This window comes from Trachurus japonicus, chromosome 11 (assembly GCF_045865225.1).
Source record: "Trachurus japonicus isolate A0001 chromosome 11, Traja_1.0".
Lineage (NCBI taxonomy): Eukaryota > Metazoa > Chordata > Actinopteri > Carangiformes > Carangidae > Trachurus > Trachurus japonicus.
Genome location: NC_140917.1, coordinates 30,511,850 through 30,583,938, shown reverse-complemented (window position 1 = coordinate 30,583,938; position 72,089 = coordinate 30,511,850). Strand labels below are relative to the sequence as shown.

At 41.8% G+C, this 72,089-nt stretch overlaps 4 protein-coding genes across 5 annotated transcripts in view; 2 read left to right on the top strand and 2 right to left on the bottom strand.

Moving 5' to 3' along the window:
- Positions 1–6,369, top strand: part of LOC146979075 (retinoic acid receptor beta-like) — a 128,367-nt gene extending 121,998 nt beyond the window's left edge. The window contains exons 7-8 of one of the 2 annotated variants that reach the window (XM_085792276.1): positions 2,732–2,890; positions 4,200–6,369. In XM_085792276.1, the coding sequence (XP_085648402.1) occupies positions 2,732–2,890; positions 4,200–4,489 (449 nt within the window). In that variant the 3' untranslated portion in view covers positions 4,490–6,369. The remainder of the gene's footprint in view (positions 1–2,731; positions 2,891–4,199) is intronic. The other variant, XM_085792275.1, reaches the window with a different exon arrangement.
- Positions 6,370–11,800: 5,431 nt separating this feature from the next.
- top2b (DNA topoisomerase II beta) lies at positions 11,801–42,005 on the bottom strand. Its single transcript, XM_085792271.1, has 36 exons — positions 41,483–42,005; positions 38,527–38,691; positions 37,789–37,879; positions 36,224–36,287; positions 34,306–34,451; positions 34,115–34,212; positions 32,890–33,102; positions 31,226–31,399; positions 30,484–30,585; positions 30,248–30,385; positions 29,999–30,137; positions 28,246–28,403; positions 27,161–27,286; positions 26,973–27,083; positions 26,271–26,376; positions 26,052–26,161; positions 25,144–25,236; positions 24,743–24,857; positions 24,511–24,632; positions 22,620–22,768; positions 22,275–22,506; positions 21,482–21,616; positions 21,058–21,258; positions 20,725–20,920; positions 20,541–20,632; positions 19,452–19,607; positions 19,213–19,296; positions 18,279–18,473; positions 18,067–18,193; positions 17,511–17,672; positions 15,383–15,626; positions 14,858–14,940; positions 14,298–14,393; positions 13,886–14,017; positions 13,702–13,796; positions 11,801–12,263 (listed from the first exon to the last, which is right to left on the bottom strand). Exons 1-36 carry the CDS (start codon positions 41,522–41,524, stop codon positions 12,093–12,095), a joined length of 4,863 nt encoding a protein of 1,620 aa, XP_085648397.1. The 5' UTR covers positions 41,525–42,005; the 3' UTR covers positions 11,801–12,092.
- Positions 42,006–43,090: 1,085 nt separating this feature from the next.
- ngly1 (N-glycanase 1) lies at positions 43,091–53,801 on the bottom strand. The gene is made up of 12 exons (XM_085792256.1): positions 53,592–53,801; positions 51,847–51,961; positions 51,463–51,720; positions 50,310–50,472; positions 49,994–50,213; positions 49,706–49,827; positions 48,755–48,900; positions 47,223–47,333; positions 46,949–47,134; positions 45,501–45,686; positions 43,883–44,060; positions 43,091–43,786 (listed from the first exon to the last, which is right to left on the bottom strand). The coding sequence occupies exons 1-12, from the start codon at positions 53,690–53,692 to the stop codon at positions 43,611–43,613; spliced, it is 1,962 nt and encodes a 653-aa protein (XP_085648382.1). The 5' UTR covers positions 53,693–53,801; the 3' UTR covers positions 43,091–43,610.
- A 237-nt stretch (positions 53,802–54,038) lies between these two features.
- On the top strand, positions 54,039–57,026 carry oxsm (3-oxoacyl-ACP synthase, mitochondrial). The gene is made up of 2 exons (XM_085792277.1): positions 54,039–55,176; positions 56,566–57,026. The coding sequence occupies exons 1-2, from the start codon at positions 54,185–54,187 to the stop codon at positions 56,966–56,968; spliced, it is 1,395 nt and encodes a 464-aa protein (XP_085648403.1). The 5' UTR covers positions 54,039–54,184; the 3' UTR covers positions 56,969–57,026.
- Positions 57,027–72,089: the final 15,063 nt, after the last annotated feature.

Here is a 72,089-nt window from a genome sequence, read left to right as displayed (position 1 = left end):
CATTTGTTTCTCATCTCTTGGTTACGTTGTTAGGCTTCCTTATCCATGAAAAAGTTGGTTTAGCACTTGTGATTTCTGTTTTAACTCTCATTATTGTTCTTATCGTTATAACCAGGTCATAACCGACCCTAACAACACAGATGTCATAATTTTAACCAGAGCATTTTAGAAGTTTCATTTTGTTTAAATAAAGGTTCCTGACAAAGTCAAAAAGACTTGACGCAATAAACAAATTTATGTGGTACTTTTAAACCTAAAAACAGGTCAGTGGCCACCCTAACACAAGAGGAGTCAAATTTACAGAAGTTCACTTTAAAAGCAATGTATGGTGGCCCTGAGCACCCCCCCTCCTCACCCCCCCACAACAAGCTTATCTTTAAATCTCATTTAAACACAACACAAGTGTTTCCAGGGGACACTAAAGAGTGACGAACCTGCTTCAACACAGTTGTTGTTCAGTGTTTTTTACCTCTACTACTGAGACAGACATTTATAAAACATTAGGCAGAGTGAAGAAACTGATGCATCCCACATTCAGAGCATGTTGAACTGTTCAGGCAGTGAACTGATTTCTACAGCGCGGCCCAGACAGACAGACAGACAGACAGACAGACAGACAGACAGACAGACAGACAGACAGACAGACAGACAGACAGACAGACAGACAGACACCTGTGTCTGAACCCAGGCTCATCACTCACTGCAGCCAGCTCCAAACATGAGAGGTAGAGAGAGTCAGGAGTTTATTTACAGGTGTGTCACATCAGCATCATATACTGTAGCTGTAGCCACCATCTCCACCCGCCCCCAAGAGGAAATGACCCTGCTCTGCATGTTTCCACCGAGATACCCGAGGCATGACTAACGCCTTCATGTCAGACTGCACGCACATTAACACACAAGTCTCCTCTCTCACACACACACACACACACACACAAAGTTTTACTGTATGGCCACAGGAAGTTCCACAGCTTCAGTTCAAATTATCACTCTCCCCACTATCCGTCATTTTCATCAGTGCTCAGGCGTCGTTGCTGCTGGGTTCTCATTCAACAATATATATATTTATATGCGCACTTCCCAGAGCCTTGGCAAATATTACAGGCTCTTGCATAATCCATGGAAAGTGCAAGACATCTCTGATTGCATCTGGAATCATGCACCTTGACTGTAAGTCCAGCACTTGCTGATTTCAGTGCACACACTGCCACCATAAGGCCTAACAGTGGAGCAGGCACGGAATGAAACGGCATTTTCAGTCCAGATCATTCAGATAAAAGACATTGCAGGGTTTTCTTTTATTTCGTTTTTTTTCTGTCAATACATAATTGAGTCTACGTGGCAGAAAATTCACAATTTCACACGTTGACTTCTTCCCTTGGCTTGTTTTATTTGACCAGGATTCAGATCCATTATATAAAACAGAGAAAAGCAGATATCTCTGTTTGGAGGCTGGAACAACCACATATATGTTAACTCACAGTGTTTGATATTAACTGCAGCTTGTTGCTTGTTCAGACTCAGTCTGCCGGCAGCTGCAGGATGAGCTCATCTGGTCCTCATCACTCACTGTAGGAAGAGAATTAGTTTCAATATTCCATACATATGGGCATATTATGTTGTAAGACAGGAAAGTTTCCAAAGATAGTTGTATAAAATATGGAATATGTATGTAGAATATTTTATTTCCCAGTCATAGAGAAAGAGAGACAGGACCATCCATCAGGTGAAGCACTGAGGGTTGTTTCTGATAGCAGTTACTTTTGTGAGTATCATATTTGAGGTCATTTGCATATGCATTCCTATGGGTTAGAGCAGGTGTGGGCAAACTGAGGCCCGTGGGCCATATGCGACCCGTTGGGTAATTTAATGCAGCCCAAAAAATAGTAAAGACTGCAAACTTTGATGCACTGAAACTGATGTGATTTGATTGTGAGTTTTCTTTTCCTTTTAGGTAATGGCTCTTACATGTCATTTAGTTCACACAAACACTCTCCATTCAGCCGATACTGGCCCGGCCCGGCGGACACATTTTAAAACTCATCGTGGCCCCTGAGCCAAAGAGTTGGCCCCTACCCCTGGGCTAGAGTCATGCATACGTTTCAGATGTAGCACCCATCACCTCCAACACTCAGCTCTTCTGGAAGTTAAAATAAAATCCAATTCCTCTCCACATCATGGCCAGTGGCTGAATATGATGTACAGTGTAATGAAGCCAAATAAACACCATTAAAATGATGAATATGCAAAGCCTCTGGAGTTAAAGGGAACTGGCAGCTAAAAGGGTCCTAAGTATTTTTTGATGGAGGATTTGGGCCAGTGTCTCAGACCGTAGGCTCTGGTGGATTTCATCACCAGACCCTAATAATCACTCCCTGCACTGAAGTTGCATGTCTTTGCATCCCACAGGCGGAGTAAGGTTTGGACTCTAAGAGCTCACAGTTGTCAGAGCGGAGCATGAGCATTCTGCTCAAGTTATCTAATTGTATCCATGACTGCAATAGCTCCTCTGTAGCAAATGAGTTGACATAATGAGATAAACTCTCCCTTATCACACCAGGCTTCACGCTGTGATACATGCAGTAGCCTCTAGCTTGTCGACATCAGATAAAGCAAAGACATGGATTTGTCATAGTTGTGCCTAAAATCTGGCTTGATTTGTGTGCGTGTGTGTGTGTGTGTGTGTGTGTGTGTGTGTGTGTGTGTGTGTGTGTGTGTGTGTGTGTCTCAGATCGTCAGGACCTGGAAGAGCCGTCCAAGGTGGACCAGCTCCAGGAGCCGCTCCTGGAGGCTCTGAAGATCTACGTGAGGAAGCGTCGGCCCAGCAAACCACACATGTTCCCCAAAACACTGATGAAGATCACAGACCTGCGCAGCATCAGTGCTAAAGGTGGGAGAGACATGACACCTGACTGACTTTTAAAAAGTAATTAGTTATAGTTACCTTCCATAAAAAGTAAAAAAAAATAAAATGCTCAAATAATATCAAATTACTTGGACTCGCCCCCCTAACCCTCTAACCATAGTCCATAACCCTAACCTCTCGTTTGTGTGGAGGAATACTGAGCGAGTTGGTTAGTTCCAGATAAATGTCTTTTCCGACTAGTTGATGGACTGAAAAAAACAACCTAACATACACTTTAATGGGTGAAGTATTTTACTTCTTGAGCCATGTAACGGCGCATTTTCAGTAACGGTAACGGCGATGTAACGGGGGAAATAGTAACTTTTTGGATTACTCGTAGTGCTATTAGTAACACAGTTATTTTATAACTCTGTTATTCTCGTCACTGCACCTGACACACATCAGGTTATTCCAGATGCAATTTCAAATAAGATCATCTAGCTTTGTCTCTAGTCCTGTTATTGATAATCCCGGGGTTATAAAAGACTGTTACATAGAGGATTGATGTGTCAGCCATCATGAAGACCACATGGGGTGTAGGTTAAAGCTCAGGAAAGAGCCAGTAAATATGTTAATCAAACTACTTTTGTATTTATTTATTTGTTTATTCAAATGGGACAGTGCACATTGATGAACATACAAGTATGTAAATATGCCAGATTGTAGCTACAATGCTAATTCCCATCTCTAGTCCCATTTACATAAAAACACCCACAATACATATAATAGAAAAGAAAGAAAAAGAACCAACAATGGGGAAGAGGAAGAAAACACTAGAGTAAGGGCAACAATAAAAAGAGTGGAAACAAACAAATATAATACCGTACTTTCCGGACTATAAGCTTTTTTCCCCGTCCCGGTGTCCCAGCTCTCGTCTCTGCACACCGCGACACAAACACGCTCCGTAACCCGTGATCTTTTATTTATGATGGTTAAGACTACACAAACACACACGCCGTAACATCGTATATGCCATGTAACGTTATCTGGTCGCTCCATTTATTGATTTTTCGCCAGCTTCATTGTAAACAAATGCACATGGGCAAGAGGAGCGTAACCAAAACAGCGGAAAAGCGAGCAGACTTGCATAGTTCCCTACTGTCTTTCTGTGTAAATATCTCATGTTACAACATGAAAACCTGTGGCTTATATTCAAGCCATATATAGTATGTATTTTCTTTTAAAATTTAGCTGGTGCGGCTTATACTCAGGTGCGCTCTATAGTCCGGAAAGTACGGTATACAGGCGGGTTTTCTCAAGGCCAAGAAAGAACGTTTGTCTCACTGACCTACAGGAGCAGAGCGGGTCATCTCTCTGAAGATGGAGATCCCAGGTTCCATGCCACCACTCATCCAGGAGATGCTGGAGAACTCAGAGGGTCAAGACAGCAGTAACAGCAGCAGTAACAGCAGTAACAGCAGTAACAGCAGCAGCAGCAACAGCAGCAGCAGCAGCACTTCAACCGAGGCCGGCGCCAGCCCCAGCAGCAAGGGCAGCCCCAACCAGGACACCACGGCCGAGGAGTCACCAGAGTCCTTGGACACTGAGGGGGCCACGGCCACGCCGCCCAGCGACGACCCTTAGGAGGCACCCGCACTGTAGGCGCCTCTGAGACTTACTCTGACATTTCTTTGCACAAAAAAAAAAAAAGAACAGTCGGGCAAGACGTCGACCCCCTATAACTCCTCTGCCTGGACCCTTTGACGCTTGGTATTACGTTATCTTTATATCCTTCTTCTCCCATTCCCCTAAGACTCCCTCCTTCAAAAGAAAACATCAACACGGAGGCCTCAAAGGATCAGCGCTTTGTGTATAATTCTGAATCGAGCTCTTATTTGGCATGGTGTCTCTGGGACTGTGGCAGGAAAGGCGTGGCCCTCCCAAACCACCAGAGATGATACTCCTCAGGTCTCCTGTGTAACTTCTTATCTGCATGACAGGAGTTGGATAAGTGGTTTTACTCCTCTCTTTCTCTTTTACTCTGTCCGCATCACTTTTCATCTCTAATATCGTTGGCATACATGCATTGTACATACCATTGTATGGTTAGATCTCTGTTTCTATGATGAATTTTGTGGTGCTTTTTTTCATTGTCTTAAATATTATCTTTGAGGTGATACATCACGGTTTATCGAGGGGCTAATTGTAAGTCCCTCAAAAAGTTATCTAGAATGTTATTGCGTATAGACATTATGGAAGTCTAATATTTTATATTTGTTCCTATATTTAAAACAGTTTTTGTCTTTTAAAACACTTCAGTGTTTGTGTGTCTACATGAATGAGTGTACAGAATACAAAGCTTCTCTCCGTCCTGACAGCCAAGTCTGTTCAACTGTTTTCTCAAAGGAGGGAAGCGCAACAGCAAAAGCCTTTGACACACACTCATCGGATTGACCGACCGCATCTGTTTAACTTTTGAGTCTTGGCATGAACTGCAGAGACCCGACATACCAGATTAGATTTAGAATCAGCCTGTCGATGAAATTAACTAATTTGGTGGCTGTATCTCCTCAGCTAATTAGTTTACCTCACTGTCAAAATAAATTGGGGGAATTAGGTTGTTGATAGATACCAGAGATTACTCTGCAGCAGGCTGTGATCACTATCTATCCCTATAGCTCTGCTGGACCTCGGTTCAACTCGGACTGTGGTTGGTTAAGAGGTTACACAAGTTTAACACAATTGTCCCCTTAAAAAAAAAAAAAAAAGTTCCCCAACGCATCTTGCTTGTTTTCACTGGCCTCGAAACCAGTCGAGTGTCCACTGACTGTATGAGGAAGATTTCTGGTTTCTCATTATGCTACTTCATATTTATTAATCTAATGTGCACCAGCATGAGTTCATTGATCAGTAGAAAAAAATCCCATTGAACAGAAAAATGTCTCATTGCCAGTGAAAGTAATTTATCAGACAGTATTTAGGAATATAAATGTTGGGGACAGAAATGATGAACTTGAGATAAAATGAATGTCATGGATCTACATTCTGTATTCCACTGGCTAGAAAAAGCCAGACAACCTTTATCTCCTCTGGTCTGCTGTAAAGGGAGCCCATCTGTCTTGCAGGAGGATAATGACCTGTGGTAACACATGATGCAACACAAGACAGAAAACAGAATGACTCAGTGACATCAGTTAAACCAATATCAGTCCATCGGCTAGCATGAGACAGTATTAGCTAATGTTCATGCGTCTGAAAGAGTGCAGCAGCAAAATCTCTGAGTGTACTGGACCTAGTGAGGCTGTAGAGCTGGAACAGATTCACCTTTCACTTCACTTTCTTTTCCAGATCAGTCCAGCTAACCTCAATGTTGGCTTAAAACCTGCTTCGTCATCTGACTGTGCTTCTTGTCCCGTGGCCTTTTTTTAATTTTTTTTTTTTTACAGTGTTGCAGTGTTACTTCAGCTTCATGAGGATTGTGAAGACTAAAGTGTTAGAAGTGATAAGACTCAGGCAAAAGTCTGGTGGTGTTGGGTATGTAACTTTAAAAAGTGATTAGTTATAGTTACTTGTTACTTTCCTCAAAAAGTAACAGAGTTAGTATCTGAATTACTACATTCTAGAAGTAACTAATTACCAGGAAAAGGAGCTATTGCGTTACTTTTTAAAATAAAATGCTCAAATATGTCACATGACTTGGACTCGCCCCCCTAACCTCCTGTTTGGAGCCTGTCTGAGCGGAGGAATACTGAGTGAGTTGGTTAGTTCCAGATAAACGTTTCTTTTCCGACTTGTTACTGAACTGAAAAAAAATGAGTATATAACTTACACTTTAACTAGTGTATTATTTTATGATGGGACGTCTTCAGTCATGTAACGGCACATTTCATTGTCAGTAACAGTAACAGCGTTATAACGGGGGAAGCAGTAACTTTTTTGATTACTGAAAAAGGTAACGCCGTTATTCCCATTATTGGTGAAGATAACTACACCAGGTTATCTGCTATACTGTAACCTTGCTTTAAAAAATGGCTTTGATAAGACAAGAAGCACAGACAGTCATGTCGTCAGTGAGATTTTAAATCAAACCTTAGGTTAGCCAAAATACAAAAGTCATAATAACCCATGATTTCTCCTGTTTCCTGTTGTCCTCTAAATTCTTCCCTCCTCCGGTAACTGGCAGTTGTAAGTTTTGTGTGTTCTGATCACAACAAGCCAACAGCAGCTTTGATTTAAAAAAAAAAAAAAAGTCTGAATGTCAACCTAATGAGTGTGTATTTGCCACCAACAGCATGAACTACCAAGGCTCTGTAAACACACATGGGCTCTGTTATGGCCTTATGAGCAGAGCCCCTCAACCCACTTTTCTCTACCTTTTCAGAAGTGTCTTGTTTGAACTGGTCGAAACACAGGGGCAATGCAATCCTTAAAACACAGAGGACCGAGCTGCGTGGGTCGGGAAGATTGTACACTAAAGCACATGGTGGGGTGGTATCCACAAGCGTTCGCCTTAGACTTTAGACTTGACAGTGTAAGCTACATTTAATGATGCAAAAGGAGATCCTGCATGACCCTTCACTGCCCTGAGACGTGCCGCTGAGTAAAGCTCGTCTTCGGACGAGTGGATGCGGCTTAGCCCTTAATCTCACTGGCGGGAAGGTAGGAGGTGTATCAGATGAAGTGGTCGGGCTGAAATTAAAAGATGATCCTAAATGATCCTGCTTCTCCTCACAGCTGATGCCACACAACATACTGAACAAAGAGAATTAAACTCCATTACAGCCACTTACACGGCCCAGATCCCTCACCACACTGCTGACTCAATGGCTCCATTCACTCTAATGTCAAGTGATTGTTGTAGTCTGTAGTACTGACAAGAAACAACCACAGCAAAGGGACAAAGCTCAACTCTAAATATCATTTAAAGCATCATTTTGAAATTTGAAAATTAATCTGCAGATATTTACAGTTGACAGTTTTACAAACCAGTTTCACTACGGTCCACTTGTTCTTGAAGTTTTTACTGTTTCGGAATTTTCTTGGTGTTCCACCTCCCCATGATACTGAGCACGTGTGGGGCTCATCTCTGTGAACTTAAAGGAGTCATTCACTCTCATATACTCATGAGTTCAGTTCAGTTAGTTTAGTTCAGCATCCAGACTGTGGAGTGGACCTGTTGAAACATGCTTTATAAAAGTCAATGAGTAAATGGTCACAGACCACAGACCCCCTTTTGGGAGAAGCTGTTTCTCAACTCAACTAATTCAAAGTGCTGAATCTGAAATGACTCCCATGATGCACTATACAATCATTTTACACTGAGTTCAGATTATCAGCCAGTCTTTATGGCATGTATTCTAGTTAACACGAAAGATCCGTGGTAAATACAGTCACAGATATGACACCGAACTCCTCAAAAGACTTGACTGAGACTGAGATGAAATCGTTGCAGTGGCTGAAGAGTTGTTGGGCAGTGAAGGGTTCTGGTCTCAGCAGCACATTATAAAACCCATCTGCATTCCATCCCTGCCCAGAGATACATATCATAAGGGAAACCAGAGCTGGTATTTTATTCTATTTTTTAAAGTTAAAACTTTTTTTTTTTAAATTTTGTTTTACCGTGTTTGAATGTGAATAATGTCATAGAATCTGTCAGAGGAATGATATGCAGTGTTAAGGAATATGTACTTCTATCTCAATGTTACATTGGAAATGTTCTTTATTGGTTTTCTGTCTTGCTCTCCTGGTGAGAGGCATCTGGATGTTTTTCTTTTCTTTATGTTTTTTTTTCTTTCTTCTTTTGAAGCTGGAAAACCTTCACAGCCGAAGAATGTCCACATTTCACCCCTGAAGTGTCCGTCCGGCCCTCGGGCGCATGGACACGGCAGGAGCTGTTATCTGTTCCTTTAGGAATCAACTTCACAATGCTGAATTACTCTTGTTTGTTTCTGTTGAATGTCGTACCGATGTAACTGTAATACTCTACTATCTAGCTCACTGCGAAGGTGTTACATAAATGGTGTGTGCTTTGCATTTAATTTGGCAGCTCTGTGGAAAAGACGTTCTGTTATTTTGTCCTTGGGAACAGCAACTGACATCTGAGTGTTAAAACAAGAGAGGGAGCTGGACCTTGGTGGGCTGGGCTGGGCGTCCAGGTCCTTCCTCACACTTCTTACTATTATCATTTTGATTATTGAATATCTTCAATATTGAATTTTGAACATAGACAGAACATAGATAGAAGAAACAGACTGATCTGTTCTGTTCTGATCTGTTCTGTTCCTGCTCCATGTCCAACAACAGAGCTGCCACTTCCCCTCTCTAAACCTGGAATCCAATCAGTTGTTTAATTGAATAAGTGCTTTGAAAACCAACAGGTCTAGATTTCATCAGGTTTCATCAGCTGTAGTAAACTGTACAAGCCTATAAGAAAAAATCTCCACTAGTCAGACAGCAGACCACCACCCCACACTGGGAACACATTAAACCTGCTCTACTAAATATATCCTTATTAATAATGGATCATACAGTACACTCTAGCTGTGTGATGGGGAAGGTGTTATATTGACAAACACACAAAGAATCATCACCCAGTTCAACAGTGTTATGGAGCACTTTAACCTCCTGCAGTACTTCGCTTTGGTTTTTAATGACCTGCAGTTTAACTGTGCAGCTTCTGGCCTCGGTTCCAGTTGTGTGAGTGTGTGCATGCATTGGGTCACCTATCTAAAGGAACAAGACAAATTATAAATATATGACTGTCAGAACTGGAGGCAAGTTTGTCCCTTTAAATGTTAAATAAAGTTTAGAGTGCATGATACCTAGGTCCCAGGAGTACTAAAAGGATTAGGGCCAGTGTGGAAAAAAAGTGAATTCTGACTTTAACCACAGAATTCTGACTTTAATCTCAGAATTCTGACTTTAAAATCAGAACCTCAGAATTCAGACTTTAACCACAGAATTCTGAGAAAAAACAGTACTTCTGTGTATGTTTTTACCTGCTTGTTAACAAGTGAAACCAGGGAAAGAAGTGTTGTCAATGTTGTTATTTTTACCAACTGTACGACTAATCCCAGGTAGGAGGCTTCTCATTATTATAACCCTCTGACCACTTGGATGAGCTAAATAGTGTCTACCTGAGGTAATAAACCAAACCATAGAAGAGATGTGTAAACCTTGTACAGGCCCATCAGCTCCACATATCAGTCCAACCCCAGCCAGACCCCGTGACTGTGGACCTCGGTGTCAGTTGTTCCAGTAGCTCTGTTGTCTGTCCTCAAGCTGTCCCGGTTAGACATCACAAACTGTCCATAGTTGCCTTTTTTCTATCAGTTACAGAAAACCTCAACCACCAATCATATGCAGTGTTGTATCGTCATGTTAATATGAGACATGATGGTCACATCTTTACTGGCCATGAGGGTGAATTTGGTCAGGGGCCGATGGGACTTTCTCCCATCAGCCCCTGCTGCCGGCCCGGAGGGTGAAGTTGACCTCAGGGGCCGCTCTGAGGTTTGAGCTTCGATCTGTTCGCTCTCCATTTTAAATATTGTCTTTGTTTGTACATTAACATATGCTTTTTATGTTCATATACTGTTTAACTTTACCATGAACTGTCCTGGCAAAGTAATAAAATATATTTATTTTAAAATTATTATGTGTGCATTTGTAAAATAACATCAAGAACCAGCCTAGTCAAGACAGGAAGCTCTTCCAGACAGCCATGTGTTAATGTCCACTGCTGTGTTTCTACCTGCAGACAGACGTCACTCTGTGTCTAGTGGGACTATTTATTTATTATAGTTAGGGACGGGTCCAGGTGAAGAGGAGATGGTTCTTTTATATGCTGATTCCATAATCCCAGAATTTGCCACTTCCCTGCAGTAGTTACCCTGGCAACTCACCAACTCAACATGATGAACTTGGGCTATTTTTGTGACAACACAAACATGAGTTAGCTCCTCTGATCTTAGATATATCTGAAATTGATTTTTTTTTTTTTAATTTCCATGATTACACTTTTAGTTACATTTGAAAAATCGCCACAGAAGCTGAAGCTTGGATTTATTAAATCGTTTTTTTCACGCCAACATCCTCCTTCCAGAGCCGCAAGTTGGATGCTGACACTTCTGATTGGCTCTCCTTTCTGTCTGTAGCACAAACTGCAGGCAAAAGGTCCAGACATCATAGTGCAGTGCAAAGAGTGTTTTTCTAAACTATTATGTTAAAACGATGAACGATGTTCAGTGTATACAGCTGTTCTCACAGTAAAAAGAGGAACTCAAGTACTATTATCATATCATCTACTGCTAAAGGATCCACACTACACTATCAGGTCTTAAAATGTGAAAGTGGTTAATAGTGGAGAGCATTCATTCAAAATTAAGAAAAGTAATCAAAATGTAATCAAAGCAATCAGTTAGACTACTTATATTGTGTAACTGATACTATTATACTATATTTTCAACAGGGTAACTTGTAATTGTAACCAACTACATTTTCAAAGTAATGTTCCCAACACTGCCGACCTGTCATCCAAAGCCTCCACAGCCTCAGTTATCATTCATTTAAACTGTCATGAAATTTAAATGAGTTTTATTTTTTTTTAATTCCCTCTCATACATTTATAGAAATGATTATTTTTCTATCAGGCTGTGAGCATGTTTATTTCTGACAGTTTAACATGGAAGTCTATGGTCACTGACTCCCTGCAGCCTTATGGCATCCACCTCCTGCTGCCCTCATCAGCTGAAATAAAGAGTGGAACCAGTACTGTGCACCTTTATATACATTCTGCCTCTATAAAAGCCCATAGGTTTACTCTCACTGACCATCTACAGGAAATGTGTCACAATGAGAAAATATTGATTCCATTTCACAACATAATGTCAGAGTCAGTGTGAGTGTGTGATCTGTAACCGTCAGTGATGGAAGAATCGTACCAGTGAAACCAGGGACATTTCATCGTTTACTTTCAACTTCATGTTCAAAAAGTTACAGAATATTTTAACAATTAAAATGTGCTAAAGCACAGCGTCTAAACATCTAAAAGCCACTTCCAACAAATACAGAACATTTCAATGAGCATAAAAAAGAAACCTGTATATGTATAATAAAAAGTGTAAAACACCTACACATTAAAAATCATTGAACATCACCATTAATGAAATTAAATGAAACAGGAAATGTACAAAAGTCTGTGGGAACACAGGAGGAGGAGTGTGTTTGAACAGAACCACCATCCGCTCTAATCGAACATGTTGTCGTCTTCTTCCTCTTCCCCGTCGTCCGACTCGTTGTAGTACTTGACCTCCTTCTTGGCTCGGCCGGGCCGGTCACGGGACTGCTTCAGGCTCAGGCTCAGGCTGTTGCTGTCGTCCTCGTCCTCGTCGTCGGACGGAGGTTTCTGTGGCGTCTTCTGCAAACCAGGGCGACAAAATACTTTATTATGGTTTTTACTCAGATTGTTGCTGCTCTGAATCTGCCCTGAATTAAACCTCACTTGTTAAATAATATGGCATGGGTCTTGGCAAAGTTGTGTATTTTAATTTGATCTTGTTATTTCCACCTCAGCCCCTACAGTAACTCTAAACTCTATACACTGTGTACAAACAAGTGTTACACTCATAAGGTCAAAGTGGAACTATGCAAGTCTAGCAAAAACTCGTGGCCATGTGACAAAAACCTGGCATTCAAAGGGTTAAAACCATCAAAAATGTATTAGTATTTGATATCAATAATTAGGTCAGATGTCGGTTTAAAAAAATAGCTCAATTAATAGAGTATAATATTAATGTGTAATATTTTGTATAGTTTACTTTTAAAAGCACATTTTTTGCACTTAGTAGTACAAGTGTGCATACTTTAAAAAAACAACATAAAACAACATAAAAACAATACTCCATCAGGCCCTGTATTGAAATTTTGAAAAAAGTATAAAGGATTTAACAGTATAAATATTTTTGTATTATGTAAACAAATGATAAACTGGATCACTGGTGTATTTTACAATGAGTAGAAACACCACATTTGATAAAATGACCACTTTTTTGTCAAATAATAAATAATGTGTAAGGTAAAATTACATTTCATTATTTTGCGCAGTAGAGTTACTCTCCAGCTTTACATCTGCAGCAAAAATATGTGAAGAGAGGAGGATGGTAAAATAAAGTATGAGAAGCTGCCTGTAATATTTAATCAGACTTGATTTATCAAGGTAAACTTCTTCAGTGGCTGTTTGTGCTCTGACAATGTGCACAGATACTTAGATAAGGTTTGATTATTAAGAATTTATATTGTATTTTTTATTATTTAAGTGAACCATGAAAAAAAGCACAGAAGAAGGTTGATGTGAGTTCATGTAGAGAAGTGATCAGCAGCTGTTATCACTGATTCAACAGCCAACACCAGTATTCTAAGTGTTACGTGTTGTATGTGCACTTGTGCTGAAGAAGCTTGACGTGGCCACTTCAGGTTTCAGCGCTGCCTCTTCACAAACAGCTGCTTTGTGTTGTTGTTCACCTCGGTCCTCAGGAGATCGGTGGCCTTCATTCTGCTCCAAAACTCAGCTGAATGTTTCTGTCAAGACCACTTCTTGCTGAACTTAACTTTTGGCAGCATCTTCTTTCTGACCTACTTTATATTTCAGAGATCTTGTTTTTTTTTTGTTTGTTTGTTTTATTGGGAATACTTTCATGAATAATAGATGAAAAGCTAAATACAGCTATATATAGATGCCTTAAAGGTGCAGTATTTGTCAAAGCTCTGTAAATAAAATGCCTCCAAACAAAACATCAGGTCAATATGTGCAAAGTAGCAGCACAAGCACTCAGAGAGAGAGAGAGAGAGATACTCACTCTGCCCACAGGTTTTGTCACTTTCTTCATGGGACTGTACTCGTCTTCAGAGCCAGAGCCAGGGCCGCCCTTCCTCTTCCTCCCCCGGCCTTTACCTGCACAAAGGTCACAACATCAAGGTGAGCAGAAGCACTCCACTGGTGGTGGGTTGATTTTCTCTACTGATTTTCAGTCTGTGGTGTACCTTTAAGACCTGGTCCTGGCTTCTTGGACCCGGTGTCTGAGTCCGAGTCCCAGATGGACTTGTCTGGTTTCTTTGCTTTTGGTGTTGGTGTCTTCTTAGGTTTGGGAGCTGCGTCTGAAGGCTTCTTCACTGCTGCACGTCACAAACAAACACCTCATCAGTCACTACGCCTCTATTACAGCACAGTAAGGCATGCTGGGAGATTCTGACCACCCCCTTCTTGTACATGACAGTTATATCATGCTTTGATGAGCTAAATCCACAATATACTTATAAAATATGTATATCAGACTTAATGGGTTCAACTGGATGCACAAACAAGTCAGTAATCCCTTCAGAGAGCGGCCCTCCCCCTTCCTTCACTGTGATCACAGTTATTAGAGCGCCCTCTGCTGGACACATCCTACATTACCTTTCTTTGCTGCCGATACTTTGTCAAATGCAGAGCTGCTGGAGTAGGTGGAGAACGCCGGGCCGTTGTCGTCGTCACTCTCGGACTTGGACCCGTCTACGACACAAACACGCACACAGCTGTCATATGATGCAGTGAACGCCCAGTGAACAAGCACAGCCTCCTCCATGGAAACATGATGCTTGTCACATCTAATCTCACATTAATCAAGTTTGTCCTTGATTTTTTCTTGCAGAACTAACAATGATCAAGAATGAATGAATCAAGAATTTTGAAATGGAACTGATTTACTTTTTTTAAATTCTAAATGGTCAATTCTTCTTTAAGTTACAGTAACATCAAATGAGGAAACCTACTGTAGAAGCAGGAACTACATGAATTATAAAATAAAGTGTAAAACCGGGAAAAAAAAAACAATTAATAATTTATATTATAGTAATAATTATTATTTTATACATTTTATGAATATAAAACACTGTTAGTTAAGTCATGCAGTGTGCATTGTAATCCACAGCCATCCAAACAGCAGCTCTGGAGTCAGCTCCACAGCTTCTACTCACCACTGTCGTTGCTTTTTTCAGAGAAGGCTGATTTGGACAAGAAGATGCTGGTTGTTGCTTTCTTCTTAGCGACTGGTGCAGACCTTCAGAGGAGGAAAGCATATTCAGTTTTATATAATATACGTATATATTATATTTAATATATTAAACTTTTTTTCATTTTCATTCATTTTCTATACCACTTATCCTGCACTAGGGTCACGGGTGAGCTGGAGCCAATCTCAGCTGACTTTGGGCGAGAGGCGGGGTACACCCTGGACAAGGTCGCCAGTCTATCGCAGGGCCAACATATACAGATAGACAACCATTCACACTCTCATCCACACCTATGGGCAATTGAGAGTCGCCAATTAACCTAACCTGCATGTCTTTGGACTGTGGGAGAAAGCCAGAGTACCCATCTTCTGATGACAGGCATGTTGCATTATAAGCACCAGCCTATAACTTCATATAATAGCGTGCATATGGCTCATATGGCTCTGTGGGGATTGATCTGAAGCAGTTTGCTGGTAGCTGCAGTCTTACGTGGTGGTCTTCTGTTTGGTTGTAGAGAAGGCGTCTTCGTTGTCGTTGTCGTTGTCATTGTCATTGTCGTCGTCGTCTTCATCGTCATCGTTGTGGTCGTTGTAGCGGCTCTTGGAGTCGGACGAAGGAAAGTCGTCTTTGAACGACGACCTGACCGGAGAGGAAGTCACGCCGTCGTCTCCGTTCTCCTCTTCCTCTCCGTCCTCCTCCTCCGAGAAGTCAAACGTGTATTTTGGCTTGGAAGCTGAAAGACAAGAGCCGAGTCCGTGTCAAAGCGCATTATTACTGCTGTGGATTCCGACGCCTCGTGCGATCGTTATTCCTGTTTCAGCCGGGTTGCATCACGCCACGTTCAAACACTTGGAGCCGACAGAGGATAATGAGCCTGAGGTAACCTCCACCGAGCCGAACGCTTCTCTCTGTCCTCAGGTTTGATGTCACTGAGTGAAATTACATAGTACTAGCCACCGTCATCATCAGAGCCCTGGTGTTGACAGTGGGTCACATCAGAGAGCTTTAACATATTCACAGAGGAAGAGAACGGTGCAGAATACACCACCGATGCTGTTCACTCTAACACTACTCAAACTAAAACTGCAGTTGGTGCATGTACCGTCCTGTCCAGTTATTCATGACATGAACATGTGCAATGGTCAAGTGTTCCTGTGGCTTTAGGTATACAGTCACAACTGGTTTGGAGCTTAATGCTTACATGGAGGGTTTCACAAAGGTACAGCAGCCAGTTTTGGATGCTGTGGACTGAGCCTCAGTGTTCCTCACCAAGTTATAGAAAGCATAGTTGTCTCTGACATGGCCTGGGATATGGATGTCAGTCTGTGTCTGGAGTCCCCAAAGAGAGACCCAAAATGTCTCTGTAACACTTTCCAGACTGATAGGTGTCAATGTAAATCTTTTTTTAATTTCTTTAGATTGCGACATGATGTGTTGCTGTTTGAGATCTCTCACTTTACTTCACTCAAACAGGTTCTATTGAAGTGATTTCTTGAAATTAGATTTATTACAGTTACATAGGGCCAGGTAGGTTTGGATAGCTTTTTTTTCCCTTTACAAAATGAAATCATCATTTAAAAACTGCATTGGGTTATCTTTGTCTAATATCCAAATTTGTGTGAACATTTAAAGGGACAACGAGGAGTTTCTATTCGGTTATAAAAAAGTCTCACGTTAATGTGGATGAATCTACGCTACCCACACTTGTTAATGGCTCCATTTTCGATAAATATATCGTTCTGTCTCTATCGTTATTTTGTTATTATTAGTGGTGGCGGAAATGCTGGTCGAGCCGACCAGCGTTTCCTTCGTGGCGAGTCATGAGAATAACGCAGCCGAATCGCCGTTTATGGTCGGAACTACGACGGTATGTGAACCTCTTTGAACCTCTGACTTTAATTATTGATGAATGAAAACATGAGTCCGTCTTGCGTCGGTCAAAGAATTTTACGGTGTGCGCGGAGGCTCATAAATGTAGTGTGAAAACGCTTCACTTTTCCAAAACTCCTCGTTGTCCCTTTAAGTGTGACAAATATGCAAAAAACTAAGAAATCTGAAAGGGGGCAAATACTTTTTCATGGCACTGCATGTTTGTATGTAAGGTCATATACTGTATGTTAAGTTGTGGCAGGAACGTGGCAGTGAACAGAGAAGACTTTGCATGGCAGAGATCACTGCAAGAGGGGTTTCTCATATTTACTACATATTCTACTACAGTTTCTTTATTAGATTGATTTAATGCTGCCTGTAATTGCTCGGATGCTGCTCGCCCAACTCCTGCTCCTCAGGCGAGGCAAACGGAGTGAAGACAAATACGTCTGAGGAGTTTACTGGTAAATAACCTAAAGAAATCGTAGCTAACATGCTAATTAGCTTGCTCTTCTTCTCTGGCAAAACGTGACCGCATTGCATTGTGGGATACGGGTGTAGAAAGTAGTGTACATTGCTTGTTCACTCAATTTTGCGGTGCATTGTGGGTGTTGTCGTTCATTACATAGTGGATGAATTCAGCCACGGAGAATTGGAACAACACTATAAAACTACAAAATGGCGAACAAACTATATAGTGCACTATATTCCTCAGTGTGGACAGTTGACCAGCTCCAGTCAGCCGTACCTGATGCTCTCTGGGACTTGGTCTCTCTGGGGATGACCAGCGGCTCACTGTTCTCCAGATCACTGTCCGACTTGGACTCGTCATCAGACCAGGGGTTCCTCTTCTTCACCTTCTTAGCAGGGGTGCCTTTGGGTACTGGAGTTTTTCTCACTCTTGGGGCTCCTGCAGCACAGGACACAGGGGGGAACAGACCGTTAGCTGTCGGTACTCTCACTCTGACCGAGACCATAGATTTCAGTTTGTTCTCTGCACTGCACTGCATCAAAGAGGCCTGAGGTATTCTGTTTATCCAGCTAACACTGTATTATTATGTCTGGAAAGTTGTATCTGAGCAATAACTGTCTGAGCTGATGATTCAACTATAAAACAAGTTCTCATCACAAATAACAGCCTCCTGTCAATGTGAAAGTGAACCACTGAGCAGTTGATTACTGAGTGGGTTTGGAAACACCGACGGATCAATAAAGCAAAGCAACATAAAAAAAAGAAAATGTAAAGGTCAACATTTCAACATGAGACAGAAGAACCATGTGAATCTTCAGAACTAAGAGCTAACCTGGCTCTTTCTTCTCCTTCTTGACACGTGGAGTCTTTGGTTTGGCAACAGAGTTTTCTCCTGTTCCTCCCTCTACAGCCAAACCATCGTCATCAAACTCTATCTTCACCGATACGTCTGCGTCGCCCTGAGAGGAAAACACAACAACATGTAACCACCCTGACCTCTCCACATCACTCTTTCCTTTTCAGACGGATGTCGGCGGTCGTTACCTTCTTCTTTTTGGTCAGTTTCTTGGCGGCGTCAGATTTGATCGGCTGAGTCGGAGGCTCCACCCTGCGGCCAAACGGCGAAGGCAGGGTCTCCTCCAGGTTCAGCTTCTTCGCTTTAGGTTTTCCCACCTTACCCTTCACTAGTTTGATGGCTCTTCCTGCGCTCTGCTCCTCCCGCTCGATGGTCTCCACATTCTGACAGACAACACACAGCAAGTGTTTACTTTCATTACGTTTTACTTTTACAACACAAATAAAAGCCAGAACAGCAATGAACCAATGCTATGGACTGAGAGATTTATCTTCCAACATTAATTAATTGGGTTACTTAGTGTCTGAAAAAATATTAAAACTTCATAAAGTGACATTTTAACAGGCCTACTGCAGGAATATAAAGAGCTTTAGCCGTGCAGGATATCCATTTTGGAACCTCGGCTGAGCTGGTACCAGTAAAGTAGTTCCAGATAACCAGATTCCAGGTAGTAATGGAAACGTACATAGAGCAAATAGAGTAGAGTCGAGCTGGTACCACGTAGTAGAAGACAAGACAAGACAAATCAGGCCAGATAAACACATTTCACCTGCAAGCTCCAATCAAAAAGCTCCTACTGTTAATAAGTACAATCATGCACCTTGAGCACAGCAGACTCCTCCCTCACTCAGTGTAAGTGTAACTGTTTTATAATTTCTCCCTATGTGAGTAATAAAGGTTTTATACAACGGAGCATTTCATCTAAAAGTGAAAGACTGATATTTAGAACCCCTCATCTTCATGTGTAATTTAATGCTTTCCACAAAGCTGTGATTATCAACTGTCCTTCACAGCTTCAGCCTTGAGGCCAAGAAAGTGTTGGTGGCACATTTGAAGACATAAAAAAGGCAACGGGAAGCAACAGGAAGGAGGAAGAGAATGAAAACGGCTGCACAAACTTACATCCAGCTCCTCGATGAAGACGGCCAGGTCCTCCTTCCACAGATCCTCGGAATTTTTCCTCTGGAGGTCGTTCAGTTCTCCTTTCTGCACATCAGCACACATCCACTTTGTTCACTGACACATATCTACTTCACATTTTCATACACTAGATCTGAAATGTGTCCTCGTGAGCTGAACACTGCTGGATGTGGGGACTGACTCCCATTTGAGAAATGCTCTGCTAAATAAATAAGTCTCACCTTGTGGTCCCTCTGTTTGAGCAGTTCATCCACCTTCTCTTTAGTCAGACACCACAGAGGCATGTTGAGGATGTAGTTGAAGTTTGGCCCCGAGGTCGAGCCTGAGTCCAACGAACTGTCGCTGTCATTTCCCTCTTGGTAATCCTCCTCCAGTGCCTGATGCAGACAAACAAGAAACATACAGTACGTTTACATGACACTTGAAAAAAAAACGAATTATTGCCTTAATCCGACTATAACTGGACAACTGAAGTGCATGTAAACACCTTAGTCCGACTGAAATCGGAGTTGAGAACTCCGATTAAGACACCCAGATAATGCGATTGGAATTCGATTTTCTCCGTCATGTATACACCTTAGTCGGAGTATAACTAGACAATGCATGTGCGCATGCTCCACAACCGTAGAGACGGCACCAAGTGGAGCAGAGAAGCTGCCCGAACCCGGCAAAGTAAAGAAAGATTCAATGCATTTCACACATACACAGCGCGACCAGCCAGATTGTTTTTATTAGAGAGAGAGAGAGAGAGAGAGAGAGAGAGAGAGAGAGAGAGAGAGAGAGAGAGAGAGAGAGAGAGAGAGAGAGAGAGAGAGAGAGAGAGAGAGAAAAAAGGAAGCCCGTATCCTATTCTCGGCGCGAATCCGGCCCAGACTGGCGCGTCTGGTCGGGAACTGCAGTTGAGAATTTATTAATAAGCTACTAAGTTGTTTATATTCAGTTTTTTACGAGGTGACAGAAAAGTCAACAGGACAGGGGGGCGTATCAACCCGCTGAAACAACAGGTGACGGCGCATGACGGGGCGGACCCCGTCAGTTATTCGATTTTCTCAGTTGCATGTATATTGAGACAAGGACAGAAGTCCTACGCCAAAATCGAATTTTGAGCATAGCTCGATTAAGCTCTGCATGTAAACGTACTGACAGATGTCAGGGTCTAACTCCTTCTCCAGGATCACTCATACATTCATTGTTATTAAAGATGACCATAACGCTGTTTAGTTGCACTATAAAGTCATTCATACTATCTCATACATTTTGACCTGTAGCCTGTAAACTGTGCAGATGCACTATATGTTCTAGAAGATTACCTTTTCCTGAGCTTTGGTCCAGGCTGCCACTGGATCTGATTCGTAGCCTTTCTGGACCAGCATGCGGATCAGTTCCCGTCTGGATTTGTTTTCTATTAGGATAAAAAAAATAATAATTAGAACAGAAATTATATAAACAAATATTTATGGATGCATAAGGAAGTGATTTGTCCTGCATTCTTACCGATTGAAATTTTTCCTTCAATCTTCTCCAGTACAAAGCGAGCCTGGTTGGACAGTTTGGAGGCCTCGGCTCCCAGGCTGCCCAGTAACCAGTCCTTCCTCAGTTTGTAGTAGTTGAGGCGGAGCTCAAAGAACTCCTTGAGGATGTCTTGGACCGAGTCGTACCTCTTAAGACAACCCATGTGGTCAAACAGAACCTGAACAGAGAAAAAAGAAAATCAGTCCCTACTTACTTCAAAACAAGACGGTAAAAGAAGGAAAACCTAATACACTGTATGTCTGACTTCATATGGCCCAGTCATGTTTTCATAACTGCAACTTCATCTGACGTTACCATGGAGTTGCAGGTGAGGCTGGACTGCAGCTTGAAGACTTTGTGGAGGCCCACTGCCTCGGCCTGGGCCAGTTTCTCCTCAGACATGCGCACCACAAACTTGACTGTGGTGTCTGTGTGGTATTCCTTATAGTCATTGATGAGAGCCGGTGTTTTGTCTGTGCCCTGCAGCATGGGCTCCAGCACAGACTCCTTATAGGCCTGCACACGGGAGGACAGAAACTGTTATTTACACTACGACAAATACATAACAAACCATCTGAAACTGCAGTAAACACACACACAACTACACATTGCTGTTATCTTTTGGTTATGGTAAATATTTCAGTTTCCTCTGTGGGACCTGTTCAATTTAATCTCACATGGAAAGGACACTGCAATAGAAAACATTTCAAGAGGCAAAAGAAAAGCAGCTGAGGTTTACCTGTGTCCATGTGCGCACAGGAAGCTCTGTGATCTCTATGGTGTTCTTGTCAATGACACACACCTCTCCACTGACCAGGTACTGGTTCTGACCCAGTTCATGGATCACCCCTTTGAAGTTTTTGTAGCTGGGAAGCTGAATGAGTACAAACAGAAGCAGAGGGACATAAACTGAGACAATGTTTTTTTGTCAGCCACACCACAGAAAGAATCCATCGCCATGTTTTTATTTGCATCACTAAGTGCGCTTCCATCACCTCTAAGAATGCACAAAAGCTAAATATCGCAATAAAAACTGGTAATGGAAACGCCAGAATTTCCAAAAACCTCTCAAATATCGCTAAAACATGTTTACGATCTTGTGAGGTGGTTTTTCAGACGATATGAAAGTGTATCACAAAAGTGTGATGGAAACGCTAATCGGTTTGAGAACATCACACAGCTAGTTGAACGTATCCCAGGTCATCCTGAAATTTTGTATCCATAGTTGGTCTGAAATCCTCTCCCAGAAATCCCTTATTCATGGCCACTGCCACACATAATTTATACAGTATATAATGTAATAATATATATCATATATACATAAGGGCTTTGCCTCATCTTCTGTTAAAAACAATAACAGCAACAGCTGAGATCACTGTCTCATCACCATAAAAACGCAAGACGCTTCTGTCCATCTTCCTCAAAGTGAAGTCTCGCGGGACGAGAATTTAAAAGAATTATGGGATATCGCGAGACTAGACTTTACGAGAGAACTACGGCTCATTGGCAAACCAGCAGCCGTCAGTGTTTACCATGGGCAGGGGGTCCTGGTGGTTGAGCATGCGGTTGATGTTGTTGACGATCTCTCTGGTGTCGTAGTTGGGGATCTTACACGCCCAGCCCGTCCCGATGCCCTCGGCGCCGTTCACCAGCACCAGTGGAATGATGGGAATGTACCACTCGGGCTCCACTTTCTGGTTGTCATCGTACAAGAATTTGAGCAGGTTGGAATCCACCGCTGGGTACAACAGCTTAGCAAGAGGACTGTGGGGGGGGGGGACATAACATTATTAGATTACCTCTGTTCAAAAATGTATCCCTGCTAAGACTACATCCACAGCCTAACCTGACCCTGAAGGATAACAGTTCCTGCTCACCTGAGCATGGTGAAGATGTAACGAGGGCTGGCAGCATCCTTTCCTCCGTTGATGCGAGTACCAAACTGTCCGAGAGGCTGCAGGATGTTCACGTTGTTGCTGCCCACGAAGTTCTGGGCCAAGTTCACTATGGTCATCATGAGAGCTTGCTACGTGGGTGAATGAAAAATGAGTGTCAGTAATCGTGAATAGTCAGTGGAACACTGAATTCAACTTTGAGGATTTGTATGAACCCACAGGTGCATCTCAATAAATTAGAATATCATGGAAGACTTTTTTCCATTCAAACAATGAAGCTCATATCTATATAGATTCATTACACAGACTGAAATATTTCACATTTCTATGTCTTTTAATTGTAATGAATATGTCTTATATTTAATGAAATATAATTCAGTAAATCAAAACATTAGTATAGTGAAACAGTTCACTATTGTAACCTAATGGTGTCACACTCTAACCAGCTAATGAACTCAAAAACACCTGCAAAGCTTTCCTGAGCCTGTGAATGGTCTCTTATGGCGCATTTCCACTAGCACGGCTCGGCTCGATACGGCTCGGCACGGCACGGCACGGCTCGGTTTGGTTGTGTTTCCATTACAACTGAGTATCACTAGTGCCGCCGTGACGTCATTTACACGGCGCCGAGCAACGCTCTAAACTCTGTAAATATATAACTTTAGCAACATTTGAAACATTTTCAGGCGAGAAAGTAGTCGTTTAGATCCCCATCGTGTTGAAAAACTGACAAAATACCAGCTGTTTACAATTTTGTTTCAACGAAGTCGGCGTTACTAAAGCTAGTCGTAGTGAGCAACGCACTTCCGGTTATTTTCACAAAATAAAACACCCGTAGCCTTTTATCATAAGGAAAGCCATTACGATAGAATTGGTGCTTTTACTTTGTAAACAGGAAGTGAACCTACCCTCGCTGTAGCTAGCTTTAAACCGCCGTTTTGACTGCTCTCGTCCCGTTAACGGCATTTAACCGTTCAATATGCCTTACCGGAGAGTCTTGCCAGCTCTGAGATCGGCCTGGTTCATTGTAAAACATTTATTTATTGATGTAAATGTGGTGTTTTCTGTGCGTACAGACCCCAAGGCAGTGCTGCTCTTCTTTCTAACCACAAACAAACTTCTGCTACAGCCACAATTGTTAGATTTCATCAATGAGACCAACATTTAAGAGTTTAACCAGCCGGTGGTAAACCTCTAAAAAGCCATCGGGGAAGTTAATTAGCGGTCTGTTCTCCTCGGGGTGACGGTGGTAGGCTGGCCGCGGAGCACGTCAGGAGCCGGGCTGCTGCCTCTGTGGTGTCGCGGTCGCTGCTCGGACCTGGAGCTTCACTTCTCCGAAAAACATCGGGGCAAACTTCTAAACAGCCGTCGTTTGGATAAACTAACCGCACATGGGGATCTAAACAGTTACTTTCTCGCATGAAAAAATATTAAAACTTAATAAAGTCACGTAATAACAGAGCCAGTCTAAATATTAGAAATTCTCTGGTAATAACAGCTTCAGCAGGAACATTTCTGTTGTCGGTCGTCGCTTCCAGTGACGACACTCATCGGCCAGTCAGTGGAAGGCAGTCGGCTGACGTCACGTTTTAGTAACGCTTCGGCTCGCTTGGAACCAGGGCTGAGGTGATACCAAAAGTGTACCTGGTTGCAGGTACTACGTGCTAGTGGAAACACGCAAATAGCGCGCCGAGCCGAGCCGTACCGAGCCGAGCCGTGCTAGTGGAAATGCGCCATTAGTCTGGTTCAGTAGCTCTAGCTGATGAGATGTTAAACTTTGAGCTTCTCCCACCAAAATCAAAGCTAAAACCCTGAAGGTGTCACTGAGACATTGACATGCAGACACATCTAGAAGACACTGAGCTGACTGTACCTCTCCGTGATGGTAGGCCGACATCTCAGCCACGGAACCGGCCAGCTGTGCTACCTTCACTTCCCTCTTGTCGTTCCTTTTCATACAGGTGAACAGGACCTTCCTCTGACCTGGCTTCAGACCTGGAAACAACACACACATTCCATCAGAGGGAGACACTGAGACAATGAACACTGTCCATTTTTTTTTCACTCATGGAAGCCATGCACAGATATGAAGCGTGTCTACAAACCATCGACCGAAGATGGGATGGATCTCTCATTGTCAGAGTTGGAGAACAGAATCAGCTCTTTGTTGATGAAGTCGTTGTAGGAGAGGTGTCTGGCCTGGGTTCCATACAGGTATTGCTGAAAAACAATTCAAATAAAATGTCATCCATGTGGCTTCAATCCGTGGTATAATATTTCATCTGAGTGGTTTTACGTGACTTTAGAACGTTTTAGATACTGTCAACAGATCTACAGTGATTGGTCTTTAGACGTCAAACACATGAAGGAAAACCACAGAAAATGAAACGGCGTCTAATCCCAGAGTTTGTGGAGCTCAGTGTGAAGGATTCCCAGATTGGGAGCAGCACACACACCAAAACCAAACCACCCTTCCCCCTGTCATCACTGCAGCGAAGCCACAAACCTCTGGCAGGCCGTGCATCCTCCTCTGACGTCTGTCCTCCATGAAGTTAGTCAGCCACTCCTTCCTGTCGTCTGTCTTCTTCTTACTGAAGGCCTGAAACACCACAACAAAAACAATCAGTATCTTTACTGCACACTGAGGGCTGAGGTTTTTTGTTACAGGCCATGTTGTGTCCAAACAACAGAACATGGAGGTACCAGCTTCATACTGAGACATCTCTGCACTGCTTCAAATCACATTCAAATCTGAATTTTGTTCACTAGATGACAAACATTTTGTCATCCTCAGATAAGTCCAAAAAGTGTTGTGTAGGGTCACTATGGCTTTGATCTTCGACCACCAGGGTAGTAAACATGTTGATAAAACACATAAAACTATTTTGTTGTTGTGTGCGACGTAGAGCTGCAGCTTCAAATTTACAAGTTTTTTTATCACCCGTTTATTCGGCTGGAGCGGTGTTCCCACACTACACACAACTTATTTTTTTATTGACAGATCCACAGACCACTTGTGCCGATCACAGATCAACTGTGATCCGTTGCTCCACTACTTATAATATTTCAATTTCCCTTCTTGAAGTTTTATATTGAGTTGGTAAAACTTAAGTGTGTTGCAAATGCTACATAACAGATTTGGTTTGAATGCCCTTTAATGGACAAGGGACGTAATAATAAGCTGGTATAGGTGTACATAATGAGCTAAAACAAACATTAACAATTCAAATGTGATTTGGGGGGAGGATTGACAGCCCTAGTGTAAACCCTTTGATAGCAGATCTCAAACCGTTTACTTGTGATGTCAGTAATCAGAGGCTCTGATTCATTTCTACTGAACTGTCTGAAATAGTGTCTGTCTGTAGTTTGTGTAGGACTTGGGAGAACTGGATGAAATAGTCAGAGTAAACTCACCAGAGTGATGGCAGCGTCATCCTCCACACCGCTGTATCTGAAGGAGATGCGGTGCCTTTCCATGTCGGCAAAGTACTCCTTTGCCTCTTTGCTTGTACTTGTACCCAAACCTGAAAAATAAATTCACACATAAACAACTACGGAAGGATGTTTGTGTTCATAAAAACATTCTTTATATACAGATATATATGTATATTTGTTAAGATTTGAGCAGCAAACCTTTGTAGTACTTTATATGCCAGGTTTTATAATTCTCTGTTTGTTTCTTCCACTCATCAAACTCTGGAATGCTGTAGAAGGACAGTTCCTGCTTGTTCTTGGTCGCCTGCAGACAACAAATCAAAAAAATCAACACAGCTCAGGTCCAGAAGAAGCTCTAACGTGGCTACATTTAGTATAAAATCATTTCATTGTTTCCCAAGCTCTTTTTAAGGATCCAATCTGTTTTTTAAGGTTCATGTTATCCTCTCCTGGCACACACACAGTGCTGTGTTCTTGATCCACAACAGTTTTGTTCCAGTACATGTGTAAGCAACATTTATGTTCTTCTTTGGTTCTCATATAAAGACTTGTTGGATACAAGTGTAGCAGTATCATCCTGGTGCCCAGTGGGATTTTCACAGACAAAATGATTATGACTGTATTTACCTCATTACCCAGGTATATTAACCTAACATTACAGTACAGAAAGTGTTCAACTTTCTCTCCACATATGAAGTGTGTATGTTGAGGTTTCATTTAAATCAGATACAAGCCAGTTCCACTTTGATGATATCCACCCCTTACCACTGTGCACTACTTGGTAATCATCTCTTCTAAGGGGAAAAGTGGCTTTATCTATATCTATTTAGAGTTTTGATGCCTGTGATTAGCTTTTGTACTGAAGTGGTGGTGTTGTTTGTTAGTGTGTGTCTTTCTCACTTTGACGATGGGTGTGATGAACTCCTCCAGGAATGTGTGTTTCAGCAGGGAGGGCCAGTTGTGGTGGAAGAAGTTGATGAGCAGACCTTTGATGTGGGAACCATCTTGATCCTGAGAGCAGACAAACACAGTGAGGAAGTGAAAGCAACAGACCTGAGCAGCTGAGCCTCGTCCCTGACGACACCTACCTGATCCGTCATGATCATGATCTTGCCGTAGCGCAGACTCCTCAGAGACTCCGGGTCCTCGTAGCTCTTCTTGTACTGGAGGCCCACGATTTTGATGATGTTGTTGATCTCAGCGTTTTCCATGATCTGTTAGCAGAAATGATGATGCACAGTGTGTTAAAGATCTATACAGAGGTTCTCAAAACTTCAGCTTGTGTTTTCTGAAGTAGTTCACGACATTCAGATCATTTTTTCTTTGTTGTAGAAGCTTCTTTTCAGCTCCACTTTCTTGATTACTCTCTGACATGCAAGTTAACATCACTTTGTAGAATCCATTCTTCTCTGTACCTGCAACGTTTCCTGCCTTTCCTTCCGTTTTTTCTGTTTTAATTTTTGGGAATTCAGTTGTTGTTGTTTTTTTTTACCTTTCACTCTTATTTTACTACCAAAAAGAGTGTGTTTTTATGTTAATGACTTAAATGTACACAAATGAAATAGAAATTACTTTAAATTCATTGAGGTAGCAAACAACACTTTTCCTCCGTACCTTAAGAACAAATACTGCATGATCCAACATAACACTGACTTATAGGTACTTCAAGTACCAACAAAATATTAATGCTTATGAGCTTTAAACTGTTTCCAGTAAAATAAATGATATTGGTTTTAAAAAAAATCCTTGTTTTTCACATGGCTTTCAGACAATAGGTGGTCATCATGTATTTTTACACTTCCAGTCACAGAATGTTGCAGAATTTGCAAAACAACAGCTGACACATAGAAGTCACCGGGAACTGAAAATAATAGGACCCTACTTGTCTTGCCTTCAGATCCTGTTCTTTAAAAAACAAACCCTAGTATTGTATTATGAGCACTGTTCCTGCATAGAAACAGCATTAATCATTAGTTCCACCTTTTGTCAACCTTTTGAAGTTGCACATCTGTCAGTGCTTGCCTTGTTCTCTCCAGTGATCTTATAGACAACTTCCATGAAGCTTGAGGATTTCAGGTCCTCAAGCTTTAGGAAACAACCTGCTACAGTGTAGGAGACACACTGTAACAGGTTGTTTCCGCTGAAGGACTCTCTCTAACATCTAGAGTCATACCTGCTTGTGTGTTGCCTCTCGCACATTCAGGATCTTCCCCCTCAGTGGGAACACCCCGTAGCGATCGCGTCCAATGACTCCCAGTCCAGACACAGCCAGAGACTTGGCTGAGTCTCCCTCAGTGAGGATGAGTGTGCATTCAGAGGAGTGTTTGCCTCCTGTGGACACAGATCCATCATTAGATTAAAGATCAATCATTAAAATGACAAAGTGACAGTGAAGTCTTAATCAAAAGCCGGTATTCAAATCAAGGTCTCAATCAAAGTCTTTTTTCACAGCAGAATTTGTTCTTGTCATAGTAACAAAACACAGTTGTCACTGATGACTAATGTTCAGTTAGGTTGTACAAATAAGACGCAGCAGTAAAGCAGAGAGCCAGAGATGTGTTGACCTAAATGGAAAGTGAAAAAGGCAGATGCCTGATCTCTAATAAAGGCTATAGAAAAACATTGATCAGGGTGGAATCATGGGTACTATAACTGCTCGAATGGTAAAAATCAATAATTTATCACATCTACACGACTCTGACTCCATAAGCAGAAATATAACCATCACTGACAGAAACTCGCCCAGTAGAAAGATCTGATGCATGGAACAACACAGGCACAGGAAGTGTGAAACAGCAACAAAAACTTGGAGCAGCACACCACAAAATGTGCAGTCTGTTTTTTACCATGTGAGACTTCCAAAGACATCCAAAATAATTTGATCTGTTTTATCTTTTTAAAGACACAGACACTTGGCATGCGTTTATCTCCTCACCCCCCCCAACTCCTGCAGCAGCCTCCTCACCTGCTGCAGCCTGAACTCTACCAGCTCTACGTGGTGCAGACAGACAGACAGCTGGCAGAGGACACCAGGGCAGCACAGTCACTGACCCCTTTTATAGCCCTTCTTAAAATTCACTTTAATCATCAATTTTGTTCACTTTCATTGTCTAGTTTTCTTTGCTTTGCTATATTTTTGGTTTTACAGATTTTTACTGATTGTCCTTTTCATGGTGCCACTGCCTTTGGTGGATTTACACTTTAAAGACATTTGATTGTATTTCTGACAGCTTGTTTGATTTACATACCTAATATGGATTTGAAAAGTGTCCCATAAAATTTTTTTATCATTACTGAATGTCAGCTGCCCATAAAATGGCAAATTAAACTGAAATGAATCAGTGACAACAATACTTCTTAACATTGCTATGGCACCCAGATTCCGCTGTTTTGTGTTGATACAGATTTGTGACGTGTTCAGTTAATCGTGTTAATTTAAATCCTACTCATGTTATATCATGCATATATGCAGATGATACATCATACGTTATCCCATATCAGTTAATGTGATCTGTACCTCTCTGTAAAATACATCAACATAGGATTTAGGATAGAGACTACAACCATGTTTCCATCCACTTGTCAATCATGTTTAACTTCTGCCGTGTCTTTAACAACTGGAATACGTAGCAGAATTGACATAAAACATGATCACAACTCACATTTATCAGACAAAGAACTGTTTCCATCAGAATTTTGTCGCATCAACTTTGTATCGATCAAGAGAAAATGCGATGAGATCGACTGTATTAACTTTTTTATCAATATTCATGATATTTAATGGAATTTTACTGTTTCCATAAGGAATTTTCAATGCGATTTTGCTTAATGAGAATAAAAACGTGTGGATGGAAACATGGTTTATGACCACAGCCATGGATGTCCTGGGTTTAACACATAGATAAATAACAGCAGCGTGTACACACCGGCATCGTTGGCGTCATCTAGTTTGGGGATGCCTTTGATCTTGCTGTGCTTCACAGATGAGCACTTTTTATTCAGCTGCGTCTGAGCTTTGAACTTCACCCAGTTGAGTATACTCTCCACAATCCCACAGTTGGTTGCCTGTGGGTGACAGAGACAAAAGCCTTTCATGTTAGATGATGTCCAACTGTTTTACATAATGAGCCAAAAACAGAGTGAGGCGGTGAAACGAAGGGAGGCGTCGTTCTTACAGCCCTGACAAACTTTTCCGACAGAAGGCACTTGGACCCGAAGCTTTTGGTCTGGAGTGTCATGTTCTCCTTGGTCTGGGAGTCGAAGGAGGGGTTCTCGATCAGGGCGTTCACAAACACCCAGATGTGGTTCTTCACCTGAAGCGAGAGTGAGAGGACGGTGAATACACACATCTGCAGCGACACCACCACCGCTCACTTACATTCGGAAATGCTGAACAGATCAGTCACACTACCTGGAAGGGTTTGACTGTCACTCCTGCCTTGTTCTTCTTCTTCACCACTTCAATTAGTTTGGACACGATCTGGTCCACCACATAGTCGGTGTGTCTGCCACCCTGAAGCACACACACGCATGTTAACAACACTCTTTCTATGCTTATTTGATCTGTTCTGACACCTGGGCCCAGTTGTTCAAAGGTAATCTGATTGGATCTAATCTTGAAAATGAGATGTTCAAAACTAAAAACGATTAGATCATGTGATCCAGTCTTGGTTTTAATCTGTATCAAACCCTCAGTTTGAGAAAACTTGGATCCAAAAGAACAGGATTATTCTGATCCCAGCAGTCGGGTGGATTCAAGGTGGATTTCAGGAACACAATGTCATTTAAATTAAATTCAAACTATATTTTTAATGTAGTATATATACATATATTGATTTATATTTTGCACCTGATTTTTATACCATAACAGTGATAAGTAATATACAGTTAACTTTTGATCCTTCACCGAATGAAGAACTTTCCTCCAACTACTGGATAATTAAATAAAATTAGAATTTTGAAGTTTGGGAAAATATTCACAATGTATTTTGTACTGTATATCTGCTTTTTTATTTATTTAAATAGCCAGAATCAGACGGATCCAATCCAACTTTGCTTAGAACAAATGGGATAAAAAGTAAAATGGATTACGTGATCCTGGATTACAAAATCTGGATGATTTGGAACTGGGCCCAGGAGTGATGTTCAGGTACCTTGGTGGTGGCGATGCTGTTGACGAAGCTGATTTGCTGGAATCCTTTCTCACTCATGGTGAGGCAGACCTCCCACCGATCGTTCACAGTCTCGTTCACCACCTTCAGGGCCACGCCCGTCTCGTCCAGTTTGTCCTTCACGTACAGATCCACGTAGCTGCGGAAGCCGGTCACCTTTTTGTGGGAGGAACAAGTTCAGGTTAGGGTGCGTTTCATTCATCTGCATTGGAATCAAAATATGATATATCAATATAATATATCAATTTTCAGAGGGCTGGATGCAGAATGCTGAGAGTTCATTTTATCAACTCAGTCGCTGAGGCAACAAACACACTGTTAACAAAGTTTAAGTTAGTTAACAAAAACTGAACTCACTTTGAACTCACTCTAATGAAATCACATTGAATAAACAGAGCATTCATGTGAAATCGTGAAAAAACCATATCAAAATATTTATTTGTTACCAAAAATCATTAAGAAACAGCTCAGATGAAGGAGTTTCCCTTAAAGCAACGCAGAGCTGTTCACTTGTCAAATGGTTTCATAACTTTAATGTATCTGCAGTGTGCATGGTGCAACTGTATTATCTGGGAAAACACAAGCACTGGACCAGGACTATAAGCAGATCCACATGATTAAATACTCTGCATCAGCACCAGGGGCCATAAAGACCTGAGCCAGACACCCAGACATAACATCAATTTACCTTCTTCTGTTGACAACGATATTCATTAGCAACAAAATCAACACATCTCATGTGAAAGCGTTAACACCTCCTTTTCCCTGTGATTCCCTCTTCTTACACCTTCCTCACACCTTTCCACATGTATTTCTTATGTCAACTGTGTGTATTCTACATGCAGACTTTTTTTTTCATTCTGATACTAATCATTCTGAATGAAGACTCCGACTGAGTGAAGACTTCGCAATAAAATATGAAAAAAATATAATAATAATAAAATAAAAAAAACATGTGGAGATGTCAACTGTTTACATGATGTGTGATGATGTCTATTCTGTTCTGGTGTTTCCACCGACCAACCCGACTGGACGCGCTGGTTCAGGCCTTAAATCATAGCCTATAGCCTACAAATGACTTGGTGGGTCATTTTTCTTTTTTGTTGGGGCTGAGAATTAATGCTAATGAATGGGGCTGTGTCGAGTCTGGGCTCTAACACCCGTGGGTCAGGTCGGGTTGGAGCTTGCAAGTGAAGAAACGTCACCGCGCGTTTACGTCAGGCAAACGCAAACAGACAACATTCTGTTTTACTGTTGCCACTGATATCATTTTTCTTTTGATCGGTTTGGGATTGGAATATTTGGCTCCAAGTAAACACAGTGAATGATTAGAAATATGAATAATCAGCATCTGCACCTGGATTTTAATCCTTCTGTCAGCTTCCAGTGTAGGATATCTTCATTATATTCATATCTGACATGTCCATCACAGTTGGAAGTTAAAATTCCCATAGAGATGAAACCGCCTGGTACACACATTAAGATTCTCTAAATTTTTAAATTAAATTTTTATTATCTGTGAGAGACCCCACACATGAAGCTAAAACATCTTTGATTGAACAGTTTTGATCATATTGTGTGTGGTGTGCTATGATAATCCAAATACTTGTAGGATAAGACGAGAAGATACGTGTGATCAGACTTACAGGCAACTTTTTCCCATTGAGCATCACTTTGACCCCTCTGCAGGAGCCTGCTACATCGTATGCTCGGCGGGTCAGGAGTGCTACTATGTCCTTGTCCAGTTTCTCCATCTTGAACTTGGACAGGTCTGGTTGGAATGTCACGCTGGTGAAATCGTCCCCGTCGAAGAACTTGATCTTGGGGTCGGAGGTCTTGGTCATGTTGTTCTGCCACGTCTGAGGAAAGAAAAACACCATGAATCGATACATCCAACACATCATCTTCACAGCAACTCAACACATGATGTTTTATGATTTCATGATGAACTCAGAACAACCACACTGTGCCCCGTGAGTTTAGTCCCACCAGTTGTGACAGGAAACACCTCGTGATTCAACAGCGCTGCTCGAGGAAGAGCTTAACGTGGTCAGAGTTCAGACAACCTTACCTCGCATACGAACAGATGACAACATCCTATAAAACAGCAATAACTTCATTCAAAGATCGAGTGACACTGAGGAGGATCACGTTTAAAATGTGCTACAATTAGATCAAACGGGTCACTGCCATCAAGAGATGTTGAACACATTAGCTGTTTGTACAGAGTGTAAACATGGTAATGACTGTCTTGTCTGTTTACAGTAGAAAACCTGAAATTATCACATTCTCTGCAGCGACAGCTTCAGAGGTTTCTCACAGAATGACCGCAGAACAAGAATTGATTACTAAAGCTACTTTCCAGAGTCCAGAGTAGAAACTAAGTAGTCAAATCAATACTACATGGTTTCTACACATTTGAAATTTCAAAATTCCATACTTTTTCCAGACTTCTCGGTAAAAAAAAATCAAATAATTTGTGACATTTGAGTAAATAGATGTGTATAATAAATCATGCAATTAATCATTTGTTTTCATTATTCTGAATTCGTATGCCATTAAGTCACCAAATAATTTCCAGGAGATTGTAGCTTAGGTACAATAGCAAAATGAACCCAAATAACATCAGATAAGCCCAAACCCAGATAAGTATTAAGATAAATACATTTCCATACAATAGTTTCCATTTTCCATACTTTTCCAGACCTGGAAATGTATAAAATCAAATCTCATACTTTTCCATACTTGCGTAGGAACCCTGATACTAAAATCTCAATCAAAACTAACAACTGCAAACATTCCAACTTTATTCTCCCTAATGTTTTGAAGGAGTGACAGCTGAAGACGTTTAACTCAAAGAGTCCTCCTCACCTGTTTGAAGCTGTGTCTGTATTCCTTGCAGGCTGTTTCCACGGTGAACTTGGTGCTGAAGATGTTGCAGAGTTTAGCACCGTACCCATTCCTCCCACCTGGGGCCAGAGAAACAAATAGCAGTCACCTTTCTGAGAGCAACTTCAGCACCCACTAATAAAGAAGAAGAAGAAGAAGACGGCTGGTCTCACCTGTCACCTTCTTCTCGTCATCATCGTAGTTACTGGAGGTGAGCAGGTGGCCGAAAATGAGAGCTGGGACGTACATCTTCTCATCCTTGTGCTCCACCACAGGGATTCCTTTACCGTTGTTCCATATGGAGATGGTGTTGGACTCACTGGTGGAGGCAGGCAATAAGAAAGACAGGAGTTTCAGAGATATGTTATAGAGATTTTGATTCTCTCTGTATGTCGTGGGAGAATGTTGGACGTCCTACCTAAAGCCTTAAATCTGTGGATCCGAAAGCAAATTTGGTGTTTGTATTTTTGAAGGATTTCACTGTGATTTCTCCAGATTACATCAATAGACCAGAGGCCTGTCCTACGCAGCCACATCTACATACTGAGACAAGTCTTTCATTATCTGCCGTCACTCAGACTAACAACTGCAGCCATGGTAAGTGGTCACATGATACTGGTTACCAGCTTGGCGAGTACATTTCAGTTTTCTAACCATGAGTGTGTTCACAAAAGGGCCGCTGTTTGACGTTTAGCAACCTCATTTGTTATTGTCTGTGCTGTTTCTCACTGCTTGCTATTGCATCTCCTGTTTTGTTTTTAATGCTTGTCATTGCATGTCCTGTTTCTTAATGTCTGCTATTGTTTGAGCTAATGCCATAGCTCTATGTGCTATTTACATGTTTTTCTAGCTGCATGTCATGTCTCTATGCCAGTGTTGATATATATATATTTTTTTTTTATTTAACTTTTATTTAACCAGGCAGAATCATTAAGAACGAGTTCTTATTTACGATGATGGACTGATATACGTCACCTGCAATCATGAGCTGTTGCCATTATGTCAGATTTGTTATTATGGGCTTTTATCAGGTAAATTTATATACAAGTTGTGTCTTAATGCATTACTTAATTGTTGCCCTTTCTTGGTTCTCTGTCTTTAACATCTGGCCAGGGACAAAGGATGAAAATTAGCCCTACTGGCTAACTCTGGCTAGCTTGCAGTTTATTTTAAATACTGTCAATTGGTGTTGCATTGTCCTTGTTAAACAGACAAATACATAAATAAAATAAAATAAAATAAATGTCTAATGAAATCAATAAGAGAAATGAAGTTAATTAAGCGCCAGACTCAGCTGAAGCGTTATAAGGCTTCCCGCTATATATTTTGTGACTGCTCTGGGACATTCAGTCACACTTGTTCCTCACTGAGGGGCTGTGCTCCTCACATCAGCAGCAGAGACCTGAGTGCCACAGGGCTAATGGGATCATCTATCCAGCAGGGGACATGAGGCAGAGCAGCAGCTGGGCTAAAGGACATGCTGCTGTTTAAGCAGTCAGATGTGGAGGCAGCTGACAGGCTGAAGGTGAAATACATAGAAAACAAGAGCTCGCTGTATTACACCACCCACACCCGTGACTCTATACCTCCTCCATCTACTGCATTAATTCATCAAGCTCTTGTTAAAGCCACAGCATGAAGACGACACGCTGCTGACCACAGCCAGAGGAACAAGCTGCCTGTCTACTGGGGATGTAATGAGCCCAAAACAGTCATGTAGATCAGAGATGCACATTTTGATTTTTTTTTTTTGCAGCACCGTTCTCCTTACAGGTGACACACATGTCCTCCAGTGTAACTTTTTGCTGCAAAATATGACTGAAGGCACGAGTGGAAGTCTGCACGTGTCGACACGCCGTCATGAGTTGACGACATAAGGAGCTGATTTTAAAAAATGTACTAGTATTAATTGGTCAAAGTTATTGTGATCGGTTGACAGTTAAACGGTTAATCATGGGCATCCCTAATGTAGATACTTTGACTTCATTTAACAGGTGGTCATGGGACAACAAAGAAATTATGATAGTGAAAATACAGCTCATGCAGATGACACTTTTGACTTTTTTTGAAATAGTGAAACGCTGCACTCACGGATCGATGGTGATCTTAATGGTCGTCATGTTCTTGTCCCTCTGTTTGTTGTCTGCTGCATTGACTGTCAACAGAAAGAACAGCACAAATTCATTCATTCATTCATTATCAGTTAGGTTTTCGAAGCACAGAAACAGTATCAATCAAAGTTGTAAAATTGACGTTCTTTATGAAAACAGACTCCAAAGAAGTATCCATTCTTGTACTCTTTGATCTGAGTGCCGCTTCAGACACCAACACTGATTCAGAACCTACATACATGATAAACTGTTTGTTTGTCTCCATTGGTGATTTTTCCTTCAACAGAATGGACATTACATGTGAGGGTGCTGTTTCATCACTATATGCTTCAACATGTCACCAGTAACACAACTTAAACTACTATAATCATGCAGATAATTCACAACTTTACATTTCACTATACCCTGATGACCCATCTCTCATATAGTCCCTCACTCAGTTTATCAATTACATCAGTGTTTGGATGACAGAGAACTTTTTTTTTTTTAGAACTAAATAAAGTTAAAACAGAAATACTCATCTCTGGTTCACAGGCTCAGAGACAGATAATTGCAGTATCTCCATTCCCTGTCTCTGGAGAGCAAAGTCTTATCAACCACATCAGCATTCTACTATCTCAAAAATATTTACAAAAATTCTCCCTCGGAACTTCAGAAATAAATTAATTCATGCATTCATAATAAAGCAGACTACATTACTATATTGGCCTATTCATTGGCCTTGCAAAATTATGCATTCAGAGGTTACACCCTACCAGGTGGAGGTAAAGGTTAAGTTATACTTCCTAAGAAAAAAGAATACAAATTAAATTCCCCCTAGTCTAGTGGTTGAATAATCTATATCTATATCAATAAAAGCAGCATTACTGCAGAGCTACACACTTTAGGACACTACAGCTCTTATTTTTGTTAATGATTCAGCCTTTAAAAAATAAAAAAAAACCTCCCCAACCCTGTGCTTCTCCTGCAATTACATGCAGACAGCGATAATATTCACACAATGGTGTTATTAATCAAACACCTTCACAAACTCACAAGCTGAGGGCTGAATGTGCAGATATGAGAAGAGCCATCACCATCAACAACACTCCCATGTGGCGAGCGCAGTGTGGAGCAGCATAATATGAAAACTAATTACACTGGAACACAAGCAGAAGCATCGAGCAGAGAAATTCTCACTGAGTCATTAAAACTAGCGTACAACTGCTTTATTAACCTTTATTTATCCAGGGGAAGCTGATTAGTGAGGCTCTGATCATGAGCTGCCACAAAACCTAAGATGATTTTTCACTCAGTCTTTTTCAGAAACCTCCGTTCACATGCACACACGCTCTCAGAGGGGAACTGATCTCCAGATGCAATCGCAGATCACTGTTGCTGAGTGAAGCCAACCAGCAGCCTGGGAGTCAGTGAATGGTGCTGACATTTTGATATGCTTTCATATTCCGGTTATAAAGAGGACAATATCAAATGACAAATTAACCTTTCATTAAAGTATGCAGATTAGAGCGTGAGGAGAAAATTAGCAGCGTGGGGTCGACTTACCAAGAATTTCGTCAAAGATTTTGTACAGTCCAGGGACGTAGGTGATTTCCCTCTGGTTCATGCCGATTTCTTCATCAAATACCCACATTTGCTAAAAAAAAAAAAGCAAATGAAAACATTTAAGTGCAAGAAAATTTCAAATGCAATGTTCAAAATTGAAAAAGTGTATGAAAATGACTGGACTTATTTATTATCAGGTATCATCCATTACTCTGTCAGTACCTTGTGTTGTACAGTATGTTAGAATTTCACACCACAGAAACAACAGTGAACTGAACTGAACATTGCTTTTTTTTCTCCTTCAGGTCAGTAGAGGACTTGTGAAACAGTACGTCATGATCTGTTTAAAAAGAAAGTAACACCTCATTTGTCTTATACTGTTTATTACAGCATGGAGAACCCAAGTCTTGTGTGTGTTTGCTGACAAATGTGAGTGTACGAACACAGATGAGCTTTTTAGTGTCCTTTAGTCTATGACCCAATATCTAACATATCAAAAATATTATTCAATTAATAAAAAATATATATTATCTCCCACTGGTAGAATAGCCCCAGTATTGACCTGCTTTATGATACTTCCGGCCAATTAAGACAGTCACAACTAATGTTACATCTGCTGTGTCCACAAAAGTCCACAGGTCCTCTTAGAAAATTAAGCCAACATGTAACATTAGCAGTGCATATGAATTACAATCCACAGTCAGTATGTCTGAAGTGGGCAGTTTGCTCATGACTGACCTGGGTGATGGACTCCACAGTCCCAATGTATGTGTCTGGACGGAGAAGGATGTGCTCCAGCTGGGTCTTCTTCTGATACACTCTCTCCACGGACAGTTTGGAGCCGGCCTTGTCTTTCTTGGATCCCTCCATCTTGCCAGAATCACCTCTGCCGTTTGCAGCTTCCTGTTTGACAGACATGTTTACTTTGTTATTAGAAGATGCAAAATACCAGCTACCACACTCTCATTCAAACTACAACAATGTTCGTGCAAATTAAATATACTGTGCTAAATATGGCAATGTAATATATTTCAAATAATTGTCAGTTAATTAATGAGAATAAGTAATAAAGTTAACATCTCTGAAATAAAGCTGAAGAGCTAAGCTGTGAACTGGAGCGTGTCTGGTTCTCCTCAGTACCAGACCCCTGTCAACATGAACTCAGTAAATGAAGACTGCATAGAGAATGAAGCTCAGCCTATTATAATACACTGCACTGGTGATCAATCATACAGAGGCCTCACAGAGTATGTCAGACCCCCTCAGTTTGTGCACTTCATTGTGTTACAGATTCAATACTGGATAGGTAAATGGACATTTCTGATCATTAATCTACACAATAACCCTTAAAATTTATTAAAAGTCAAAAACTGATCATTAGAAAAAATATTAACACCCTCCTAGACTCAGATCTTTATAACAGCTTCTTGTGCAGCAAATACAGTTTCTGGTCTTCTCGTGTAGCCTAAGTCCAAAAGCTGTTCTTAGGGACATTAAGCAGTTTACCTCATTCATCCAGGCAGATTCTCTCATAGTCTGCCAGATGGATGAATAGCATCTTCAGGTTTCTCCACAGATGTTCTGTGGAGCTCCAGCCTACGGCTACATCCACAATACTAGAGTTTCATTTTAAAAAGCATCTCTTTTGCCATGAGACTTGCACAGTGACTCCTGACTGGGTCTTTACAGCCTTGATTACAACATTCATAACAAAACACAAAACTTACTGACCTGCTTGTTTTTCTGAGCAGCTGTTGTTCACTTTGCGTAGCTAAATACTACATCTTAACACTACAACTGCCATCGCTGTTCCTCTTTTGTAGTACTTTGACAGTCTGCTTCCTGTTTACACTGCCTTGCGCATGTTCCCTGTACGTGATGCGTACGTGTGTGTATGTGTACGCACACAAAGCTCCTATGATATCATCTTAATGGTGGCACACACACAACCAATGGGGGGGGGTATTATAGTGATAGCCATCTGCACCTCTCCAACTAACCACAGCATGGTTTCAGGGGTTTCCAAAGAAACAATATAAAACAATAGCTAACAGGAATATGACAAACAGTGCTCTGCAGTCACACACTTTAATAAATTTGTTAAAATTTTCCTCCAAAAAAGGTCTTGTTAATACGGACACTTGACTGTAGAGTGATAGGCTACATCATCTTTTCAATCATTTTAAATCTCTTAAACAGCTGCTGCTGCTGCTGCTGGAGGTGTTGTCATGGTGTTGGGAGTGTTTTCACATTAGGCTACTTCATAGCAGTCAACAGTAATGTTGCAGACTGTGTATGACAGCAGTTTACCCATCTTCTAATTATCTAACTCTCAGTATGCTGATGGGTTGTGTCACAAAAAATAAGTTTTACATGAGAGATTTTACAGTGATGGAGGAGGAGTTGTTTGGAAAGATCTGGAACCTCCAAGGAAAGTTTTTCAGGCTAATCAATGTGTCCAAAATAAAGCACCATGATGTGTATAAAGGGAACACTTTATGAAATATGTGTATAACTGTGTTCTTTTTAAATATACATAACCATAGCCTTAACCTTTTTAAACTAGGCTATTTTTTGTAATTTTGCATTTTGACTATACAGCTCAAGTAAGGAACATGCTTTCTATGAAGAATTTGGGTTTAAAGCTCCACCACCTATACTAAACTCCAGCATACACTGTGACAACAATCTCACCTACTGAACTGTGAACTGTTTTCATTGGCCTGATTTAAAAAGCTGACCGTAATATCACAATAATACAGTTTTACTGCCCATGTTATCATTATGCGGGCAGTGAAATTAATCATTTCCAGATAGATCACCCATACTCTGAAAAAAAAATAATAATCAAAGCCCTGCTATTAGCCTACTGCGGCCACGAGCCCAGGGGTCTGTCTCTGACGAAGCCTTTGTTTGAATGAGTGTGAGAGAGGAGAGAGGGGGTCTGGGACTGGGTCACCATGTTGGTTCCTACCCGTGTGTGAAGTAGGCTATCTGCCGGTAAGCCCCTCATCGGCAACACAACACAACTCATCTCCCCCTGCCCTGCTGTGTAGAAGTGTTCTCCAAACACAGGCTCAACTTGTTTTAAAGTGACCCACTGGGCCCTTTAAACACAAAGAGTTCACACTGCAGCTGGAACAACAACTAAACAACACAGCAAGTAGCCTAGTTGGTTCGCCCGTGTTAGACTGTAGTTACACTGTAATAACAGCGCAGCTAGTGATGTAGTGTACCGAGCCACAGAGTTACTTTGTGTATGACTGCTGAGCTACAACTGAGTTAGCGGCTACGTTTCAGAGTGGAGCTGATAACAAACTTTATCCAGTAGACGTAAACTACGGGCCCTAGCGCGTACAGCTGTCTGCGCGTACGAGTGTGTTTTGTCCCGAGATAAGGAGCCGGGACAGACTCTTATCTCGGTAAAACTCTCCAGAGCCACAGCATGTAGCCTAACGGCTTTTACAACCCGGTCACAGTTTAAATGGAGACCGCAGCTGGCCGCGGTAGTGTGTAGTAAGCCTATCAGTGGACAGGAGCACACACATTTGGTACGAGATTTAAATGCTAGCTAGAGCTTGTAGCTTAACCTGGAGTACCGTTTTACGTGCTGCACTTTGAGCTATCGCAGGAGCAGTGTTGTTTCTGTGAACACAGAAGTTAGTTACCAAGTTGAACATTAAAACTAACTCACCATCCAAGCCAGAGCCCCGCTTCCTGCTGCGGTACTGGACATCTTCCTTTGTGATCCCAATTCGTACTGATGCAGCTCACAAAATGTACTCAGCGCCGGTGAAATCAAAAACCCGTCAGCATAACAAACGTCTCAGTTGCTCAGGGGTTCAGAAATGTGTTTATATCCCATGTTCTTTGTTCGTTTGCTTGGAGATAATCCTCAGAGAGTATCAAAACAAGCGGAGGAGGGGAGTGTATCGCGGCTATTGTTAAAATCGACGAGCGGAGGCACAGTAGGCCTAAACTTCCAACAAAGATGCTAACCGGGCTACTTGCTGCAAAATAAATACTATACAAAATGCACACATCAACCGGTTTACAACTGCATGTGAAACCTCGGCAGAATAAAAGGTGAGTTTAACAGAAACGCTCTGAAAACGACCGACTTAAATACTTTTCATTTAGACATAAAACGACTATTCGCTACCAGCAACATCCGCCGTCAGGCTCCGCCATCTGCAAGACAGACGGCGAATCGTCCCGAGGATAAACCGACCAATCAGACGGCAGGGTTTCAAAGACGCCGGCACTTGGACCAATAGGAAAAGTCAACATTTGGTGGCTTGTGCTCTTCTTTCAACGCAAGATGGGGCAAAACCATACTCGAGCCCGATCATTCAGAGACCAGACGGTGTGTAATATAATGCGTAATATGCCATAGTCTTGTTCTGGACTCGACAACCACCAGACTGCAAAAATAGCTTTATTGTACTGCTATACATGTTTCTAACATCCATTTTTTTCAATTTCACAAGACACAGACATAAACCTGCCCCATTTATAATGAAACATAATATAACTGATAGGTGTGAGGATCCCACTGCACAGTATTTAATAACACACTCCATAGTAATTGCAATTTATATAGGAAGCAGCTCATTGGACTTGAGGTTTCACTGAATAGAGTTAAGTCACTTAAGCTGAATAAATTCTGTTTACAGAGGTGAGAGCACAACGCCTGCAGCATTTCACTAACTGTTCACTCAAAAAATCCTCCAATTGTTCTCTCTTCACCAGATGTGACTGGTACTGTTTAAGGTGCTGACAGACAGGTATCTTGAAATATTAGCAGATCAGATTCTTTTGATTTACTATGCCCATTTACGCCAATCAATATGGCTACAAGTCAAAATATGCATATCTAAACATGTGGAATTCCGTTCACTGGGTTTTGAGGTACAGATTTTTGCCATTAGTAGTCCCCTCCATGGATTGGGTTCAAAATGCATCTATTGTGTACCACTAAACATGGCCTGGAGTCGAGATATCTATTGTCATTGGTTAAATTGATAATAACTGATGGCCAATTTGCTGCTATGACATGCTTCCTTTTAAGTTTATTGGTCAATCACACCTATGGCATATCAAAAAATATGGTTTTCCAAAAAAATTTAAAAATATTGGTTATTCCATCAAGGTTGGCTTTTAGTCCAAGAGTTGTTTTTTTTTATGAATGAGCACGTATGTAAAATTGAGACGAACTCAGACTGAAAATTGTATAATTTCATCTGGGATTGACATATTGTAATTCCTTTGCTACATTTGAGAGGATTTGTATTTTTACCAAACTATCTAGGTTGGCTTGTTTTGAGATAATTGCAAAAGTGAATCATTAATTGTTACAGCGCCACCTTGAGGTCAATTAATGCAAATTTTGGCATGTTAAGAGGGGTTAGAAGCCCCTTTGGCTCTGCAGCCTAACGAGCAGGAGAACTGGAACTGGGGCCTGACCTGATGGAGGTTTCAACAACCGGTCGCTGTGTGGAATGTGTCCACACATTCACAGTGGAGGTACATTTTACCAAAGTCTGTGATTTCATGATTAAACTCTTCACAGGAATTTCAGAGACTGCATGTTTCAGGTTATTTGGCCCTTAGTCCAATCAAAGATACAAAACTGAAGTTGTCATTCATCTATCATTAGATCATGCAAATTTAATCATCATGGACAACTGACACATTTAGCACTGATGTGTAAACATACAGTACATCAATTTCAAACTATCTTTCAAACTGTTGGCTCTGAACTTGCCAGAGCAGTTGAGAGTGGAAAAGAATTATGGGTCCAGTTTTGTCGAGTACAACTGTTAAGCATCTTCTAGGTGAATGAGGATTTCAAATGAAGATTCCTCTGTCTCCTTCAAGCTCTGTCTGAACAGCTGAGAGTGCTGCCATGATGTTTCTCCCTCTCCACCACTGAGTTCTGCTACAATGATGAAGTCTGAACAGCCCGTCAGCGTGGAGAGTGACTGCATTTTCCCATCTGAATGTTCAAACACAGGAGAGGGAATTATTAGCAGGTATCATGTCATACAATCATTTCAAACACTTTGTCGGGATATCTAATACAGTACTTTACCTCCAGAGAATTCTGTAGTAGTCTGGCCCGACTGCAAGCTCCAGGAGACTTTCCCTGACTGGAAGGTCTGACTACAGGTCATGATGGAGACAGACTTTATCTTCATTCCCATTGGGGCAAAATCAAACTTCCAGCTGACTTGTCCAACAGAGGAGCCTTCTGTTCGAGCTATGTAGACCTGAAGAAAGAGGAGCAATAAGGTCACCCACAGCTGTATGCAGGTTATAAACACCTTGAATCTCACACATTAACTGAATCACGAGTCTTTGCATTTTTCCAACCTGCTCTTTATCTCATTCTTAGTCATATTCTAATCCAATTCCATTCAAGCTTACAAACAACAGCTGGCAGAAGCATCTTGAGTGATGGTAGCTTGATTTAAGTAGGTGTCTAACAGAAGGTGCTTCCTTCTGAGACATACAGTACACACTCTTCCTGGATTTGTAATCACACTTCATTTCCATTTTGGATCATTTCTTTCATTTACTCTGACATTGTGTTCACATTATCTGATTTTTTAGTGTGAGCAGAGGAGGTTATTACATAAAGAGCTGCAACAATTAGTCAATTACAGGACTGCAAACACTTCATACAGTTTCAGTAACCTGCCTTTTCCAAACACAACCAATCAAAATACTGAAATGGGCTAATGATATTCTCGATGCAGTGTTGGATTTTGTTTAAGATATTCTGCATCTTATAATGTGCATGGGCAATTTTTTGGGGGGAAAAAGGAGACCTAGTTTAGAAAATGTGTGAAAGTGGTTAACTAGATATCATCTTTTTCTCAATGACCTGCCTACTGAGCTCTGTCTGGTTTATAGTCTCTGTCTAGGTGAACTGCCAGTATGAGCTTTACAAGAAATTATCCTCTTTGATTTTAACTTTCAAATATGAAGATCGGTGTACTGAGAAATTCTGAGCCTGTGAAAAAGTACTCCTGACTGTGGAAGAGCTTTGATTCTGTGAAAATAAATACCCCTAATGTTGTCATCTGGGTTAGCTCTTTTGGAGTCAACATGGAATCAGGGTGTGTATAGGCCTACACTGCAAAAACTCAAAATCTTTCCAAGAATATTTGTCTTATTTCTTGTCAAAATGTCTCATTTCTAGTCAAAGCTCATCTCTTTCCACTTAAAATAAGCCTCATCACCTAAAAATCAACTTGTTTTTAGATCATTTTCACTTGTTTCAAACTAATTTTCACTTGAAATAAGTAGAAAAATCTGCAAGTCAAAGCAAGTTCTTTGTGCTTGTAATAAGAAAGAAAAACTTGCTCCACTATCAGATTTTTCTACTCATTTCAAGTGAAAATATGCTTGAAAGAAGTAAAAAAAAGTGTCTAAAAACAAGTTACTTTTTTATGTGATGAGTCTTATTTTAGGTATAATGAGATTTGTTTTGACTAGAAATAAGACAAATATTCTTTTTTTGCAGTGGACAATGTCATATAAAGTTTACGATCTTGTTTTTTTTGCAGATATACTAACGCAAAAGTCAGGATATCTTGGCTGTTCATCTTGATACCTGTCTCTCTGGGGTTTCCCTGTGTGATTGACTATAAATTCAAAATTAACTGCAAATGAAGTGAAACCCGTAGCTTTGTTAATCACCGTACCATCTGCCAGTCGTTCTCCACCTTTCTGAAGACAGACTCCGTCCTCCAGGCGCACTGCTGCCAGCTGTGAGTGAGCTGGGAGCCGTCTGACAGGCGGCAGTACTGGTCTTTGGCGGCATTGTAGCACACGTGGAGCAACCTGTCATTCTTCTCTTTCTCAGTAGGAATAAAAACAAAACCTGCAGCCTGAGAGAAACACACGCACACACTGTCAGTCAAATATTGATTTCAATGCAGGCATCCATTTTCCATGGTTTCAGTAGCTGTCATATTCGTGGTAAATGCATGGATCTATTAATGCTGGCTTTTAACTATGGATATCAGACAAAAGTCCTGTGAGGACGGTGCCGCTTAGACAAAACAAATAAATAACGACGCTCTCCATCCGGCTCATGCAGCTCCACAGACGAGCTGTCAGAGCAGCTCTGCTGTATCTCTTTGTTTCCTGTTAAGCGTTGCACTTTGTTTGTCTAATGAGCTTCTCTCACTGGGATCACGCTGCGTTAACTGGCTCATACTGTAAGTCCTCCCATGTGAGGCGCTATTACAGAACTATCCTGATGACTTTTTAAAACATCTGTATTGTGTATCCACCTCAGATTTTTGTCCATTTGTATGATATCCATTGTTAAAAGCTGGCGTTGAGATCCATCCATCCATCCAACATACAATTCCACCGGAAGAGTAAAACCAGCTCCTGTTTGAGAAGTTTGGAAAAAGGTGGATTGGTTGTATGTTTGGTTTCCAGTGAAAGACTGTCCACTGTCCACCCAAATGATGTGAGTGATGATGGATTTGACATCAGACACACCACTTGGTAAAATACAGGTCACTTCAACTGCAAAAGTAAAATGTAAAGAACTGGACACGAGAACTCTGTCATTCAGAAAAAAGAAAAAACTGTACTGAATTTGCCTGGGGTGCACTCTCGCGTTCATGCGATGCATGCGTGCATTGTGCCCGACACAAACAGGTCCATAAAACTACACAAAAGCCCTCTAATATTCCTCCACACTGCTCGTCCACTGCAATCCAAGTGTCCTGAAGGGATATAGTCCAGAGTTTACCCGAAACAACGTCATTTAGGCCAGTCCAGTCACATCAGCGTACATCGCGTTAACGCGCCACAGACAAATTCAACACAGGACTGTTGAGGCTGTAAAAATGTCCTAAATGACGCTGGTTCGAGTAAACTCTGGACTATATCCCTTCAGGAATATGAAATGGTTTTTGTGTAGTTTTATGGACGTTTTTGTGACGTGCTATTAATCTCATATAAAGTTTTCGTTGGACTACGAACCGGCCTCCCGGGTCTCTAGATGCACTTTGAGGAATAAAAATAGTATTCATCAGCATGAGGGTGAATTTCATTATTTGGTGAACTATTCCTTTAATTCCTGATAATTCAACACCTCACGAGGCATTCTCCCTTACAGACTGGCCTGTACCTGTGTTGAGCTGCCTGGCTCAGCAGCTTCGGTCTCCCCCCTGGCCAGCCTCCAGGCCAGAGAGCCAGAGTTGCGTCCTCCCAGCTCTCCTGGTTTTGGCCTCTTGGGGGAAATAAACTCCACCAGCTCGACGAGAAGCCTCTCCGTCAGGTCCTTCATCCTGTCTGGACTCAGGGACTGCTGTCTCTTCAGAAGCAGAGCAGACAGAGAGCGGCTCAAATCAGAGTCACCACCACAATGGCATTACATGCAGGGTCAAAGAACTCAGACTTACTGAGGCGTTGAGACCGTTAATGGTGTGAAGCAGCCAGGCTTCTTGGACGCTGGTCCTTCTCGACAAAACCTCTGGATGTTTGCAGGAATATCTCCATGTCACATCCACCACCTGCATCACAGCCACACATCTGAATGAGAACACAGAGCGTATTCTCTAACCCCTTACAGCTTTAGATTATAGAAGCAAAAAGAAAACAAAGACAGCAATCACTACAATAATGTCTTCTAATTCTAAACTATTACAGAGTAACACACAGTGTGTACTGAGAACTTTTTCATACACGATGCACTGATGATTCATTCATAAATTTTATCTGACCCCTGTAAGAATGCATACAATTTTGAAAGAAAGCTCATCAAATGGTTTAAGATGCAAAATTAAAGAGGGAACATCCATGCACATGTTCTGGTCAGATGAACAGACAATCTGAGAACAATATGTCTCCTAAACTTCAGGTGAGCCTGTGGAGGTTTTCACCACTGGTGGTGCTGTGGGCTGAGATTTTTAAGTGTCTCTGTATCATTTGCTCCAATGCACATGCATGAGGATGCACATGCAAGTGACTAATACTGGTGAGTGATATTTCTGTCAATGATTGATTTCACACGGGTTACAGATGTCAGTGAAGTGATCAATGCACTACAGGTAGTGAAATAGACTGCTACATGGTAAAGGGGGTGTAGAAGAAGATGAAGAAAAATATCACCTTCACATGAAGGTTTCAAGAAGAAAAAAAACTGTTTTCAACTGATCTAGGAGATTACTTTAAAGGTACATTGTGTAGGAATTACTCCCATCTAGCGTTGCGGTTGTATATCGCAAGCACCTCAATCGTATTTTTCATGTTGCATTCACGTGAAATTGGGCAGACGGCAGACGGACGACAGCCGCTGCACTAACGGCATAAACAAGCCTCTATGTAAACAAGTGGTCGGTCAGCACGATGCAAAACAATACACGTGACAATATGTTGTCATGGCGATGTCGTATTGTTTATCTGACCCACGTTTTCCCGGCTTTCTGTCGACTTCTGTGACTAAAATGACATCTGGTTTGTTACCGACGGCCGTCTGCCCCACTGCACGTGAATGCAGCATCAGTGTAACGCTCCATTCCTCCTCACTGCGTTACCGCGGTGACTTTTCACAGACGCCACCTCGACCTGAGTCGACAGCTCCGGTGTCTCCGCTGAGTTTCCGTGGTTTCCTACCGTCACGCTGCCACTGAACGTAAAAACATGGCGACACGACATGGCAGCCAGCACCGAGCTTACCCGCTCCATGTAGATATGAGTGATATGAACGGAAAACTCAGAGCTTACCGGAACACTTCACTGATTAACGAAAAACATACTTTTGAACCAAATAATCGATTTTCGTGAATAGATAACAGGAGAAGTTACACAATGTCCCTTTAAAGTAACATCGATGAGCCAATAAGGATTGATTAGGAACCACTGAGCTGAGTTCCACAGGAAGTAGGTTTTAGTATTTATAATGTAGTATAGTACGAGGGTCCAGTTCTCTGACCTGGTCCTTGGAGAAAGCCAGGACATAGGCCAGCTTCTTCCCCCAGCCCACCTCATAGAGCAGAGGCTTATCACAGGTGTTCTCACATGAGTCACAGTGCAGCCACCGGCGCTGAGACGCTGAGTAGACTTCTGTCCAGACGTGGTCTGAAACAACACCGAGAAAAAGACGTCAGCGGCGCTACACAGCCAGTTCTGATATCTGACAGAACATATCTGAAATGTGATTTTAACAGGTTTTAAAAGTCACTTCTGAAAAAAGAAATGTGTTCATGGTGAGGAATTATTCCTTCAGCCCTGTGACTGCAATCCTGCCGGTGCACATTTAAACCTATTTTCCTGGTTTGTAAAGTAATAAAAACAATATCAAAACTGTTGATTCCCGCAAGCCTACAAATTATTTGATCCAATATAGTGGCAAGAAAGTGAGTTATTCTTCAAATATAGTCAGATCTTCATCCATGTTATAATTATGAATAAACCCAGCCCATCTTAACTAGTAACACATGCAGATTATTTATTGTTCTTCATGAAAAAATATGCTAACCCGCACAGCTAATGACTTTAACAAAAGCTAAGTGTAGTCAGTCAGTAAACAACCCTGGAGGTTGTTTAACAAAACTGAAGATGAATTGTTTTTGTAATGCAGTATAATATATTCCGTTTTAAAACAGGCAGGCCATATCAACATTAAATCAATATCCTAATAATCAAGTCCAGTGGAGGCTTTGCTTCTCCTGCTTTTTCCACCAGGACAAAGTCTGAAGGTTGTGTTCAATAAAGATTAGAAAGGTTATTGTTATGTGTGCTGTATTAGTTTTAGAGTGCTGTGTTTGTCTCCATGTTTGGATGAAGATCAGTTCACTGGCTTTTTCTTGCCTCCGTTTCACCTCCCTGATGCCTTTTCTTCTCTTGCAAAGAATCAAGTTGCATCTGTCAGTCGCATACACACCTGTGCTGTCCCAGATGTACCTGGCCTCAAGGCCCAGGGCTCTGCAGCACAGGGTGAAACAGTTGGCCCACTCCCCACAGCGCCCCCTTCTGGTTTCTAGCAGCTTCTCAGGATTGTTGTACCTGGTACCAAAGACAAGATTAACACAAAAACTTTGCATAACGCTAGCGATTCATTATTTTCTGTGAATTCTGTATCAACAGGAAAACTACTCAGATTCTTAACATTTTAAAAGTAGTAATTGAAAGCAGCAAAATAAAGTCTGGTACACTACACACACAGACACACCTGGGGAATCTGGTGGAGAGGTTGCACTGGTTACAGTAATGGTTCTCCACTCGCTGAGCTCCCCAGCGGAGGTCATCGGTGCTGGGGCTCAGGGAGCTGGAGTTCTGGGTCGAACCTCCACAGCGGCTGCAGGGCAGAGAGTCCACCCAGGAGAAGAAGTCCTGTTTGAACCACCTGAGTAACTCCAGCACCAGGAAGTCTTCTATTCCAAGTTTACACTCTACAAACAGGATAACCAATTTGTGTTAAAGGAGTATGCAACATGTATCACGTATAGACAGTATGATACGGATTAGTTTGAATGAAGAGACTTTACCTGGGTCGGCATCTTTAGCTTCCTTCAGGTTGTGTTGAGCAGCCGAGGACAGCTGCTGGTGTGGGATGTGACTCCTGGCTTTCTGCTGCAGCTCGGGGTTTTCATACAGCATCACATGTTGGAAGTTAGACTGGAGAGTCACAAAGAAGCTCATACTGCTCTCCTAAAGGAAAGACCAGATAACATCCAGGTCACCAACCAACCAAGAATAATAAAAAAAAAAAATAAAAAAAAAAAGTGAAACGGACAATTCACAGTTTTTAAATTAGGCATTATATGGAGCACATACAATGGAAAGAGCACCATTCTGTGCAAACCAACAAACCTATTTCCATTCATTTGATACTATTTTTGTACTGTGTGCAGATAACCTGAAACTGATCTGAGATTCCATTTCCAAAGACCCTATCAGCAAAAAGTAAAAACAATGATTTACACACGATAAATAGATTTCTACATTCCCTAATGAAAAAGGTTATACTGAAATTCACTCCATGATTCAAATTAAAAGCATGTCATTGTTGCAGCTCTTTACAACAAATTATTGTAATAATAGTGATTTAAAGTGAGTTAAAGGGATATTTAATCATTTTAACATATTGGCCTATTGCTATAATCCCTATAGTTTTAGGAGTAGCTTCATTACCTTTAATTGCCGGTGCAAGCTGTTGTAGATTGGCGGGGCAGAGATGCGAGCTGCTCAGCTAACGCTACGGAGCTAAACAACTCCAAAACACTGTGGTGGACAAGTTGTGACCTGCTTGCGTCTCTGCCCCGCAGATCTCAAAACAGCTTGCACCGATAATTAAAGGTAATTATTAACCTACTCCATAGGGATTATGGCAATAGGCGAATTTGCCAAAATATTGAACTATCCCTTTAAAATAACATCAACGAGCCATTATAAGGACTGATTAGGTACAACTGAGCTGAGTTACAGTCAGGGTAGGGTAGAAAGTAGGTTTTAGTATTTATAATGTAGTATAGTAAGAGGGTCCATTTCTCTGACCTGGTCCTCGGAGAAAGCCAGGACATAGGCCAGCTTCTTCCTACTGCTATCAAACTGTTTAAATATCCCTTTAAAACTGCAGGTGAATGCAGCAAATATGAATACAAATATATAGTTTTTGTTTAAATGAGGGACTTGGATTACCAAGGATGATGGCTGTGGTGGAGGTGTTGAAGCTGACTGGACGGAAGAAGAGGCGAGAGCAGCAGAGCTCCCTGCAGCTGGAGCTGAGGCCGGGACTGCAGCTCCCTGAGCACTGGGCTGGACAGGCTGGGCAGACTGGACAGGCTGGACAGGCTGTCCTCCTCGCAGCCTCTGATCCCTCTCTGCTGCTATGGACTCCCTGACGAACTTCAGCTGCTCCACTGATGCGGACTTGGGGAACACCAAGTGGGTCTCAGCCTGAAAAGTAGATGCATTAGCTCACACTATCGTGCCACGCATGACCAAGTATGGAATGCAGCAACACAATAGAAATACTGGCTTCAAATACTGTTGTAGCCACCCTGGCTGCTTCTTTTTAATTACCTCCTCAAATCCCATCTCGAAGAGACATTCCACAGCTCCTTTGATGGGCAACAGCTTGGTGGAGAAAGTAGGATTCCCTATGCGGATGGACCTGTACTTTTCTTCATTAGGACACCTACAGGAAGGTGACAGCAATTGAGGAAGTAAACAAATGGGCTGAGCCGACCTGTTAGACTGGTCAATACCTGTTGTTCTTCTATGGCAGGTACAAAACTAGTGAGTCACACACTCATTTGTTAGACCAGATGAGTCAAATTCATTTTAGTTCAGGGGCCAAATTAAGTGCAATTTGATCTCAAGTGGGCCAGACTGGTAAAATAATAGCATAATATCCTATAAATAATAAGAACTCTAAACTTTTCTCTTTGTTTTAGTGCAAAGAAGTGCATTATTAAGATGTTTACATTAAGGAACTATCCTATTACAAAACATATTATGACCAACCTGAAATTTCTTGAGAAAACTACATACAATTTCAATAACATAATGCCTCTTCTGTCTTCTATGTAATTTTTACATCTGGTAAATTCATCCCGCGGGCCGGACTGGACCCTCTGGCGGGCCGGTTTTGGCCACCGGGCCACATGTTTGACACCCCTGTGTTAGACATATACACACACAGTAGTCTCAAGATCAATTGTTGTTGCTGTTCCTGCACCCGTGTCATAACATCATGTCACTGCTATTTGCTCTAGCATAGCACAACAGCTGACCTTTTCTACACATGTTGACTTGTAAAACAACAGCATACAGAACACAAACATACAAGACAACAACAACAAATGTACAACAGCTTCCTGGCATGATGGCACATCCATCTTATTGGTTTACCAACACCTTCTGCTCTGGAGTGTGTGTAGACGATGCAAACCGTTTTGCCAAGAGCTCAATGAGCGCTTGGCAGCTGGTTTGCACGTCCTTCATGGGTGAGTGAGTGCACCTCTGTTACATGTGCATCAAACAAGACACATAGCTCGCAAAACACTCATTAACCTGGAGTTTATCTTCCATGCTTTATACCACGTCCACCCAAATTTGTCATATTCTACAAAAAGCCCTGTACTGCTTTGGCCTGTGCTTTCACCAATGCACTAAAATCCTCTGGCCCAACCTGCCTCAGATTAGAATCCTAATCATCTCTCTCTCAACGTCTCGTACCTCCCTCCTGCAGCTCTACGGTACATCTACTCTCACAGAGGCCTGTTTGGTGCTTTCTTGCCATCTTCATTGTTGTGCTTGGTATACAGTGTCCCATACATTATCCTGTCTCCTGTATCCACATGCTGCTCCTCAGACTCCCTCAAAGTTGAAACAGTCTCCAGCCCTCCTCCTGTTTCCCCTGGTTACACTTCTGCTTCATCAATACTAAAAGGCATTCCTGTCTTCCCCCTTTTAATGATCTGTCTTTTCACTTGTTTTATTGTATATTACTGATGTTTCTGTCCTGTATGTGTTTACTTTTATGGTGCTATTGACCTCTCTTTGGGCTGTGACTAGTAGGCTATATGTCAAGTATCTATCTATCTATCTATCTATCTATCTATCTATCTATCTATCTATCTATCTATCTATCTATCTATCTATCTATCTATCTATCTATGACACTGACTGCAGGACTTTATACAGTACATCTAGTTGCCAGTTTATGAATCTCTCTATGAATCTCTCCGTCTACTGATTCCAGATAACCTCGAAGACAACCTGAGACGCTTCACTGATAAGCAGCTGGGCTGTAGCTAACGTACCTTAAAATATTGTCCGCATATGTGAGTAACAGCTTGGCGACGTCTAAGAAGACTTCGTTTGGATTCTCACACAGCACTGTGACAGCTGGAGACACAGCCATCCCGCTGTTTACTGTCCACACACAGTCTGTCTGGTTTTCAGTCAAGTGGCGGATGCTAACAGAGCTACTGCTGTGTAGCTGCTGTGGGTCCTGACTCTGAGTGAGGCTGCCCTGTCTACTGCCTGAACGAGTGTTTGCAGCCTAAAAATATGATTAATATTACCACAGAATTATATGTTTTCTTATAGTTACATCTCGCTGGAGGATTGTATCTGTCATTTCCCCCTCGCTATGTCGGTCAATAACATTTTAGACGAAATACGTCAAGTTTAACCGGTGTGGCGTTCAGAGGTGACCCAGAGTTACAGGCGAATTCAAGACTCATTATTTGTTGTGTGGATATGAAGTGTTGTGTGTTGCATGGACCTGTCGATAACTCATAAGTGAGTAACAAACTGTTAGGAAGATATTCAATGTTTATTTGTGTAGTTTATATTGAAAGAGCATTACCAAAGCTACAAGCTAGCAGTCAAACCTCAAGGAGGCAACAGAATGTCTGCTTTGCAACTGTCCTGTTGGACTAAACTTCTGCTCAGACCTCAGAGCATGGCGGCGGCTCTACAGGGCAGAGGCTGTGTGTGTCCAACCCCTCAGTCCAGGCGTCTCAGCTCTGGACGGCCGAGAAGGAGGGTCGTCATCACCGGCATCGGGCTGGTGTGTCCTCTGGGTACAGGGACCGCTCTGGCCTGGGACCACCTCATCAAAGCCCACTGTGGGGTTGTTGCTCTCACCGCCGAGGAGTACAGGACAGTTCCCTGTAAAGTGGCAGCTCTGGTTCCCAGAGGGACTGAAGTGGGTCAGTTTGATGAGGAGAAGTTTGCCTCCCGTGGGGAGATCAACAGCATGTCACCGGCCACTGTGATGGCTCTGGGAGCTGCTCAGCTGGCTCTGGAGGACTCGGGGTGGTACCCCAACAGCCCAGAGGAGCAGCTCAACACGGGGGTGGCGGTGGGCATGGGCATGGTCTCCCTGGATGAGATTGCTCGGACCGCCGCTGCCTTCCAAGAGAAGGGCTACAACAGAGTCAGCCCTTTCTTTGTGCCCCGAATACTGGTCAACATGGCCGCAGGGCACATAAGCATCAAACACAGATTAAAGGGCCCCAATCACGCCGTGTCCACAGCGTGCACCACCGGCGCGCACGCCATAGGCGATGCTGCCAGGTTCATCGCCCATGGGGATGCGGTTGCCATGGTTACGGGGGGGACAGAGTCCTGCGTGGGGCCCCTGTCCATAGCCGGGTTCGCCAGAGCTCGCGCCCTCGCCACCAAGTGGAACGACAGCCCCGGCCTGGCGTCCAGACCCTTCCACCCAGACAGAGAGGGCTTCGTGATGGGCGAGGGAGCCGCCGTGCTCCTGCTGGAGGAGCTCCACCACGCAGAGAGCAGGGGGGCCCGCATCTACGCAGAGGTCCTGGGCTACGGGCTCTCAGGGGACGCCAGCCACATCACCGCACCCACTGCAGACGGGGACGGTGCATTCAGGTGACTGATCTCTCGAATAATACATTTGCTTCTTATGAGAGGACTCCACTGTGTTCACCAGCCAGGCTTTTAATGTCTCTGTCTGCTGGTGGATGATGAATTGACCATTCTGTAGAGTTCAGGGGAATTGTCCAGTAATAATTCCCCCCTGAGTTCTTTTTTAGCTCACCATTCATTTGATCCATTGCGAACATAAAATCATTGAATGGTGCCACTTTAATTCCTGAAATGTGGGAACAAAGTTACATTTGAAAAGGAAGACTTTTTGGTGTCTGACAGGTTGAAGAGAGAAACCACATTATAGGCCGACCCTCTGTCCTCTTGTGCTAGAAGTGGTGTATATAATGTGAATACACTGTTTATTGTTATTTTATTGTTTTTTTGCCCAGTTTACAACCTGTCTGATTGTTGGACCCATCAGGCTTTGTTGGAGGAGTATCACAAAGATAGTAATATTGGTAACACTTTATTTGAATGGGTGTTCATAAGACTGACATAACATGACATGACCTGTATCAATTAATAGGCTACTTATGACAGTTGTCGTGAAGTGTCAATCCGTAAGTTATGTCACTTTTGATGCAAAGACATTGTTTGAGATGTCTTTGTTACGACAACTTGACATAAACCAAGACAACATAACCTGTCATAGCAGACCTGATTGTCAGACTTAAAAAAAAAAACGGTAGCACTTTACTTAAAGGTCTCATCATAAGAATGGCATGTCACAGTCATGAACATGTCATAAACATTATGTCAATGTCATAACGTTGTTTTTAAGTGTCATTCAGTTAACCTTAACCCTACAAACCCAGATGTTATGACATTGACATAATGGTTATGACATGTTCATGACTGTGACATGTCACTCTTATGATGAGACCTTCAAGTAAAGTGTTACCAAAAATAACAAAACATTTAGCTTGATATCTTATCGTGACATCAAACTGTCATATATGATGGATGGTTATGACACTGGCTGTCACAAGACCATTCGTATTGTGTCATAAATGTTGTCATTAAGTCTAATGGCGCTTTTCCACTACACAGTCACGGCACAGCTCGGTTTACACTGCCAAATCAATTTATACCTGTCACATTTCCCTCCTATAGTGTTATAATAATGATTTTAACTTTTCATTAAGATGTTATTAAGTGTCATTACATAGTCAAACCCGTTTATAACAGCTTAATGTCACGTTAAGATATCATCTATTTTATTATTATTATTTGACAATCAGGTCTGAACACCCATTCAAATGAAGTGTTACCGTGATATTAATATCTGAAAACACAGCAAGGGTCACAATAGGCTAAAGTGTTATTATCACTGATATATCAGGAATTGATAGAACCTCCTTTAACCTCCTGTGCCCGTTGTCTCCACAGGTGCATGTCCGCGGCCCTCAGAGACGCCGGCGTCTCACCAGCAGATGTGACGTATGTGAACGCCCACGCCACCTCCACGCCGTTGGGTGACGCAGCTGAAAACGCCGCCATAAAAAGGCTCTTCCAGCCAAGTGTGGACACCCTGGCCGTCTCCTCCACCAAGGGAGCCACGGGACATCTGCTCGGGGCGGCGGGGGCCCTGGAGGCGGCCTTCACCGCTCTAGCCTGCTACCACGGAGTCCTGCCCCCGACCCTCAACCTGGACCGCACCGAGCCGCAGTTTGACCTGAACTATGTCCCCTGCACGGCGCAGTCGTGGCAGACTCAGGGCCGGCGGGTCGGCCTCACTAACTCGTTTGGGTTTGGCGGGACGAACGCCTCGTTGTGTCTCGCCAGCGTCTGACAGCACACAGAGAACAGTTGTTAAACGCTTTATTAGAAATATAGGGTTACAAAGGGGCTGAATATTCCAGTAAATTTCCAGAAACTTTCCATGGGAATTATGGGAATTATCGGGGGCAATTTAAACAAACTGTATCATATCCAAACATAAATGTAAATATTTTGTTTTGTCATAAGCAGACATCCATGCAAAATGATACAATTAAACATGACATTTCAACAGATTTATTTGTGAGTAGAACTTTATCAAGTTTTAATTCTTGTATGAACAACCAATTCTTTTACTGAACAACAAAAATCAAAAAGTAAAATGAAATTTTCCCCAACTATATTTAAGGGCCAACCTTCAATTTTGTAAATTTCGGATTTATTCCCATATATTCCCGTTAATTCCCATATATTCCCATTAATTCACATATATTCCCATTAATTCCCATGGAAAGTTTCCAACTTTGAAAATTCCCGGAATTTTGCAACCCTAATTAGAAATCAAATCTGATGCGTTTATTCATCACTGACTGGCTGAACATCCATTGGTAGAACTGATGAGTCCTGCTGCTGGTTGTTTGTGAAACTTCAAGTAGTTTCTTCCTTTTTCCACTATATAAATTGTGCTCAACCATCACTGTGGATGTGATGTGATTCTGTGTGCTTCCAGCAGATGGTGCCGGCTCACAGCAAGTCATACCTTTAGTTTCTTTGCCTAGAATCATTGCAAAGACAATTGTGTTCACAACATTATCTCATATCACATGACCTAATAGCATTAATTAAATGTCAACGTGCTCCAAGGAGAGACAGCAAGTTAAGACACAGAGGTTTTTAGACCCATTAGAGTAATTATCATCAGTATTATTCAGTAGAAAAGGTTGATATCATAACTGAAGGAAGAAGACAACGGTGGTTCATAGCATTCTGTCAGCTTCCTGTATCCACACTGTGCTTTCTTTAAACTGGAATTCAAACTCCTGAGCAGCAGTCAGGCTGGATTATTCACTGCAGTTAAGAACTTGGTCATGTTCTGGATGTGTGCACTACCTTAACAGAGGCATGGTCTCCCTGTATTTTCTCTCTTGTGATAACTGATGACAGTACTTTCCTAGCGCTGACCTCTGGCTCTGTGTTGCTCTCCTTAGTTTGGACTCAGTCTGTTTTGTCCTTTGTCTTTAGCAGTGAGAAAATAACAAGGCGTCAGCGCAGCAGTGGGGAAGAGCAGGAGAGGTTAATAAGGGATAATGTGCCTTTATGTCAGGACTGAATGGAACTAATATGGTAAACAGTCCTGAGGGGAGAGGGACAGTTTTCTGCAAAGTGTGAACGCCAATTATCCTGCTGCTCCAGGAAAATGAAAAGGAGACACAGGTCTTTTCTGGCGAGACGATGACTATATGAGGAGACATGAAGTCGTGTATATGTTCATTAAAAAATGAATCAAAGCACTGTGCAGGCAATTTTGTCAAAATGAAGCACCAGTATTAACACTGCATCCAAATATGCAGCTTCTTGTATTTTTCCTTTATTGATTTCTTTGCCTCCATGGCAACAATAACTTGTTTTCAGGTTGTACAGTACATCCGTCCATCCCATACTCCTGGGCACAGTATCTCAGTAACACCTTGACTGAACTTCTTCAAACTCAACCTGTGTGAACTGATGACATTTTGTGCTCATAGGTAAAGATCCTGTATAGAGCCTTGAAGATACTTTTCTTCAAATGTGGTTCAATCCCAGACATCAGAAGAACCTGACATAGAGGTCCAGACATCCACCACATGTAGGGCACCATCAAGTCATGATGAAGGTCTAGAGCTGCAAAAAGTATGTATAATCGCACAATAATTGATTATTGAATTAATCATCAACTATTTTGATAATCGAATAATCAGTTTGAGTAGTTTTTTAAAGAAAAAAATTCTCTGATTTCAGCTTCTTATATGTGAATATTTCTGGTTTCTCTGTTCCTTTATGACAATAAGCTGTGTGTCTCTTTGGTTTGTGGACAAAACAAGACATTTGAGGATGTCTTGTGGTTTGGGAAACACTGATTGACATTTTTCAACATTTTCAAACATTTTATTCAGATTCAGATTCATGATTTATTGTCCTCTAATTCATTTTCACAGTTCTGTTCCAGACAAAGACACCAGCACATGTGCAGCACCAGAAAAAATACATACATAAAAACCATGACATCTACCGCCTGCTGTTTAGAGCAGACTCTGATTAATTGTGTGACTTTGCCCTTTCTTGAGGAGATTTCTACCTTGATGGTGGTGTCAGAGGAAGTAGATACTCTGCAGTCAAGGAGGCTCAGCTGGTAGTTTATGAGTTAAATGTCATGGAAAATGTGTTGAGCATGGGGAATATCTGACAGTAGTTGAGATAACGTGATGAGCTCCAAAGTGAAAGGCAAAGCAATTTTAGTTGTAAAGCCCATTTTTACAAACAGTTTGTCTCAAAGGGTTTTACACAGCATCATAACAACATCCTCTGACCTTAGACCCTCACATCCACTGAGGAAAAACAGGAGAAACCTCAGGGTGAGAGACAGAGGAGGGATCCCTCACCCAGGACGGACAGAGGTGCAGGAGATGTTCTATCCAGACAAGGAAAACAGTTCACAACATGAAATGCGGGAAAACATTGAAATGGGATAGTTCAGTCAAGAGGAGCCAGCGAGAGCAGCTTCTGGTGGGCAGGCTGGTTTAACAGCAGAGGAAAGGAGGAGATGCAGGCGGTGGTTGGAGCTCTGTGGAAAACACAGAGAGAGTGAGGCACCAAGGCCGAACAAAAAAAGATTTGCTCAGCACCATCTTGTGGTGCAGCCATGGGCAAAAATAACACTTAACAATTCTATAATACATGTTTATGGGTTTAATTCAGATGGTGAAATGATATCAGGCTGTCCTAATCTTCAGTAATGACTTTGCGATGCCTTGTTGGACACATCTCTGTCCTGCTCTGTGCTGTGTATGGCTGGACTGAACCTCCTGCTCTGTATTTCAGCTGATGAATATTGTATCGTCCTGACTTGATTTAATAACATGATGTAAAGCCGGAACCAGATGATAAATTACTGTACTGGGGAATGTCTTCCTAGACCTATTTTTAGAGATTACGTTTTATTAACTCTTCTGTATGTCACATACAGCTAATGAATAAATCAATTATTCATCCTTTTTTTAATTTGAAATAACCTGACACAGATAAATGAGGGAGCACAAGCTTTTTTTTTTCCTGGTTGGAAAGGAAAGCCCGGCATTATATAGGGAATATTTTGGCCTCAGAACTTACAGTAGACATCACTCTGTGTTCAGTGATTCATGGGATGTGTGTGTGGGTGATTTTCAGTGTCTCTTCTCAGTTTTCCATCTTTGCAGCTATCATGCACCACTCCTTTTGTTGTAAATCAGGTTGAAAATCCAAACCAAACACATCAGAGGAGGTTGGGATTCCCAGCTGTTGCATACTGGGAGTTCAGTTCACACATGGGCGGACCTATAGCGTTAACATAGCTGAATAGCTGACATGGAGATGAGACCACATCATGATTCTGTCCTCTGCCCTCAGCTCTCTGAGAGTTAAGTGCACCATTTCCACCACTCCATATAAATAGTGGCTCAGCTGGGCAGGAACTATTGATTCCTCCTGTTGTAATGATGAACACTTTGGTTCATGTTATTCCCCTTTTCTCTTCCTTTTTTTTTTTTTTTTTTTACATCCTTGCCATCTAATTAGAAGATATCCAAGCTGAATTATGATCACCATGGCAACAGAGTCAGCATGCATTCCTTTGATATCACCCTGTCCCACCGGGAGCACAGCCTATCACCAGGTTCTAAAATTAGCCCTCTCTCCTCTCTCTCTCTCTCTGTGCCACATTCTGGATGGCCTTCATTCCTGAGCTGTGACCATTGTTCCGGCCCAGTGTCCAGTCTTTGGTTCTTTTATGGAAAACTGGAATTTCAGCTTCTTACGGTCTTTGATGTTTCATTCATGCACATCCTACGTTGTAAAGCAGAACTACGCCCTATATTCATTATTGCGCTGCACATAGGTTATGACCACTTGCTGTTGAGTGAAGATCTGATGTTGTTACAGCCTGTATCATTTACAAAATGATTGTTGTGTGCATTGCTGAGTCCTGAAACACAGAAATTAGTAGCTGGTCCAGCATGAGTCAATAGGTCTTTTTTGTTTTTGGTCAGATGCCTATAGGCCTATTTAAAGTCTGTGGACAAAATTCTCCTGCAATTTTAATCTTTTCTCCACTGGTCCTCTGCTCACACACACCCCATTCTCAGTCATTTCCATACATCTATATCTTTACCAGACTTTATTCAAATGCTAACAAAACAGATGGTTGATATTGAGTGTTTCAAACTGTGCTCAGATTGAACAAACAAAAATTGACTCAGCAGTGATGTCATTGTTGCTGCTATTTGTACTGTACACACATCCTTTCCTGTTTGACTTGAGAGCTAAAAAAAACATGATGATAGCTGAAACCAGTAAAATGATATGTAATGTTTATGGATCTGTGCAAGTGACAGAGCCTTCAGGTCTCATTAACACCTTGTTAGATTTTATCCAAATTTGGCTCAAAACATTCTCCTCTCCTCAAGGATGAACCTCTTTTATACACAGTCTATGGGATGAACTGATTTGTTCAAAATGGGCGGGGCTGTAACGTAACGTGTGAGGGGCTAAAACGTAAGGGCGGGGCTAGCGAAAAATGAGCGGGACTATAACGTAACATGGCCGGGGCTATAATCGAAGTGGGCGTGGCTAAAATATAATGTGGGCGTGGCTATAACAGAAATGGGCATGGCAAAAAACGTAATATGGGTGGGGCTACAAAAATGGGCGTGGCTAAAACGTAACGTGGGTGGGGCTATAACAGATACTGGCTGAAATGGCGCCAAATTCAGCTGAAAGTGCAGCCTGAGGTTGATTTAGATATAGCTAATATTCAAATTGATACAGTAGTGGGATACTGAATGTCACGTAGGGTGACTAAAAGTGACAAAATAAACCAACAGACAATGTATTGACTGTAATCACATCAGCTGCTTTTTAAAATTTGGGGTTTTAAATAAACTGCAACAGGAAAGTGCAACAACAATTTGAACAATTAAAGTTTTGGTAACCTTTTAATTTCCAGGCCGTTAATTACGTCATAATATCAAGAAATTACCCAGAAATAATGATTAATTGCGTAGTAATGTCAAGAAATAGCCTAGAAATAACGGTCAATTTCATAGTAATAATGAGAAATATAGCCAGGAAATAACTTTTAATTGTGTAGAAATAGCCCAGTAATAATGGTCAATTGTGTAGTAATGTTGAGAAATATAGCCCAGAAATAACAATTAATTGCATGGTAATGTCAAGAAATATAGCAAAGAAATGACACTCTAGTAATATAGACAAGTTGTAGTAGTAGAATTGCAGTGAATTACTGCTAAGTATTGGGTAATTACAGAGTAAATAGCCTGTCGTTTCCATGATACAGTCAAGTACTTTCAGTGTGATTAACCTGATGTAATTGTAATTTCCACAGTCTTACCTTACGGTTAGCTGCAATATCTGTTTCCCAAAAGCAAATGGTAGATCTGGCAACTGCTGGAATGTCACCATAGTTAACCCATAATTACCTTTCCACTGCCTGTAAAGTGTAGTGAGCTTTGTTCCTTAGAAACGTATGGGTAGTTTCAACATAACTAACATGGTTATGAGAACTTCCACTGTAATAGTCTTGCCTATAACCCATTTGGATGAAAGATGGTAGATGTGGCAACTGCTGGGAATGTCACCGTAGTTAACCCATAATTACCTTTCTGCTGCCTGCAAACTGTAGTGGGCTTTGTCTTACAAATACACACAGACACACCAGTTAACAACATCCACATCCCTTCAAACTTTTTCAGTCTTCACATGACTAATAGTGATCAGGAATACAACAAAGGTCACTTCTGTTTGCTCTCCGGTGTTTTAATGTTGAAGACTCATGATTCTGTAATGTTTTGTGTTTTGGAGGAGAGGAGGATGTGTGAGGGCGTTCACAGCCCTTGTGGCTCAGCTCACTGACAGACTCAGGCCTTTTGAGTAAGTAGGCCTACATTGAAGAAATCAATCAGCAGCGTTGATGGAATTTTCCCCAATGCAAAAGAATTGAAGAAGAAGGAAGATTGAAAGTCAGTGTTCACTTTGAATCCATGGCGACCAGAAACAGAAGTGGGAAATCTGGTGTAGTTAAAGACCTTCAACAGTTATGTGATGACATCAACCTGTAAACAATTCTGTCTGAATAGAAGACAGAAATATATTTTAAGTCTAGCCTTGACTATTGTCACGATGTCTTCATAGATCTTTGTAAAAATCGACCAGACAGCTGCAGCTCATCCAGTCCTCACGGACACAGAGCAAGTGGAACTGATCTCACCGCTCCTTAAATCACTGCTCTGGTTTTCTGTGTCACAGGACAGACTTTCAAATCCCACGGCGTGTCTTTAAAGCAGTAAACTGTCTCGGGGCCCAATAAATAAATCTCTGAAGTAGATATAAGGCATCCAGGCCCAGGTTTACTCAGTGTTGATCAGAACCAAGAAATCACATACAGTTTATAACAACATTGTGCCTCTTAGTATTTCATCACGACATCAGAATTGCTGGTAATCTATCAATCAAATCCTATTAGCTCAAAGATTTACAATGTGACAACTAAAACATGATATTTTTTTGTATACAAATTTGGGATACATTTTTGCTTACAGCCAGAGGGAACATGTGAATGTGCTCTGTCTTCACACTGATTTTTGGTCAGATGTTATAACGAATCTGAATACAGCTTCAATGATCCTCATACCGATCATTCATCAACAGGGAGGGAAGGGAACAGACCTAAAGGAGCCATGTTTAAGGCAGAGACCAGAGCCACAGCCCAGCAGCTCTCTCTCTCTCTCCCTCAGTAGTGACAGACTCTGTTCTTCTTCACTCTGTGCTATATTTCATCCAGTGTCATAATTTACACTTTTCTATGACAATTTAATGCCTCTCACATTGTCACGTGTATGCATTCTAAATATGTGTGCTATCATCACATTTTTCTATTGCAGAGTTCATTCATGGCACTTTACACAAGTGTGTGGCTGTGATCAGTCCACCGAATGGTTGACTCATGTTCCCATAGTTTCGAGAGTCCGTGGGTTAAAGAGTAATACTGCCCATGATGTCATAACATTTTTCTTTTGGACAGAAACAGGCTGTGGCTGGGCAATGATCTGGTTTGATTTTTAACAAACCAGCAGCAGGTGAGGAGGAGCAGGTGCAGCGAGGAAAGAGGCTGGGGGTTAGAGACAGGTTGGAGCAGAGTGCAGGAGTGGGTGGAGGTGAAGCGGGAGACGATGTGGACAAGAACATACAGGTTTGTAACAACTCAAAAATGAATCGAGGAACATAATGTGAGCCAGCTCACTGTACCACAGAGGTGAGCAGACGGTCTGGTGGAGACTGCAGAGCTGAGTCAATAAACGCTGAAACTCCAACTCCACTCAGCTCCAGACCAGACCAACCTCCAACAAACACATGAGACAGGAAAAATCAGACGAGAGACACACACCCACAAAAGAGAGGATGGGAAGGAAAAACATTTGAATAATGTAGAACTGGTGTGTGAGTCTAAACCAAGACAGTGCAGGTTAATGTGCCTAATGCACTCTGAGTGATCGATATGACCAGAAAAGCACTCTATAAGTACAGACCATCAGGATATGATCACCTTCAAACATAATTTACTTTCAGATCTATCATTGTAATGCACATTACACCAGTGAGGGTTTCTGCAACTCATACTCCTCTGTCTCTGTGTTTCCTGTCTTCAGGGTTGAATAAAGGTAGTAGGCCTATAAAAGGAAAAACACCAAGAACACAGGCTGAATAAAAATAATTGAAATAACACTAAATAGAAAAATAAATGCACAAAGTTATAAAATAGGCCTACATCTTCACTGACACATTCAATCATTTAGACCAGGCTATGCGATGGAGATGGGGATGGCTCCGACACAGTTCACATGGCTGTATCTGATGAAATAGTTCCACGTATCTGCTATTTAAGGGGAACTATACAAGTCTGGCCTCTCCTCCTCTGTTTTGCTAACCCTCCTCTCTTCCATGTGCATTTGTTTTCAATGACGCCAGCGAGAAATCAATCCACGGAGTGGTGAATAATGTAATTTATCATATACGTGTTATGACCTGTATATTTGAACAAGAGATTACAGGTTACAGGGCACGTTTGTGTGGCGGTGCCGTAGAGACGAGAGCTGGGACACCGGGTCGGAGGCTCTGATCTTACAAGGTTGGTTTTCAGCCAAGAGACGCTAGATGGAAGGCAGAGAGCCTCCATTCTCCCTGGAACAAGTTACAAGTCATTTATCTGACCATTACAATGACTCTGATGCTGTTTAATTAAAGTAAAAATGTAGCATAGTTAAGGTGAAAATCTTGCATAGTTTCTCTTTAAACGGTGCAGATGGTTTCTCTGCAACACAAGATAGGCTATTCAACAATTAATGCTGAAGCTTGAATGACTTTTTTTTTACATAATTAGTTTTGTCCCCGTACATGTGGACTAATGGCAGTAGAAACACAAAGCTGGGGCAGTGTGTGGCGCAGTGGGTAAAGCGGTCCCATGTAGGTTCGAATCCCGCGTTGGGCAGCCCTTTCCTGCGTGTCATTCCCCCTCTCTCTGCCTCCCCCTTTCCTGTCTATCTCTACTGTGTGTGCTATCAAATAAAGGCAAAAAGCCAAAAAAATATACATAAAGAAAAAAAAAAAAAGAAACAGAAAGCTTCCATTGTAACAACTAGTCCTTGCTCTCGCTGGTGTCTTTGAAGCAGCTCTCATGTGTTTACAGTACTTCACAGGGCCAGTGCTCCATGACAACAAAAGTAAGGACACTTCTTCTCTGCAGATTGTTACATTATGCACAGTGAAAGTCACAGAAATCACTCAGACTGCAGCATTCACTTAACAACATCACCACATGTTCACATCCATGGAAATAATGTTTTGCATGCCTGACCTATGTGTGCCATTCTCCTGTGATACGTCCAGATGTCCACGGTGCTGAGCAGAGAGCTCATGCTGATGATGGAAGGTAAAGTGATACGGGCCTTAATCTCTCTCTCCTCTTTGTCACTCTGTTCAAGTATTTGTGCACACGAGGTCGGTCACCGGTCACTATAGTCCATTGTTTATCTCCAGCTGAGCGTGCGTGCAGCTGCTCCACTCCCATCAGCAGTAGTCATAGTAACCAAGGTTACAGCGGAGGCCTTATTGATAGCGAGTGTAGCGGAGATGTAAACATTCGGTGGACCGCGAGTGGTGCCTCACATCCTCAGAGGGAGTCAGGGAGGACATCAGATCACGTTTTGATCTCAGCATCCAATAGAAGTTTCCAACATGTGAGAGCTGCGGAGTGACCTGATTAGACAGTCTGTGGGTTTATGTGAAAGCCCTGAGGACGGATTCACTAAACTAGTTAATCTGTCCACACCTGTCTCCTTGATGTGTCAAGTTGCAATAAATACATCCGCTTCAGACACAGAGTGACTCCTGAAATCTTCCTCATTCATTCAGATCACCATCACAACAACCTCTCCTGGCACCAGTAGAGGTCAGAGGTCATCCAATTAGTTTTTCTTCTCTTGGTTACGTTGTTAGGCTTCCTTATCCATGAAAAGGCTGGTTTTAATATTTTTGGTGTGGACCCCTGGGCCTTTTTTGTCGGTATACCCCTTGTCTTCAATACCCCTTGTCTTCAATTTAATCTTCCTCTTGTCAGCTTTCTGCTACCAACTCTTGTGTTAGGGTCGGTTTTACCCAAGTCTTAAAGCTGTACAGAAAAGAAAATTGAATTTGAGCCCACTGTGTGTCTTAACATTAGTGTAAACACTCATCTATCAGACGATGTAGCCCAGACTTTGTGCAAAATTCTATTTTCGAGTAAATCCGGGATGAAAGTGTGGTATTTTTTTTTCCTGCATTGGATAATTCAGGCACACGGATTATACGTCAGCCTGCTCACGATTCATCAGCCGCTGATATTGGATCCGTCATCCGTCAATCAAACCTCTGAGACACACACACACCAAGCTCGGTCTCGCCCCAAGCTTTGACTATCCCGCCCACTCAATAACGACCAATCAAATTCGTTTTCCTTACTCGGGTAAACTCGTGCGGCAACTCGTGGAAACTTGGCGCGACAAACAGGACAAACGGCCATTTCTGAACACCTTTAAATCAGCTGTAACACAGTAAAAACTATTTTTTATCATCTCATTTGTTTCTCATCTCTTGGTTACGTTGTTAGGCTTCCTTATCCATGAAAAGCTTGGTTTAGCACTTATGATTTCAGGTTTTGACTCTCATTATAGTTATTGTTAGAACCAGGTTGTAACTGACCATAACAAAACACATTTTGTTATATAATTTTAACCAGAGAATTTTAGAATTTTGTGAAGTTTCTTTTTGTTTAAATAAAGGTTCCTGACAAAATCAAAAAGACTTGATGCAGTAAATAAATGTATGTGGTACTTTTATGCATTAATAACCTAAAAACTGGTCAGTGGTGACCCTAACACAAGAGGAAGGTTAATTAGGAGCCTGTGTGTTTGGATCAGATGTGGTAACTGGGTGTATTTTGTGTCGCAAGTTTATTCCACACTGACATTTGCTGTGAAATGTTCAGTCTGGCTACACGGGAGAAATGTGATATATCAGCCATCAAATTGCAACTAAGATCAAATAAAATCAAAGTGAAAATATCTTGCTTCTGTTGAGCTTCTGTAGATAAAGTTGTGTCTAATCAAACAAACACAAATTCACAGAGATGGAGACAATCTGGGACGGGATCTCTGGATGGCGTGTCGTTGCCATAAACTGAAGCTGTCACACAGAGTGCAGTCTGCTGTGGGCATCGTAGCTGATGAGAAATCGGAGATGACAGGTGGCAGTACACAATCCACAGATGGGTTCATAGGGCCTCTGCATCTAATTTTAACTCCCGGGCCTCAGGTAATCTGGTCCAGTCCTTGAACCAGGTTTCTTTTTACTCTGATGTTTGTCCAGTTGTTCATTATGTTCTTGTGTGGTTTTCTGAGCAGTAGCCTATCAAGTATTGGTATGAAATGTACAGAGAACAACACAATACACTACTATAGAGAGATGTGGACATTTTAGTGGTTATTACCTAGACCATTGGTTCCCAACCTGTAGGGTCTGGGCCTCCACGGGGGGATGCCGGAAATTGCAGAGGGGGAGACCGCGAATGGTTGGAACGCTTTTTGTCTCAGCTGCCATAACTTGCAGAGTGTTCATGGTAGGGCTTTCAAATTTTGACACATAGTACCCTCATTTGTCCTTTACAAATAGCAATGGGGTAACTTATCAGTGAGATTGAAAAGTATAACAACTGAGACCACACCAAAAAAATATGCATCTATGTAAGTTTATTGTGCATGTTCCAACACTAAAGCATCTTCCTATGGTTCAGTATGAACAAAAAGAACTCATCAATGATGGCTAAATGAATAACAGTGTCAGTGGTGTGGATCCTAACATTAGAAAGTTGGTTTAAAGAACATATCTGATAATACCAATGAATGTTGTACATGTATGAATGTAAACCTTCAGCAGGAGGTTGGAAGCAGCTCATAATCCATGCAGGGCCGTTGCTAGGAATTCTGGGCCCCCTTAAAGAATACTAAAGTGGGCCCCTCCCCCCTGACTTTTCCCACCTTTTTTTCTTAGACTACGTATGTATTATCATTTTTTATTTTGATACTAATGCAGCATTACTATGAGTATTAGTCAGGGTCTTATGCAGAATAATTCAGTCATACAAAGATTAGACTGGGTTTTTTTTATGGGCCCTACTGGGCGCTGGGCCCCTAGAATTATCATCACCTTTCTCCCCTATACAACGGCCCTGAATCCATGTAAGTCCAGGAAAGATGGTTGACACTTAATAAAACAACAAAGATAAAAGGTGTTACAACCATCCCCATCCCTGCCATTGTTTAACCAGCTGTACCAGCATGGTGGTTTGAAATGAACATCAATGAAATGACTCATATTTTACCTAGGACCATCCCCGGTCTCCCCCTATCTGTTCTGAGGTTTTCAAAATTTGTGCACATTCAATTGGATAATCAATATTCTGTAAACCAAATTGTCCTGGACACAAGGAAAAGAGGTTGGGAACCGCTGATCTCGACAGATAGCATACACTTGTCTCCACTTCAGAGTCTTGGATGTGTTGATGATACTATAATGACTCCCATCTCATCCATTGTGACGCCAACTTTGGTTTTATACTGAAAGCTGGTATCGGAAGTGATGCGTTGCTGTGTGAGGCGGTGACTTCACCCAGCAGAACCCCTCCCTTCCTCACCGTTCACTCCTGTGCGGTGTTTCTTTCTCAGTGGAAGGTACAGTAAAGATGCGGATTCACACTGCGACTTGTGCAGCAGCAGCAGCAGCAGCAGTAGTGAGCGGCTCAGCACCGTGGCGGCCTGTGATGATGTCCACTCCACACCCGGACTACAGCTGCTGAGGATCGTGGCTGCTGCTGCTGGTGAGGAGAGAGACTTGTGTTTGTCGCCTGTTGCTCCTGTGCTCGTCTCTGCGCTGTGAGGTGTGTGTGTGTGTGTGTGTGTGTGTGTGTGTGTGTGTGTGTGTGTGTGTGTGTGTGTGTGTGTGTGTGTGTGTGTGCGTGCGTGTCTCTGCTACGATCGCTGCCTTCATTCATTTTCTGCATGGACAAATTTGCTTTTGATCACATGTGATTTATGATTAATAAATGGGATGATTCCAGATGAGTGCTGTGCTGCTGTGTTGTGACAGTGAGACAACATGAAGCAGATCTGCTGGCAGTCGGTCCAGGTAGACTGGTGCGTGATGTTTTCTCAGGCGACGCTCTGCCAGACGCCTTTGTAAAACATATTTTATTCCATGTCTCTGTGGTAATTACCGGAACAGCAGGCTGTGTGAAACACAAATAGCCTAAACACATAGTTCAAATGATTAATAAACACATTAAATCGTCGTACAATCAAAGAACAAGCTGATTTCAGTTTATTCTCATTTCCAACTTTATTCCCGCTTCGCCCGCAGTTTCTAGTCATATTTTTTGCATTGAATAGGCGGCGGAGGGCGACAAAGACCTGGGGTGTGTGTGTGTGTGTGTGGGGGGGGGGGGGCTCTTTATTAAAGTTAAAACTGCAGTGGAACAGCTGAGTCTGGGTCTGGTTATGTTAAGCCGAATTATTATTTGTCTCATCTAGATTCATGATTTGGGTTTTTGTTGTAGGCTGCAATTAGTCTCACTATCATATGACAGGAAAGATGGATAATGTAAAAAAAACATCAAAGTGTTGAATTGAGTTTTGCATAGACAAGGTGTGACAGGGCGATAGCGTGAGGTTTGAATGTGACAGAAGATGGTGAGAACATCACGTCAGATGATGAAGAGGCTGCAGGCAGCTGGATGTTCTCCTGCCTCCTGCTCTCACATCCAGCCCATGGTCACAAGGAGCTGGGATCACTCATATTCGGTCATTTCCTCCAGCCTGTCACATTGACAGCAGCCAGAAACCTGACAGACGAGGCGGTGGTGGAGGAGCCTTGATTTATAGACAGAGCAGTAGAACTAACTAAACATAGTCTATTTAATTAGTCCTCAGTGGGAATTCAGACCTAAAAAGACTTTCAGTGTCTTCTTAGACACATCAAGAGCCTGGCGTTTTCCTCTGGAGTAGGAGTAACACTCAAAACCAATTACAGCTTGAATTTAACTGCATACTCAGTGCTATTGTCTCCATACTGGAGCCCAAACTGCACAAATTAAATCTTATGAAATCTCACTAAACACATCTGCCACTGTCACTATAGCGAAACAGCATATCGCAATATGTTGTGGCAATATGTTGTATTGATACATGGATGCCAAGTATCAATCTTTCATGATGCAGACTGAAAATCCCAATGTCATTTTTTAGTACGTTACTAGAATACCTTTTTGTGTGTGACTGTGTTAATTGGTCGGTCTGTCTGGGATCTTGGGACGATATCGTTTTGCAAGAATAAATCATTTCAGGACTTTATCCTATCAGATCAAAAAAAGTGGTGGAAAAAATGTCCTTGTGGGACATAATTAGCAGGAGGAACGGGTAATCAATATTGTATCATAGCATGTAATTGCAGTACTCAGGATATTAACGTTTCAGTAATATTGTGTTACAATAATATATCCTGGGGGCTCTGGTGATCGTCCCCTCGCACACACTGTGTGTGATGCAGTTTGTACAGTAACATGTTCACAGTTTAATTATTGAATAACTGGGTAGGAGATCTGTCCGTGCACTGTACTTCTCTATAGAGCCTATAAAATAAAACTAATTCTCACAATGAAGCTGCTAAACTCACTGATCATTGTACTTGAAAATATCTGTAACTAACTGTGCAGTCTGTTGAGGAGACAGTGATCCCCAAGGTCCAGCATTTATATGGATTACATTCCATATGAATCCATATGTATACCATGTTTAGAAGATCTCTCTCTTCTTATTTATTCATGTAAAAGAATGAAACTGGCAAAATGTAATTGCATCACCTCAATCATTTTTGAACTGTTTCATGAGCCACGACATCATGGCAAAGTGTGTTCTAAGTAAATGTAGCTACTTGTGTATTTATTCATTTCAATAGTCATACACCAGTGGAAATGTTAAATAATAAAGTAGGGATTGCTGCTTCAGTAGTAAAATTGAATTTATGTCAAAAGACAAAAAAATAGAAAGAAGATCTGAACAGAGAAGACGCCAGTTTATGCTTCTATATTATGTACTGTAACTCCTGTCAGGGCTTCACAAGGCTGTGGCTTCTTCCTCTGGTCTTTTCACCAGAACAACTGCTAACTGAACCCACGAGCAGCGGATGGTTTACTTCCTGCCTGGACTGTACATACATGCTACACAATAACTAACTCAGAGGGATGTGAATAGCAGGAATGTATACCTGCAGAATATAAAGGAGAATTCCATTTCACTCAACAT

Bases quoted from the DNA above. Each gene is read 5' to 3' on its own strand.
- top2b (XM_085792271.1), bottom strand. From the start codon at position 41,524: ATGTCCAGTACCGCAGCAGGAAGCGGGGCTCTGGCTTGGATG. The intron at 22,507-22,619 runs GTGAGCAGGAAC...CCCCCCCCACAG, and splicing joins TACATCTTCACCATGCTCAG to TCCTCTTGCTAAGCTGTTGT. The intron at 20,633-20,724 runs GTAAGAATGCAG...TTATCCTAATAG, and splicing joins TGAAGGAAAAATTTCAATCG to AAAACAAATCCAGACGGGAA.
- ngly1 (XM_085792256.1), bottom strand. From the start codon at position 53,692: ATGGCTGTGTCTCCAGCTGTCACAGTGCTGTGTGAGAATCCAAACGAA. The intron at 51,962-53,591 runs GTACGTTAGCTA...ACCTTCCTGTAG, and splicing joins TATGCGGACAATATTTTAAG to GTGTCCTAATGAAGAAAAGT. The intron at 51,721-51,846 runs GTAATTAAAAAG...TCTACTTTTCAG, and splicing joins TCGAGATGGGATTTGAGGAG to GCTGAGACCCACTTGGTGTT.
- oxsm (XM_085792277.1), top strand. From the start codon at position 54,185: ATGTCTGCTTTGCAACTGTCCTGTTGGACTAAACTTCTGCTCAGACCT. The intron at 55,177-56,565 runs GTGACTGATCTC...TTGTCTCCACAG, and splicing joins GACGGGGACGGTGCATTCAG to GTGCATGTCCGCGGCCCTCA.